Source organism: Lathyrus oleraceus, chromosome 3 (assembly GCF_024323335.1).
Source record: "Lathyrus oleraceus cultivar Zhongwan6 chromosome 3, CAAS_Psat_ZW6_1.0, whole genome shotgun sequence".
In the NCBI taxonomy this organism is placed as follows: Eukaryota; Viridiplantae; Streptophyta; class Magnoliopsida; order Fabales; family Fabaceae; genus Lathyrus; species Lathyrus oleraceus.
Window position 1 is genome coordinate 155512735 of NC_066581.1, and position 72089 is coordinate 155584823.

Genomic DNA, 72089 nt, shown 5'->3' on the forward strand with positions numbered 1-72089 from the left:
TTATTATCAATGTTCAAAGTTAAGTGGGCAAATGAGGCTCCTTCTATTAGAATTATGAGGTTGGACGAGCCATCATTCTGTTATGCCACTGAGGAGGAAGCGCAAGATGAAAAGCCTTAGTTTTATGACATCAAAAGGTATCTCGAAAGTCAAGAATATCCAAAAGATGTTTCAATCACTGATAAGAAGACCTTGAGGAAACTTTCTGCCAAGTTTTTTCTGAATTGTGATGTTCTTTACAAGCGAAATCATGATTTTGTGTTGCTCAGATGCGTGGATAGACACGAAGCAGCCAGAATTATAGAAGAGATGCATGAGGGTTCCTTTGGAACACATTCTAGTGGACACACCATGGCCAAAAAGATTTTGAGAGCAGGATATTTCTGGTCCACTATGGAGGCTGATTGTTTCAATCATGCAAGAATTTGTTACAAGTGTCAAATCTATGTTGACAAGTTGCATGTGTAGAAAATGGGGGTGACTTACAAAGACTGGCATGAGATGTTGCCCTTCGCATTACATGGTTATCGTACTTTAGTGTCCACTTCGACTGGGGCAACCCCTTTCTTCTTAGTCTATGGTATGGAGGCAATTTTACCTGTTGAAGTTGAGATTCCTTCCCTAAGGATCATGACAGATATTAAGCTTGACGAAGCTAAGTGGGTTCAGAATAAACTAAATTAATTGAACCTCATTGATGAAAAGATATTGGCAGCCATCTGTCATGGTTAGGCATACCAGAAGGGGATGAAAAATGCTTTTGACAAGAGAGTACGACCCAGAGAATTCTTGGTTGGTGACCTTGTTCTGAGAAGGATTTTACCTCCGAATCAATCTGATCCTAGGGGCAAGTGGGCCCCAAATTATGATGGACCATATATTGTTAGAAAAGTATTCTCAGGTGGAGGCATGATGCTCACAACTATAGATGGGGAAGACTTTCCACACCCCGTCATTGCAGACGCAGTTAAAAAATACTTCACATAAAAAGACCCGCTAGGTCGACGACCTAGGCAAAAAAGGGCATCCCGACGAACAAAAAAAAAGAGAAAAAGGTTTGGGCAAAAGTTAGGGATAAAAAAGAATAAATGAATGAAAAAGGAAATTTTGTACACCCGCTAAGTTGAAAACCCGAAAGGGCGACTTAGGAAAAAATGGGTATCCCGATGGATCGAAACCTCGAAAGGGCGGTCCAAGCAAAAATTAGGGATTTAAAGTGAATGACTGTGTTCTGTTGTGGGATCAAAAGCATATTTTTGTCAAGCAAGTTGGTAACTTCTGAAGGGTAGGGTTCAATTCAGTCGTCTTCGTCAGAAAGCAAGATTTTAAGGAACTTCGAGGTCAAGAAAGTTATAGCAGAGTCATAATCCAGTGGAACTCCAGTTGTGTGAAGGCAAGCCTCTAAATGGTTTTGATGAAGACAACATTATTCATTCAAGTTGTTATGCATGCTCAAAAAGGAAATGGATCAAGACATTGAAGCAAGAACAAGATTTCATATTATTTAAAGTCTTGAAGATTTATCTTGGATTGACCAAAGAGAAGAGCTTCAAAGATAATTCAAGCATCAAAGTAATCAAGCCGCATGTGCATTTGATCAAGCTTCTTTTTCAAGTCAACCGTTTGCAAGATTGTTGATTCACTTCTTAGGTATATCTAACTCACTCTTAGATTAGTATACAAGTGTTCAACAATCATGATCTGCATTTGCACTTTTAAACATAACCATTTGTTAACACATTGAAATGCAAGACACAATTTTCTTAAAGTATTTTTCTGCATTTCAACAGTGTTAACCGGTTAACCATATGGGTTAACCGGTTAACAGCCCAGTTTTTCAAATTCTCTGTTAACGTTGTATGCGTTAACCGGTTAACCCATTTGGTTAACCGGTTAACACTGTTCGTTACAGTGAAAATGTTTTTGAAAAATTATATCTTTTCATCAATGTTTATGAGGAAAATGATACCTCTTTGAAAAGGTGTTTTGGCAATATAAATTCTTAAATTTTCAAATTGAATTTTCACCTCCAAGAATTTTCACACAAACTTAAAATAATCACTCTTTCATATTTTCTTTCAATATTTTAAAAAGTGTTCATAATCAAAGTTTCATCTCATTCTATTTCTTGAACACTTGTATATCATTCATTGAGTGAATTATTTATCTAAGGAGAAGATCAATCAAGAGAAGATTGATAATACTACACTTTGTTAATATCATCAAAAGAGTTATTTCTGTTTGACTTGTGATCCAGGATTGTTGGACACAAGGGGTTGGTGTTGAAGAGGATTGTTCTTCATACACTTGTTTACCTATAGGTTAGATAGTAGGCATCACCGTTTGTGTCAATAGGCTGTACCATAATTCTAACTATAGTGAAATCTCTTTCGTGTGGAAAGGGGAGTGGATGTACCTTCGGATTGTGAAGGGAACCACTATAATTTCCGGTGTCTTTTTACTTTCCGCAATTTATCTTTCCGCACTTAAACGTAAAATAACCAAAAACCGGAAACAAGTTCGAAGATTTTTTAACCACCTAATTCACCCCCCCTCTTAGGCGCATTTACAACTTACAATTGGCATCAGAGCAAGTTATAGGTAACTTGTTCCTAGAGATCCAGCATGGCTTCCGCAAGCATAAACCCGGTTTTCAAAGACGGTGGAAGTAGCAACAAACCCTCACTCTTCTCCGGAGAATATTTCGATTTCTGGAAAATAAGAATGAAGGCACATCTTGAGGCCCAAGGAGAAGGTATATGGGAAGCAGTTGAAGAAGGTCCACACAAACCGGTGAATGTGGTGAATGGAGTTGGTACCGCAAAGTTGAAAAACACTTATGACGAAGATGATAGGAAAAAGATTCTGAATGAGAAAAAGGCAATCAACATACTCCAAAGCGCTCTTAGTATGGACGAGTTCTTCCGTATATCTCAATGTAAATCGCCAAAGGAGATTTGGGATACCTTGGTTGAAACACATGAAGGAACCGCCGAAGTGAAGAGATCGAGGCTAAACACTCTAAGTCAAGAATATGAGATGTTCCGCATGCAGCCCGGTGAATCTATAGTTGCCTTACAAAAGAGATTTGTCCATCTAACAAATCACTTGATTGCTCTCGGTAAAACTTTCACCAATGATGATCTCAACCTGAAAGTCCTAAGATCCTTGACAAGAGAATGGCAACCGAAAGTGACCACTATTTCGGAAAAGAAAAGTCTCTCAACGATGACATCCGCGTCTCTATTTGGCAAACTTCAAGAACACGAATTGGAACTTGGAAGGCTCGAGAAGCACGAAGGTCTAGAAAAGAAATTCAAGAGCATTGCCTTAAAAGTTGATTCCAAAGTTGTGAAGAAAGAAGACAATCCCGAAGAGGACGAAAACTTTATACGTTTTGTAAAAAGACTAGGAAAATATTTTGGTGCAGAAAATAATATTGGAAACTCTAGTTACACAAGAAGAAAGAAGTTCTCAAAGAACAAAGAAAGAGAAGCATCAACATCCAATGAAGACATTACATGCTATGAATGTGGAAAACAAGGCCACATCAAACCAGAATGTCCCAAACTTGCAAAGAATCGTGACAACAAAGGAAAGAAGGATTACAATAGGAAGGCCTACATTGCTTGGGATGACAATGAAATAAGCTCTTCATCGAATTCCGACAGTGATCAAAGCGCAAATCTAGCATTGATGGCATCACATCATTCCGACGAGGAAGAAGATGAGGTTAGTAGTAATTTTTCAATTTTTGATAATGATGCTCAAGGAGCAATTGATGAACTTTTAAGTGAATGCAAAATTCTATACAAAACCATTTCATCTCAAAAGAATCAAATATCAACTTTGGAAGAAAATATTGAGAAAATGAAAAATAATCTCAAAGATGAAAAGGAAGAATTAATCAAGAATTTTGCATGCACTAAATGTGAGTCACTTGTTTTTCAAATAGTTCAACTGAAGAGAGTTATTGAAAGATATGAACAAGGTCAAATCGGATTGGAACATGTTCTTAGTAGTCAAAGATACTCAAATGATAAAAGTGGTTTAGGTTATTCAAAGTTTGCTAAACATATTTCTAACAAGACCATTTTTGTAAAAGCTAAAGAACAAATTCCTCTAGATAAAAGTAACAAGCCTAAAGTGGTTCATAAATATAATAATAGGAAAAGGAACAAATCTTATTATAAAAAGAAATCTTATCCTCCTAGATATAAAAGCAACTTTGAGCCTACATGTTTCTATTGTGGTATTAAAGGTCATACTCCTAATGCATGTTATGTTAGAAACTTTAGTGTTGCTCAAGGCCATTATGTATGGGTTAAGAAAGGAACTAACTATCATGGACCCAAAGCACATTGGGTACCAAATAAAACTTAATTGTTTTGTAGGTTTATTTGGAGACCACTTCAAAATCTCTGCTTATTGATAAAGTGGTTGTTCTAAGTTTTTGTTGGGAGGTATAAACTAACTTTCAAATCTAGTTCCAAAGTCCAAGGGTTATTTCACATATGGGGAATACCTTAAAGGAAGAATTCTTGGCATTGGCAAAGTTGAAGCACTAAATTTCACATCCATTTGAAGAAATACTTTAAGTTGACAAACTAAAGCAAAATCTTCCAAGCATAAATCAACTTTGTAACAAAGACTTCAAAATCATGTTTCGGCAAGAATAATTATTTGATGAAGTCTCTCATGAGGTAAAACTCATAGGTAAACATTACTTTTTTATTTTTAATGTTTCATGATGCCTTTACATATTTCAAGTCTTTTCCCATCCTTTTTGCTAATGACAAAGGGGGAGAAGAAATATGTGTTTGTGTTTGTTTTTCTTTAACAAAGTGCAGCTAGAAAAGACTCTCTAAAAATCATGAATTTAGGGGGAGCCTTTTGTGTTAGAGAAACAACAATAGAGCAAACTTTCAAAATTGGGTTGTCATCATCAAAAAGGGGGAGAATGTGAAGGCAAGCCTCTAAATGGTTTTGATGAAGACAACATTATTCATTCAAGTTGTTATGCATGCTCAAAAAGGAAATGGATCAAGACATTGAAGCAAGAACAAGATTTCATATTATTTAAAGTCTTGAAGATTTATCTTGGATTGATCAAAGAGAAGAGCTTCAAAGATAATTCAAGCATCAAAGTAATCAAGCCGCATGTGCATTTGATCAAGCTTCTTTTTCAAGTCAACCGTTTGCAAGATTGTTGATTCACTTCTTAGGTATATCTAACTCACTCTTAGATTAGTATACAAGTGTTCAACAATCATGATCTGCATTTGCACTTTTAAACATAACCATTTGTTAACACATTGAAATGCAAGACACAATTTTCTTAAAGTATTTTTCTGCATTTCAACAGTGTTAACCGGTTAACCATATGGGTTAACCGGTTAACAGCCCAGTTTTTCAAATTCTCTGTTAACGTTGTATGCGTTAACCGGTTAACCCATTTGGTTAACCGGTTAACACTGTTCGTTACAGTGAAAATGTTTTTGAAAAATTATATCTTTTCATCAATGTTTATGAGGAAAATGATACCTCTTTGAAAAGGTGTTTTGGCAATATAAATTCTTAAATTTTCAAATTGAATTTTCACCTCCAAGAATTTTCACACAAACTTAAAATAATCACTCTTTCATTTTTTCTTTCAATATTTTAAAAAGTGTTCATAATCAAAGTTTCATCTCATTCTATTTCTTGAACACTTGTATATCATTCATTGAGTGAATTATTTATCTAAGGAGAAGATCAATCAAGAGAAGATTGATAATACTACACTTTGTTAATATCATCAAAAGAGTTATTTCTGTTTGACTTGTGATCCAGGATTGTTGGACACAAGGGGTTGGTGTTGAAGAGGATTGTTCTTCATACACTTGTTTACCTATAGGTTAGATAGTAGGCATCACCGTTTGTGTCAATAGGCTGTACCATAATTTTAACTATAGTGAAATCTCTTTCGTGTGGAAAGGGGAGTGGATGTACCTTCGGATTATGAAGGGAACCACTATAATTTCCGGTGTCTTTTTACTTTCCGCAATTTATCTTTCCGCACTTAAACGTAAAATAACCAAAAACCGGAAACAAGTTCGAAGATTTTTTAACCACCTAATTCACCCCCCCCCCTCTTAGGCGCAACCACTATACCTTTTCTTTTTGATGTTTGTACGCAATTACCTCTTTTTAGGAATTGCTTCATGATCTACATAGCCTATTTACAGGCCCATCAATTAATAAAAGGAGTCGTTATTCAGAAATTTGTCTCTACTTTTTTTACTTTTACTGTTTTGATCACAAAGAACGTCCAATTTTTCTGACAAATTTTGCATCTGGAAATATAAAGGCTTTGTTTCAAATGCATGATTTAAAAATAAATTTAACTTACTTAATAAATGTGAGTGACCTGGCGATGGTTGAAGTTGCCAATGCATGCTTGGGGCATGTTGGTTTGTGTTTCTAGATTCGTTTGAGCATATGTGAATTTGTTGCGCCAGCAGGGGCACAAATTGTTGGGTTCATATCTCCCTAGTGAAGATTGCCTCATATAGAGAACTTTACTCCCAGTGGAGTCTGCAAGAGTTCTCTTCCCCCAAGTGAAGTTTGGTTCCAGATGTTTTCTCGAAGGACTGGTGTTTAAGATCAGCACAGGATTTGATATCCCTAGTGCATACTACTTTCTTAGTTTCTGATCAGAGGTCCTTATTCCCCACGGAGTTGAGTAGTGCGTAGAAGTCAGAGTTTAGTTCTCTTCCTCGTAGATCAAGTTGTTATGACAAATTAATGTTTGCTGACGATGTCCCTGGCAAAGCCCAGTTTTGTGTCTATAAGCCAAAGTTGGCTTTGAGATTTCACTTCCCTAGTTGTGTTTTTTTAAAACAGATAGTTCCCGTCTGACAGGTTTTGAGGAGATTTCTCGGTGAAGTATTTTATTCTCTAGAAGATGTTATTATAGTTGTTCTTACTCCGAAGGATGTTTATTCTCGAAGCAGAGTTCGATCCCCAGCTGAGTTTCCATTTCTAGTTGTGTGAACTTTCTCATTCCTCAGCCGAGTTTTTGGTTGATAATTTTCCTATTCCCCAGTAGAGTTGCTTTGTTGAGACTTCTTGTTCAATATTTCTCATATCTCCGATAGAAGAGTTTTTTTGAAGTTTTTTGCGTAAAAGATTACTTCACTCCCCACAAGAGTTTTACGCCTAACTTCTCTTATTCCTAACAGCGTAGAGTTTTGTTTGTCATTTCTAGCGGAAGCAGTGACAAGTTTGTTCTTCTCCCCATCAGAGTTTGCATTGAAATTTAATTTCTCCACCAGAGTTTGCAAATTATTTTTGCTATTCCTCACCAGACTTTGCAACCGTTGTGTGGTAGGCAAGTTATTTTGGTTTGTTTTCTCCTGTGAAGATCAGTTTAGGATTTCTCTCCGAGTTTTCTGATTTGTTTCTGTCACGCCCGACAGGGCTCCCCTTTTCATGCATCATATTGCATTGCATCTACCTGTAGCGGTGTATTCGTCGCTATATGATTTATTGATTAAACCATAAGCAAAGTATACAATGAAATCGAGTCGCCACCGCACTTTTATTTATCCTAAGGACTGGTTAAAAAGCGAACAAAAACCTAAGAAGTTTTACACGTAGAAAACCAATAAAAGATCAGAGAGTCTGGGTAAGGGGTAAATTACGCAATGGGAAGGTGTTAGGCACCCGTCACGTCCTAGGTACTCCTAGGGAGCCCTTTTCACACTTGTTGTATAAAAATGTTTATTTGTTTTTGACATATTGTGCAAACATGAATGGGATGATGAGAAAAGAATATACAAGTTAATTATTTTTGTGTTTGAACGGATGAACCCGTTGCCTACGTACCTTCCATCAAAGGTAAGGATCAAAATGCCGTAGTTCGGCTAAAAGATTTCCAAAAATTTGTGAGTTCATTTTAAAACACAAGAGCACTAAGGCTTTTCATTACCAATGGGAGAAAACTCAACCAACATCAACAATCCACCATGCGAGGACGGCTTTAACATACTAGTGAGGGGTAACCCGATAATAAGTATGGAAGACTTATAATCAACTCACTAAGGATAAGGTAAGATTTACATCAACCACTATGGTAATTGAAACCTAAGGCTAATGCATGAAAACATGTTAACAATGGACAAAGCCAAAACGATTGAATGGGTGAAATTAATTGATTATGATTATTCACAAAATATGGTCAAGGTATGATTAAGATTGATTCAAAGAAGTGTTATGAAATTGAGTTTGAAAAAGTCAAGGACTTAGGGTCCAAGTTTCTAATTTGAAAAGACATGAAGATGTTTGCACGACAAGTCAAAGTTTCTGAAAGCAATGTGTGAAAAGGTTTAGGACAAAGAGGGTATGGATGATGGAACGTAAAACTTCTTAGAAAGGTTCACCTCTTGAAATCATATAGAAGATGATTCAAGTGTGTCCTTAGGAATAGGCAACAAAGCAAGCAAATAAAAGCAAGGTGATACCGGATGCCATCAATGGTCTTATACCAATCTCACAAACAAAAGCGGATATCGGATACCAATAACTGGGTTTACACCAATCTCCTAAAACAAAACAATGATACCGGATGCCATCAATGGTCTTATACCAATCTCACAAAGCAAAAGCGGATATCGGATACCAATAAATGGGTTTACACCAATCTCCTAAGGTAAAACAAAACTTGGATGTCAGACGCCAATCTATCTGGACTTATACCAACCTCCAAAGGATGATCATGGGAATACAAGAGCCAACAACATGGTCTTACACTTGCATCCTCACATACAACAAACAAACAGGCACCAGGCTAAGAGGATATGAGTGACCAATGAAATGGTCTTACACTCTATCCCTTCCAAATCATAGGAACAATGGCCAAAGAACATGGTCTTACAATTGTCCTCAATGGGTAAACCAAACATGGATCACAAAGATATGCAATGATGATCATGCAATAATGAACAATTAATGATGATAAATGCACAAAGGCGAGCAATGCAAACATGTACAAATGCAACAAGCAATTAATCAAACAAAGTCATTTAGCACTCACTATAACCAAACAATTAGGCTCAATCAAAGGGTTAGACTTAAAAGTCAACTGGAATGGGTGAATGGCGCTCTTAACCTTGACATTGAGAGTCAAGGTGAAGTAGATGAAAGGATATGAGGGGTGTGCCTCATCACTCTTATCCCTGGTCAGGGAGAGCATTGAATATCAGAAGGTGTGGGAGTTCAGAAAGATGGAACTCTCTCCACAAGTTAGACTCGATAGATCTTGGGCTTTTACTCACTATGCATCAACACATGTGGTGTGAGCAAGGTGAGTGACTCACAGAATAGTAGGAGATAAGCTACATATCTCTTTTGTCTACCAATTGCCTCATATGAGGTCTTTTCCTGCCTGGGGACAAAGTTAAACAATCACAAACATCGCCTCTTAAGGAGGACTTCAGACAGTTGCCTGGCTAAATAACAAGCCAGGTCTTCCAAACTACATGGAGACAAGAGAGTCTACCTCAATGCTTAAGCAAAGCAAAGCAATAGCAAGTTCTCGAAAGAACTAAAGCGACTATGGTACCTGAAATCAATCAAATATAATCAGTATCCCAATCACAAAGTCAAAACAGACAAGTTATGAACCAACAGTCAACACAATCAATCATATGTGCAAAGCACAAACTCAAAGCAAATGAGTTAGCATCCTACAAAACAAACCAAGTTAGTTCATGTTAATCAAATAAACCAAAATCAATCAACTTGAATTAATCTCCTTAAAGCATTTGCTTCTTTAACCTGAAAAACAACTCAAATGTGAGAAGTAAGACCACTAGGGCAAGCCTAGGGTCAAAAGGAGGTGAAAAATTCAAAACAGCAAGTGAAAATTGATCAAAATCAAGATTTATCAAACAAGAATAGAATCCAATTGGTCTCACATCAAAACTATGCACCAAATCCAATTCATAAGCTAAACATGTCAAACTATGCATTTTGGAATCACATTGGAGCAAACAGAACGATCACAATCAAACCAATACCAAAATAGCTCAATAAATTCCCAGAAAATTCAAGCTTAAACAGAACACATTCAATGAGCAACATACCAAATTTCATGCTATTTGGACCAGAGGAAGCATAGAAGTTAAAATCAACAAATCATGGTATGCAAAAACAAACCCAACCAAAGCCACAAATCAATTATCAACTTTAGGCAAGTGTAAAACAAAAATGGCAGAAGATAAATGAACCACACCAAAGCCAAAATGAAGTTAAACATGTTAAGAATAAATCCACAAAGTTTCAGCTTCATATGATAAGGCATGAGAGTTTCACAAAGCATGGAAGTTCCACACTCAAAAAGAGTTCACAAAGGACCAAACAGCAAAGAAAAATCCCAATCAAATAGGAAATGAATCCAAAAAATCTACAAAAAATCATGCTCACACTAGACATACAGAAGTAATCACTTGAAAAATTTCAGAGCAATTGGCATAGCATAAGCATGGAAAAAAATTTCAAGAAATTGGACAAAACATAGTGTGACATACATTGTCACACTCATGAAGATCACATCATATCTCTCAATCCAGGAACTCAAAATTAGCAAACCATATAACAAAATCACCAGGAATGAGTCTAGACCATGCACATAAAATTTCAAGCATTTTGGAGCAAGCATCAAGATTTCATGAATGAAATGGCAAAACATATGCAAAAAACATACATGAACAAAGATATTAGACCAAAATAAAACACAGCCGTGCAAAACTTGGGTTATCATGCCTATAAAAAACTAGATGAAAAATGGAGATGAATGCAAAAATTCCCAACCAATTTGGATCAAGAATGAATTATTTATGATTTTTTAAAGTTGATGATGAAAATGAAATAAACATTTTGAAAATAATATGAAATAATTGGATGCAGTGGCATTGTTGTAATTAAGCCGCTCACTTAATGAAACTCTGCGTTTCATTAAGTGATGTGTCACCACGTGACTGGAAGCATGGCGCGGGAAACAACAAATTTGAACGCAAGGCCAGGCAACAAAGATCAAACGCGACATCTGGAATGAAATTCGAATGTTCATCGCGCGATCTTGGTGTTCATCATCATCATGAACTTTTTCTCACAAAAACCAGCAAGCGATATACCAATCGAATCATCACATCATGTAGATCACTAATCTAACAAGAAATTAACCTAATTCTAATCATGCTTCACGGATCGAGCCAAGAAAGTTTTACATCCAAATGTTCAGATCCACATAACTTCATCAATACCTAATGAAAATCTATGATCTAAGTTGCAGTGTAACCTATGTTCCACGATCTACCTAAGCCACATCATGATTTCAAGAATCGAAGGATTTGAAATCTCACCTTATGATGAAGCTGCTGTTGAATTCGTGCGAATTTTGCTTGGATCAATTGAAACAGATGGCTTATAATGATGATGGAGATGAATAGAATCATTGCTTCAGCTCAACAATGCTTGAATCACCAGAATTTTCCAACTGCCATGTGAAGGAGCTTGCTTCAACAGTCACGATTATCAAGTGTTCTTCCACTTTTTGCCTTCAACAGTTCTTCAATTTCACCTGCCAATGATGAACAACACGAAAGGAAGCAAAAAGAATGATGAATTCTTGATGAACAAGTGAAAAAAGTGTGAGAAAATTGAGAGAATTTGGAAGTTTTTGGTTTGGGATCTGAGCAAATGATTGTGGATCTGGCGTTTCTGTTATGATTAAGCTCTTATACCCTCTGTTAATCCAGCTACTAAACATGATTAAGCAAATTGGAAGTGGATTAGTGAATGAAGCTTGTTATGTCATTTGGCAAAATTGCCCTTTTTCAATTTGAACCAATGGAACAGTGCACAACCAGTTTAAGCAAGTCACAAATCATGTTTAGAAGCAATTTGAATTGGCTTGGCATGAAAATTCCATGTATTTTTGAAAATCACTATTTTTCCCACCAAAATTTAATTGGTTCATTTGAAAAATGACCTTTTTATGTGATGCTTTTTGATGAAATGTAATGATGCATTATGATAGTACATGTCAAATGGGATTTTCTCAAAAAAGAATCACCCAAATTGGCCAAATGGTTCATGAGTTATGCCACTTTGAAGTTCAAGATTTTCTAAAAATGATTTGATCATAACTTGCCAACCACACATGAGAGATGAGTGTTCTTGGACTTTTTGGAAAGGAAAGAGCAAGATATTCAACTTTCATGTTGGACAAATTTTGATTTGAAGCTTGCTTGAGAATGTAATTTTGAGGAGAATGACTTTCCATTTTTGGCAGGTGAAAATTACAGGTCCTTACTATTTTGGGAAACTTCTTGTCTGACCTCAAATCCTTCACTGTGGATGTTTGAAATGTTATATGAAGCTTATATGGACATGAATGAGACCTTTCCAACCATCTCACACCTTCCAATCCCTGATTAAATGCACAGTTGACCACAGTTGACTTTGCTAGGGTTTTGGTTGACTGAGCCATGTTCTGATGAATTTCAAACCTCTTTCTCTTGAGATCTTGATTCCAAATGATGTCACAACTCATATGAACTCTTGATGAATGATCATGGTGCCCAAATTCTTCAAGAATGGCCACCATCTATTGCTCAATGAATGACTTGACTGATTGACTGTCGATTGCTTCAGCTGCAAGTAACATGGTTAGATGACAATATTTTTGTACTTTTGGTTAGTAAACAAATGAAAAGCAATGATATACAAATGCAATATATGCTTGGTGATCAAGAACCACATTCAGAAGATACCCACCCACTAGGAGGGAAGCAAAGGTGCACAATGATCCTTGAGGCAATGATATGATATGATATGATGCCATGAGGGATCTTAGGGACAAAATTGGGGTCTTACACTACCAAAAGAAAAAATCAATAAAAAGAAAAATTCAAACATGCATTAAGACATAAGCTTATTTTGCTTGTTACCTATTATTATTCAAAGAAATCTTTCACCTGTTGTGTGATCCTTTTGTGAGGTCAAAGTTGGGCATTCACCTGTTGAGTGTTTTGTGGCTATTTCTCTTTGGCCTTACGTTGGTCAGTTTTTCGTTTGATCTTGTGTTGATCATTCCTCTTTTTGTTTGGCCTTGCATTGTTCAGTTTCAGTTTTTGATTTGGTCTAGCGTTGACCATTTCTCTTTGGCCTCACATTGGTCAGTTTCAGTCTTTGATTTGATCTTGCGTTGATCATTTCTCATTTTGTTTTGGCCTTGCGTTGGTCAGTTTTAATTGTTGATTTAATCTTGCGTTGATCATTTCTTATCTCTGGCTTGGCCTTGCGTTGGTCAGTTGTTTTGCTTTGATCTTGCGTTGATCATTTCTCGTTTTGGTTTGGCCTTGCGTTGGTCAGTTTTAGTTGTTGATTTGATCTTGCGTTGATCATTACTTCTCTTTGGTTTGGCCTTGCGTTGGTCAGTTGTTGTTTTGATCTTGCGTTAATCATTTTCGTTTTGGTTTGGCCTTGCGTTGGTCAATTTTAGTTGTTAATTTGATCTTGCGTTGATCATTTCTTCTTTTTGTTTTGGCCTTACGTTGGTCAATTTTAGTTGTTGATTTGATCTTGCGTTGATTATTTCTTCTCTTTGGCTTGGCCTTGCGTTGGTCAATTGTTTTGTTTTGATCTTGCATTGATCATTTATCATTTTGGTTTGGCCTTGCGTTGGTCAGTTTTGGTTGTTGATTTGATCTTGCATTGATCATTTCTTATTTTGTTTTAGCCTTGTCTTGGTTAATTGTTGTTTTGATCTTGCGTTGATCATTTCTCATTTTGGTTTGGCCTTGCATTGGTCAGTTTTAGTTGTTGATTTGATCTTGCGTTGATCATTTCTTCTCTTTGGTTCGGCCTCGCGTTAGTCAGTTGTTGTTTTGATCTTGCATTGATCATTTCTTATTTTGGTTTGGCCTTGCGTTGGCCAGTTGTTTAATTTGATCGTGCATTGACCATCTCTCCTTTTGTTTGGACACTCTCTTTGATTTGGTTTGGCGTTGACCACTTCTTCTTGGGTCTGACCCTGCGTTGGTCATTTTCGTACCTGGTTCTGCTTCTTTTGGGTTTGGAACCGTGTTTGTTTCACCCAGATTGCAAATTTTATGGTTCTTTTGGTATTCAATCCCCATCTACCTTGATAGTTCAAAACTCTGTTTTTTCTCTCTCAGGTTTAAGTTGATTGAATAGGGGCAGTTGTTCCACCCAAAAATTTGCCCACTTGGTTTTCAACCATCATATGCTTATTGCTTCTCATACATTGCATTTACATTGGTACTTGTGTGTGGGATCAAGGATTTCTAGAGCTTGTGATCATCAGTTGAAGATGGAAGTTTTCAAGGAAAGTTGTGTGGGACCTCATACTCATGAGTATCTTATTGATTCAAGATCATTGGCTTTTTGAAATTCCCCTAAAATCTTTAAGGAATCAGGGTGTAGCTTTAGTTACTTGGCCCTTAAGCCTTTTTGATCAGGAATTAGGGTTTTGGCCCCTTTCAAGAATTGAGTTGAATTTTCATCAAGAATTGGTTTCTTTGATCAATTTATGGCCCAAGGTATCAAGTATGACCATTGGATTCATCACAAGACTTCTCAAAGCATTACATTGGATGATTGTTGAATTTTGACCTGATCAGTGAAAAAGTCAATTGTTGGTCAAAGGTTGTTTCAAACAAATTTCTTGAGCAACTTGGTTCTCAATGGCTTGTATGTGTACTAGTGAAAAAGTCAATTGTTGGTCAAAGGTTGTTTCAGACAAATTTCTTGAGCAACTTGGTTCTCAATGGCTTGTATGTGTACTAGGGCATCCTCATTTGGATCATGGACCTTTGGTGGGTATTATTTGGTGTCCAGTGGCTTATTCTTGAGTATTTGATTATTTGAGCAAAAGTCAACAAAAGTCAATTGTTGACCAAGTGGACTTTTGGTCAAAGTTGAAGTCAAAAATCATGTTTCAACATCATATGGATTTTGGTGAAAAAAATTCAAGGGAAATGTGGTTTTGGAAGCTAACTTGTTCATGAAGTAACTTGGTGAAGTGGAAATGTTTCTAAGTGTAAAAGTTACTTCATAGTCTTGATTTTGTAAAATTTATAACTTCCTCTTTTTTTTATTGAAAATTTGCAAACTTTAAATGCCTAAAAATTTGGGAATAAGACCTACAAGTTTGTCAATATGTTTCCATGTCCAACAAATTCTTATTTTGAGTTATGGAGCAAGACATTATAGGTCACTTTTGAGAATTATGGGTAATTTTCACCGTTCATCCATTTTCGATACCACGTTTGGGGATTTTAAATGCTTCAAACCAAATTTCTACCAAGATGAAAGTTATATTGAATCTCAAGACCTTTCAAAAAAGTACAAGAGCATGAACTAACTCTCAAAATTGAGAAAGTTATGGCCATGAGACCAAGGGATGGTTTTTGTTAATTTACTAAAACCTAGTTTTGCATATACTCCATTTTCTCAAAATGTAGCCATTCTTGTTGACTCAAATCAAGCCCATAACATATTTGGGTCGTGAATGAGATTACCTTGCCTTCTATTTGCACCCATGCAACCATTTTGGCCAATTTTGCACTTAAATCCTCATTTTTGCCAAAATTGCCAACTTTGATATTTCTCTCTCTACACTCCACTAACTTGTACCATCTTTTTCCTATTTACTACTGAACTTGGGAGGTATCCAAAACACATAAACCCCCTTGACAAATGTGAATAAAACACAGTCTTCCTTAGCAAGTTGATTTTTGGTCTTATCTTCCATTTATGCCCTTCAACGTCTCTTTGCTTGCAATGACTCTTCTACCCTCACTTTGTGGGCCTATATAAGAAAGCCAAGTTGTCCATTTCAATACACACAGGCTCTCTCTTCCCCCTTTCAGAAAAAATAACCAAATTGGTCTTATCTTTATCCCTCTTGAATCAAGCTTTTTCTCCAGAATTTCTTAATATCAAAACTCTTTATTTGAGTTGAAGGAAGAAGAATTTACAAGATTTTGGAAGCACAAGAGGGCAGTTGACTCTTTCTCCACTTGGTAAGCTTACAAAACCCTAACCATGGCACTTCAAAATCTGGAAATTATTGTATGTGTTCTTGATGTTGTTTAGAACATTTTTCATTTTGAAACTTTCGATTGATTCTTGCTTGATTTTCTGATTTTTGGATTGGAAGTTATTTGATGAAAAGTGATTTTTAGCCAACTTCTCTCCCAGATTTCTCTCTCATCATTCATCCTTTTGAAAATATTTCTAAACCAAAGTTGTAGATCACTCTGTGATCTATAACTTTGGTGTTTACAACTTTTCATTTCATCAAGAAATGAAGGAGAAAAATGGAAGTGAAGTTACCTGGGTGAAATTCGTGAAACATGATTTCAAGTGAAAAAGTGATTTTAAGTCAACTTCTCGCCCAGATTTCTCTCTCATCTTTCATCCTTTTGAAAAAATTTCTAAACCAAAGTTATAGATCTCTCTGAGATCTACAATTTTGGTTATTTACAACTTTTTATTTTGTTAAGAAATGAAGGAGAAAAATAGACTGGAAGTAGTCAGCTTGAAAATCGTGTTTCACGATTTTATGAGGAGATTTTAAAATTGGTTTGCTTTTGCATGGCCATTTGGCGCGTTGTGGTTGGCTCACCTTGTTTTTGTCCTCTAGCATCCACTGATTGGATTTGTTTTGATTGGCTTGGCATGGAATACCATGTGGACATGTTTGACCAACTTTGTTTTAAGTAATTTATTTTCTTCTATTGTCTTTTACTTGTTTATTTTATTAAAAATATTTTTAATTATAAAAAAAAATATGTGCTAAAAGGTATTTGTGTCTATTTGTTATTTTATCATTTAGTTTTCTATTTTTGGTATTTTAATTTCTAAAATGTGTTTATTTTGTTATTTCTTTTATATAGCTTATGAATTTAACTATTTATGGCCAATTTATGAACCCTAAAAATCTAAAAAAAAAATCATATTCCTCTGAGTTTTATGGAATTTTTGGTAGTCTTGGACCAAATTTATTTTTAGTTTTGCTTTGTTATAAAAAATAGGACAGGATTTAAATGGATTTTTGAGGTTTTATGGCTTTTACATGAAGTTTCAACGTAATTCCTTCACTTCCATTGGTCATAAAAATTTACAAAAATATTTTCTAGCTTTTATAAGATGTTAAGTTGATATTTGTTATTTTTGTAGATTTTTTGCTTCTGTTTTTTTGCCTTGTCCAAATTTATTTTGTTCAAATGTTTTTTGAGACTAGTTTGTGAGCTAGTTTCAACTTTTCTTTTTGTTTTGGTGCTTCCTTGATCTTTCGGCTTGAGCAAGGATATGCCTATGACTTGTTAGAGGTTTGAGCTCCTATAAATATTTTGTTTGGATTTTATATCCTATTTTTCTATTTTCTTTGGTTTTTTTATCATGAGCATCCCTTTTGCCTAGTGTAATTGAACCCAACTTCATTTTGAAGCTTGTGGATATAATTTAAGGCTTATTTTTGGGTATGTTATGATCATTTGGATGCTTAATTGGTATGTCAACTTATTTTCAATTTTTGGAAATTTTAAAGTTGATCATTTGGCTTTTACCTTAAGCATATAAGTTTGTGTGTTTTGTAAACCCTAGTTTCCTATCCTTTTGATCTTTTGAGCCAACTTTTGCTTTGACCTTGACTCCATTGATGCTTAGAAGAATGATAAGGTCAAGTATAGACTTATAAAAGACTTGAGAGGCATTTGAATTCATTTGATCACCTTGATCTCTCTCTTTTATTGTGTTTCTTTCTTACGCTTATTTGTGGTTTTTGTGAGATACATGGAATGCATTGATGCAAACCATTAAAGAGATGATTCTCATTTATTTATCTTATTATCATGAAATCTTTTGGGAATTAAGATAATTTTGGTTGATCCATTTAAGCTCCCTAACTTATGTTTGCTATGATTGTCTTTGTTGCTTTATTTCCATTCATATGTGATCAAGGTTAGGAGATTATTTTGATGTGTTCCTTTGCCCATTACCTTTGATCCATATTGAATTAAATCTTGTGTGTTTTCTACTGACTTCTAAAGTCATTTTACCTTTAAGGTATAGCTTCTATGATTCTATGGCTTGCATTCAATTACATGTCAACTTTGATGACTTTTGGGAAGCAACATTTCTCCTCCTCCCACTTTGTTTTCTTTCCTCTTTGATGGTGAGACCTTTAGGGTGGAGGATCTATATTTGAAGTATTTTTTCATGTGTATGTGAATATTTCATTACTTTAATCTTTGTCCTTCCTTCTTGCTTGCATTACAAATTTGCTTCCTTTGAGCTTTGTTTGATGTTTTCGCTAGCTAGTTTTGTATCTTGAGGATTGTTTCATTTCTTGAATGATGTTCAATGATTGATACTTATTAGTATGTCTTAGCTACCACCTTCTCTTGTTTGTTTTGATCCTTTAGTGATCATACCTTCCTTGTTTGACTTTTGATATATGATTCCTTTGTATGATGATATCTCTCACTTATGTGAATTATGTTTGTTTTGTGCTTTAGCCTTAGTGATTTGATCATTTGGCATCCTTTGTGATATGTTGATGACTTTGGGCTTGTCGTTGCCTTGTCACATGGATATTTGATCATACATTAGTTTGTTTTGTTTTGCATAGATTACTTGAGTATTGCTCCGTGTGCATTACATCTTGTGGTGATCTTATGCATCCTCTCCGTGAGTGTGTTTTGTTGCTTGATCTTAGTATGCATGTTGTTTATCTTTGCTTACTTCTTTATTCTTTTTTTCCATGCTCCCTTAGGATTTGACTTCATCTTATGCAAGATAAGTCATTAGACCTTAGGATTCTATCCATGCATGCTAACATTAGGGTTTTGCTTAGTCTCCCATATCCTCAACTTTAGGGCCACTATTGCATGACAAGTTAGGGCTTTGTGTAGTCTCCCCTTAGCCTTTTCTTCTTTCTTTTGAATTATACCTTCTTTTTATTAATCAAATTCAAAACACTAAGCCGTAACGAGTTGGTTCACATTTTACGAGACTTAAGTAACAGGAGGGTAATGAGGTGGTACATTCCGTTTACCATTATTTCTCTTATTCATAGCCGTTTATTGTGGACCAATTCTAAAATCTTTTTCATGAAAGTGGAGAAGGAAGAGTGTCCCTACATTGGGATTAACTCATCACTATCTACAACAAAATATAAACCAAATCAAACTCTTTTTGGCCTTTTGGCCCTTTTTTCTTTTGCAAACCTTCTTCTTAACAAAGGATGTGTATTAACATTCCGTAAAATGCGACGTGTAAGTCCCTAAGGTCAGGCGGTAAGTCGTCAAAAAGCTAGAGTGTGAATGTAACATTATCCGCCTAAAAAACACAAACAAACAAACTTTTTAAGGTGAACTATGAATGCCCTGATCCCTCACTAAGGGGTACGTAGGCACAAAGGTTCACAACCATGTCAGGCACATTAATAAAAACCTTTTCTTTTTTTCTTTGTAAATAAATTAACCTTCTATCATGCATTGCATTCCTCCTTAGCTTTTAAGCTTTAGACTTAGACACCCTTAGAACAAACAGACTTGTGTGGATACTGTAGAGTACTACGAACGTGAGGGGTGTTAATACCTTCCCCTTGCGTAACTGACTTTCGTACCTAGTTTTCTTTAGGGGTTTCTCGATATTTCTCCCTTTTCCTTTTGGAATAAATAAAAATTAGGTGGCGACTCTGTTTCAATCGAGTTAAGTTAATCAATAGCTTACACTCAGAATTTTCCCCCGCGACAACCATTAAGCTATGGATAAACTTCACATCAATAAAACCAAAGTTACCACAACGCTTTTATTGTTTCCAAAGGTAACGGGAAAAGTACAAACAAAACCCAAAGATAAGAAGTTTTCAAATCAAAACTAATAAAATGCCAGAGATTACAGGTAAGGGGGTTGGTTACACAGAAGAAAGGTGTTAGTACCCAAAGTGTCCTAGGTACTCCTAAGGAGCGCTTTTTTATATGTGTATGTGTTTTTAGTATAAAAGATGTTTACAATAAATAGAGTGTGGGGATGCGAAGAGAATTCATTAATTATATTTTTGTGTTTGACAAGACCTTCGGACTTGTGCCTACGTACCAACATAAAAATGAGGGATCAAAACCTCATAGTTCGTGGTATCAATTTCAAAATAAGTGGATTACTTTTAATCAAAATTTAAGTTTAAAAGAGGCACAAAAGGCCTAAAAGAGTTTGAATGAGTGTTAGTTCTTTTTGTCTTTTGAAATTTTAAGTCAATATGGTTAGATTCATTTACAAGTTTGATTTAAGAAAAGAGTTTTAAAATGCAATGGCTTAAGGCCAAAGTTTCTAATTTGCAATAAACTCTAAGTTTAGAAATCACAAGCAAAGAAGGTTTTTGAAAGGGGGAGAGATTTGAAATTTAAGAAATGGGAGGAGGTGAAGAGACTAATCCTAAGCATAAAATTTAAAAGTTAAGAGTTGAAAAGATCTGACCAGTGGGATGCAATCCAATAGACAAGAATGTCATATAGAAACCCACTTTTCTCTTTGGATTTTAAATCAAGCAATATCAATAAGCAAGTAGCAATATGAAGAGCAAGGCATCAAATAAAGATAGCCACATCCAAGCAAGCAACTTCACAGTCTTCTTCTTAATCTTCCATGTACCATATGACATACTTCTTGATTCGCTCAAAATAAGGCATTAGACACAGGTTCAAAATAATATTTGCATCAAGACCATGTAGCATATGAATTCATGTGGATCCCAATACTTGCATCAGATGGAAGCTCAAATTACAATACCTTGGTCTCAAAAAATGTTGGCATTGGCCAAGTCCTCTTGCATAGGAAATGTTGCCTAATTCTAAGTCCAAAGCTCATATCAAATCCCACAGTCCACAAAAATATTTTTTATGATTTTTGTTGTTTATTAAGTATTTTAAGGTCCTAAGACCATAAACACAAACAAAATATACAAGCAAATATATACAATCACAATATATGGCTCAAGTGAGCAAAATGAAAATGGCATAAACATAAACAAGTTAAATGATATGTAAATTGCAAATGAAATGGTAAATGACTTGAATTTAAATTGCATAAAGTAAATGACTTGAAATTAAAAGCAATAATAATGAGAGTTAGTCAAATGTTAGTTGATTAGATGTTAGTGAAGTTTTTCTTTTCAATCGATTAAGTCATTCTTTGGAGAACACTCAACCCTCTATTCACAAGCATGGATCCTTAAACCAAGACATCTTCCAAAGGAAGGAAAAAAGGTCAAGTTTCCACATAATACCATGAAAGGGGAGAGACTTATAATCTCACTTACTAGAATGATATGCCTTTGGGTCAAAATTTAGCGATACGTTAAGCAATCGTAATTGGACTTATGTAGAAGTCACAACTATCTGTTGATGGGCAATAGAAATTTGTGTGTTAATGCATGTTAGAGATATGGTATAATGAACCATACTCCTAAAACATACCACACACAAAAAGAAAATGATCAAAGGATGGACATAATCTCATCCATACTTGTATTGGTTCATCTAACACAAAGGTATTGATGAACCAATTAGCCTTAGGATATTGAGACTTCATTAGTGAATGAAAGGGATGGGATAGAATGGGATTGAAGATGAATAGGGAGGGGAGATGAGAGAAACACAAATTGGTCATGGGAGGAATTTTATCAAATTAAAATCATTCATTCATTTTAGGAGATGAAATGTGCATTTCACCAATCCCCTAAATCCAATGATTTTAATCCAACAAAAGTCAAATCAACCTGGACCAAGGCCCAAGCACATAGTCAAACTTTACAAGTCAATAAAAATGGCTCAACATAACTTCTACACACCTAATCAATTAAAAATCAAATAAAAATGCATTTAAATTGAATTATGTTTGATCAAAAACCTAAAACCTCTTTAAAACACCAAATAAATGGCCAAGAGATTTATCCTAGGTCAAACAAGGTCAAAGGACTTTAGACAAAAAATTTCATAATTTTTGAAAGTCAGAAGTATTTTTAAACAATTAAAAATATGCACAAAACCAATTAAATCATAAAAAAATCAAAATTAATCCAAAAAATAATTTTAATTCAGAAAATGAAAGAGGAAAAAATTTGAATTTTTTTGGTGAAAGTCCCATATTTTTTGGATTAAAAATGAAATTAATAACAATTAATTTAATATAAGGGATTAAACGGAATAAATAGAAAATAAAAAAAATAGGGGCCATCTGATCTCCCTCATTAATTGAGGTGGTAGATCAGATGGCCAAGAGCGCGCGTTCCACATGCACACGAGTCAAACACGCTGCAGGCATGGTAATCACAATAGGCGTGTGAGATTAGAAAATGAGACTCAGATTAGAAAATGAGACTCAGATCAGATGGTCCTGGACAAGCCAGCACACCACCGGAGCCCTAGCTTCGATCATCTTCTCCGGTGAGAGCCACCGGTCTGGTTCAAGCTCAACTCAAAGGAAAATTAAAAGTGAATACACTATTTAGAAGGAAAAATGCTCAGGAGCACGAATATGGCCTCAATTTTTTCCAATTCCATGTATATAAAAAGATACAGGGATTTGAATTTTGAGGATCATGAACTGAGTTGCTTCGATTTGACCTCAAAGCAACTCAATCTTCTTGCCTACATTGATAGGACTTCAGACAACCAAAAATCAACAAGAATGATAAAGAATTGAGGAAGAAACGAAGAGATGAAAATTCTGAAAATTCACCTTCAATGGAGCTTCAGATTGGCATGATCTTGCTTTCAATTATGCTTAGCCTTGCTTCAGATGCTTGTTGGAAGTGAAATGGATCAAGTAAAGGTATGGAATCTTGGAGTTTCAATCTCAAAACAGATGGAGAATTTAAACTCGATTTTCAAAGAAAAACTTCAAGCTTATCCTTCAATGGTGGGGGTTTGGGGTTGCAGGTTCAAAGCTCGGGCATGAGGTCCTTAATTCTGAGCAATGAAGGTCTTATTTATTGGCCATGAGATTGATTTCCACACACTTCCAATTTTGGCAATTTTTGAAAATTCTCTTTGCATGCTTGCATGGGCTTGTGATAAGCCCATCAAGTGATGTGCTTTGATCCAAAAATGAGTGTGCATCATGCTGAATTCATGTTGGAAGGCCATGCAATTGTGTATGAAAAGTGGAAGTGGAAAACATCCAAATGGTCCTTCAACTTACACCCATGCGCAAGTCCTTCATTCTTTGGCCAAATGAGATGATGTTAGACTTTTTGGAAAGGTGAGATCAAGGGGAATAACTTTAATGTTTAATGCTTTTTCATTTGAAGCTTGGATCATGATGCATTTTGAGGTGGAAGTTTGGGGAATCAAACATATTGGAAAATGTTCACTTCTTCCACCTTGAATAACTTTTTCTATGGACTTCAAATGAGAAAAGTTCCTTCATCAAAGTTATATCGCTTTCAAACCTCTTCAATTTGGTAACAAATTTGACCTTATTTGGATTTGTCATGAAGGAGTTATGTATTTTAGAAGTTAAGGAAAATCACTTGTTCAATGGTATTGGCCCAAAATAATCTATAATGTTTCCTTTTGGCACATGCATTTTCAAGTTGAATTTGAGCTTCCTCTAAACATAAAAGTTGAAGTAGACATCTTGAATTTGATCATGGAATTTGAATGGATTTCATATCATAAATATTGAGGAAGTTATGGTCTTGGGAAGTTGACCTCCAAACTAGGGTTCAAACAAAATGACCTATAATCTTTCACCATACAAAATGACTTTCCAAGCAAAACTAGCTCTTGACTTAAACATGAAAGTTGTTTGGAATGTCATTTTTAGTAACTTTTTGTTTGGAATTATTTTCATATGTGTAGCGGGGTTTTCGTTACTTTTAGGTTTATTGACTAAACCAAAAGTCAACATACAATTCGAGTCGCCACCACACTTTTATTTGTCCAAGTAAGAAGTTTTTCAAATCAAAAACTAATAAAAATGTCGGAGATCTAGGTAAGGGGGTTGGTTATGAAATGGGAAGGTTTTACACACCCAAAACATCCTTAGTACTCTAAGGTAACCTCTTTTAGCAAATATGTGTTGTAGGTTGGTATTTGTGAAAAGATTTGGGCACAAGATTGGAAGGATGAGAAGAGAATAGATTATATTTACAAATTTTGTTGTTTGAATGGATGAACCCATTGCCTACGTACCATCACAAAGGAGGATCAAAACCTCGTAGTTCGGGGTAAAAATCTCAAAGATTGGTGAATTGATTTTAATCAAAAGCCTTAAGGTCTTTTGTTATCAAAGGGAGAAAACTCAACATAAACCAACAATCCACCATGTGAGGAAGGCTTCAACATGCTAGTGAGGGGTTAACCCTATAATAAGCATGGAAGGCTTATAATCCAACACTAAGGATAAGGTGAGATTTACATCAACCATTATGATAACTCAAACCTATGACTAATGTTTCTGAAAAGGTTTTACAAAGTGGCCATTGGAACCACAAAACAACTTGAAATGAGTTATATTTACAAGTTAGATTTATTTACAAAATGAGGTCAAAGTTGGATTAGTGTTCATTTACAATGAGTATTTATGAAAATGGTTTTGAAAAGTCAAAGGCTTAAGGCCTAGGTTTCTAATTTGAAACAAAGTCAAAGTTTTGAAAATGATTTTTGGCTTGGTTAGAGTGAGGGGAAGAAAGAAGGGCTAGTCCTAAAGCATACAAAGATAAGAGGGGAAAGAAAAACCCTTGGAGTTCCTTTTCTTTGAGTCATAGATATGACTCAAGATGCTCCTTTCCTTTGGATTTAGCACACAAACAAGCAATCAATGATTCAAGCTCCTAGGATCTTCATTTGGCTTGGCTCTTAACTTGGTTACCCATGACAATGGTCCTCTTTTCACAATCTCAAGATGGGATCCCTATCACACAAAAGCAAACATCAAAAAGCTCATAACACAATAAGTGGAATGGGCAAGGAATAAGTTTAAAGTGAAGTCCTTTGAAGTCAACTTTGAGTTTTAGCATTCTAAAGGCATGTGGCCTAGTTGCTCTTCAACAAATTTTGCATTCTAAAGGCATGAGGCCTAGTTGCTCTTGAACTCCTATAAGCATGGGTAAATCCTAATTCTAATTCCTTTCTCCTTTTGCATTTTTGTTCACATCAAAACAAACACAAACAACATAAAATAGCAACATATTTATATACAATAATGGGCTCAAATGAGCAAAAGAAAAATGACATAAACATAAAATATGTGCTCAAATGAGCAAGAAATAAATGACATTAAAAGTAAGTGGCAAGAAATTAAAAGCTCAAATTAAAGTTAGTAATTAGTAGGGTTATGTTAGCTTGTCATAAGACAATGTAGCGCTATGTTAAGCAATCGTAAGTGGACTAATGTAGTAGTCACACCTATTTGAGGTCGGTCAATAAAAATATAGGCAGATAACACAAGTTAGAGGTCATGACTAGTAAGCCAAGCTCCATAAACTTGCCATGCCAAAACAAAAGGGGAACGACCTTGTATTGACTTTTGGTTATTTGCTTGACCAAGAAGCAACCTATCTTTGACACAAAATAACTCACTTGATCATGGATCAAGTTGAGTTTGGTTTGGATTAAAGAAGGTTAGACTTCTCATTTGCCAAGACCAACCTCAAGACTTTAACTCATTGGCCATTGATGGAAAGAAAGGGATGAAGATGGTAAGAAGTCAACAAACAATCCCAATTGATCAAGGGATAACTCATCCTTGATCAAATTCATTCATCTTTCTAAGTGATGATCCTTAAGGATTTTCATACTACAAAATTCAATGAATTTGATCAAAGTTGAATCAATTTAACCTCAATCAACACCAAACAGAAGAGAGATGAAGATAACAAGTCAAGAAGTCAATGAATTTTTTTTGGCATTTTTTGAATTAAAAGAAAATACAAATAAAAAATGAACAAACCAAATGGAACCTCAAACTTAATTCAAAACAACTTTAAAAAGTCCAATTAAATTCTCATAGGTTCAATATAGTCAAACAAGCTTTGACTAATTTTCTCACAAATTTTTGAAATCAGAAAGTAATTAAAAGTAATAAAAAATAGCATAATATGAATTAAACTATCAAATAGATGCTATGAAAATATTTTTGTATTTTTTTAAAAGTCAAAAAGTATTTTAAAATGAATTAAAATCATTAAAAATCAAGTAATTCATAAAAAATATTAAATTAAGTCACCAAAATAATTAAAAATCATAATATGAAACTAGATTTTTCAAGATTTTTTTTGGAATTGGTCTCATATTTTTCTGACTTCAAATGAGTTTTTAATGAATTTTTGAAAATAAAAGGAATTAACAGAAAATAAAAAGAAAATAGAATAAACGAAAAAATGCACAACCATCAAATGCGTTTTATTAATTGACGTGGCACAAGGCAAGGGTTCAGATTTGAGGAAACACGGTGCATAAAAGTCAAACGCGCCACATCATGAATTAAATGAAGTAATTGAAACGGATGATCAAGATTAGATCGTGGCAAGGTGATCCAATGGCCAGGAAGTGACACACGTGGTGGTGGTGGAAACCACCATCTTCTCCGGCGAAGCAACAAATTCCGGCCACATTTGCAGAAAAATAAACTTCAATAAAAATGGAAAATAAGGACATGGAAATGAAGCTCGTGTGATGTAGATCATCACTGTACCAATGGATCTTCCTCACTCTTCATATATTGAGAGAAAAGGTGAAGGAGAAAATCATGGTGTCCACACGGATTGCTCATGAAATGAAGAATTGAAAGTATCAACAACTTGCCTCAAGTGTGAGGACTTCAGAAAACCACAAAAACACAAGGATACTACATTGAATTAGGAGATTCAGATCCAAAAAGTTTGAATGGATACCTTTGAATTGATGAGCTTCTGCCCATGAATTCCTCAAGATCCTTGCTCCTTCTTGATCTATGAATGTAATGGAAGTGATTGGTTAAGGAATTAGGCTTTAAAACTCAGTTAATGATGCTGAACTTCAAGCTCGAAAGTATAAAAAAAATTGAGTGATTCCTTTGGTGAGGGCTATGGTTTCACTTCTGCAGCACTTGGGATCTCCAAAGGTTATTGAATGAAGCTCATGAAGGTGTTATTTTGAGTGATTCCTTTGGTGAGGGCTATGGTTTCACTTCTGCAGCACTTGGGATCTCCAAAAGGTTATCAGAGTTGTATGTCTTTTCAAGATGGTCAATCTAGACTCAAAGTTTGCATCATTTGGATTTTCTATGACAAAGTTATGGGCATTTGAAGTTGGGTACTTTTTCAAATTCAATGAATTAGGTCCAAGATGACCTATAATGTTTTGCATTATCACATGTATTTATTTTAGGATTATTAAATGTTGTCCAACATAACATTTGAGGTAGACATCTCAAGCTTTCCAATTCCTTTAGTCTCACCTAAAAATCATAAAAAATAAGGAAGTTATGCCCTTTGCGAGTTGACCCAAAATTAGGGTTTCAGTCAAAATGACCTATAATGTTTTGAAATGAATGATGACTTTCCAAACTTAAAATGGACTTTTGATGAACATGAAAGTTGTTCATATGGTTCTTAAGAAAAATTTTTCTTTTGGGTTCATCTTCATTTGACAAACACATCAAAAGTTATAGCTCATTGGACTTCAGCTTGGTCAGATGACTTAACTGGTCAACTTTTCAAGGCCAAACTTCCAATCTTGGTGAATGAATGATTGAGGATCCTCAAATAGACTCATGTGTGCATAAAATGATGAATGAAAGAACTTCCCTTGATTAAATTTGATCAAAGGTTGAGATTGCTTCATGGGCAAGGCACAGTCAAAGTCTAGTGAAATTAGGGTTTCCTTGGGAAACAATCTTCAAGCCCTTTGGGTTATCTTGATCAAATTGGAAAATTGAGATACTTGGGAGACATACATGATTATTAGGAACTTTATTGACCATTGCCGTGCTTTTTCTCCTCTTCATCTAGCCATTGCATTGGGCTTAGGAGCCTCCTAGGAGCATTGTTGGGCACATGATCACTTGAGCTTCAAAACAAAAAGAGTTAGTGACATATTCTTGTTCTTTTGGTTATTAATCAAATAAGAAAAGAAATAATATACAATACAAGTATGCTTGGTGGTCTCAAAACACTCAAACAAGTCCCAACCCTAGGGTTAAGGAGCCAAACATGTTATGATCCTTGAGGCAATGCACTTGTGCAATAACATGATTCCATGAGGGATCTTAGGGTCAAAATTACGGTCTTACAATATGATAAAAATTGTAGGAGATAGGGTCTAGGGAACTCCAGTTTTGACCAGTTGACTTTCTTTGGTCAACCACCATGAACCAACTTGCTAGCTTGACATTCTCTTGATTTTTGGGACTCATAGAGGATCATATATGCATAAGATGATGTGATATGAAGTATACCTTGAAGTATTTGATCAATTGTTGAAGAAACATGTTGAACAAGTCACACAAGATACCCGGATGAATTAGGGTTTCCAAGGAAAACAAACTCCAAACTCTTGATAATTTCTTGATCAAAATGATATGTGAAGATCATGGGGATTCATATATGATGCTTAGAACCAATGTGAATCAATTCTTTATTTCACTCCTTTCATTGAGGGTTTTAAACCCTAGATATGAGCTTGATGGAGCATAGGTGAGCATACACACTACCTACAAAAGCAACAAACTATACATAGACATATTTTTGGTATTTTGGTTAGTAAACAAAGAAAAATGAAGTATGATACAATCAAATGTGCTTGGTGATCTCTCCCAATGAAAACCCAATGAATGAGGGGTAAGGAGAATGCCAAGGTGTGATCCCAATGCCCATGCATGTGATGAGATTGCATGAGGGATCTTAGGGTCAAATTTAGGGTCTTACAGCTGCCCCTATTTGAGGACGTTCTAGCTGAGGAGATGAAGGTTAAAATCTTTGTATCGACTCAGTAGAATGGACTTAAATAACAACATATAAAAACAAATTTTGGTCCCTAAGAGACCTCATGATGCATATGATATAAAAGTTAAAAATGATCTCTGTGGGGAAAATGTTGCCACAAAGAAAAATAATCCGGAGAGACTGAAAGTCCGCAGGAGCATAATGTGTTCCATAAGGAAAACTCATTGGGGAGACAGAGGCTCTGGGGGATAAAAAGTTGTGCGTAGGTCAGGCTACAAATTAAAACTGCTGGGGGACACGAGGGATTCCATGAAAATAAATCAATGGAAGGACTCAATCGGGGACGAAGGAAAAGTCTACAGGGGAAACGGATAGATCAGAACAAAACTGAAATACTCGAACCAAGTAGGAAATGGTGATTTCATTGAGGAAATACGCACTCCAACTTAACTGGGGGAAGAATAAACTTCAACACAGGAGTACTAGAAATATATTATCTATTACCGGTTACTGGGTAAGGAGATAACATAATCTGACAGAGAGGACATCCGTTACCGATTAGGGTAAACATATCAAGGATGACTCGCTGAGAGCAATAGGAGGTGTATTCATTACCAGTTACTGGGTAAGAATAACCTTTTGGGGAAAAGCCAAATAGGATTGACAACTACCGGTTATTGGGCAGAAGATCAAAGGAAGAGAATATTCGTCACCGGTTAAAGTGAACATATCAAAGATGAACTCAAAGGGAAGAATATCCATCATCGGCTTAGATGAACATATCAAGGATAGACTGTCGGGGAAAAGTAGGAATTACATCTATTAGTTACTGGATAGAATACCGAAAAGAGAATATCCGTCATCGGTTAAGATGAACATATCAAGGATAGACTCCTAGGGGAGAAATAGGAATTACATCTATCATTTACTATATAGAATACTGTAAGACCCCAATTTTGACCCTAAGATCCCTCATGATATCATAACATTGCATTTGCATTGCCTCAAGGATCATAAGCATCTTGGCTCCTTTACCTTTGGGTGGGATCTTTTGAGAGTTGGTTTGAGGTCACCAAGCATGCTTGAATTTTATATTATTGATTTTCTCATTTTATTTACTAACCAAAAGCACAAAAATATGTCACTAACATCTCTTGTTTGTAGCTTGAGCAGTCACAAGGTCCAAAGCTTCTAGAAGATCCTATGTGCATTGATATGACCAAGAGAAGATGAAAGCAAACATGGAAATGGTTCCCAAAGCTCTCATCCATCAAATATGCCTCCCAAGTATCTAAATTCATCATTTTGATCAAAGCAAATCAAGGGGTTTGAGGCTTGTTTCCCAAGGAAACCCTAATTCATTTGTTCATCAACTGTGCCTTGCTCATGAAGCAACCTCAACCCATGGTCAAATGCAATCAAGGAAAGTTCTTTAATTCATCATTTCATGCATATTTGAACTTATTTGAGTGTCCTCAAGCATCAATTCATCAAGATATGAGGTTTGGACTTGAGAAGTTGATCAGTCAATTCATCTGACTATTTTGAAATACACTGAGACCTAACATTTGATGTGTTTGTCAAATGGAGATGATCCCAAGAGAAAATATGTTCTTAAGGACCATATGAACAACTTTAATGTTCATCAAAAATTTATTTGAAGCTTGGGATATCATCATCCATTCCAAGACATTATAGGTCATTTTGACTGAAACCCTAATTTTGGGTTAACTTCCCAAGAACATAACTCCTTCATTTTTCATGATTTTTAGGTGGGATCAAATGTATTGGAAATCTTACGATATCTAATTCAAATGTTATGTTGAGAAAAATTTAAAAATCTCAAAAGAAATACATGTGATAATGCAAAACATTATAGGTCACTTTGGACCAAATGCATTGAAATGTGAAAAAGTACAACTTCAAGTGTCCATAACTTCTTCATCAAAAATCCAAATGATGCAAAATTTAAGTCCAAATTGATTGCCTTGAAAATACCTACAACTTTTATGTTGAAGCGTTTGTCATTTGGAGCTCGCATCATTGAGACAAGAGGGCTTGGACTTTGGCCAAATTTGAAAATCCCACATGTGCATGTTTTGCACCCTACACTTCATGACCACTTTTCATCAATTTCCAAGGCTCAAATGGAGTTTTGATCAACATAAAAAATGATCCTTATTCAAAAATCTTTCCAACCATTACTCATGAGGTGGTGTTTCAAGTTTGGACATAGCATTTTTGAAGGCTTGAACATTATGGCACATTTTGGAAAATCATTAAAATTTGCATTGCATGATCCATTATTACACAATTTGCACGTCCAAATTGCTTCTATCATGCATCAGCTACCAAATCCAAGTGGAATTGGACCCTCTATGCGCCTGTACAGGCCCATGTATGGAGGCCCTTTCCATTCATGCAAGTTTATGATCATGCATTTTCAGCTTGCCTTGCCTATAAATACAATGCATATGAGCTTCATTTCACTAACCTGAAGGCGCCCCAAATGTTGTTCAATTGAAACCTCACCCTCACACCAAAGGAACTATCTCACTTTTCTTTCAATTTTCAGATCTGAATTTCGATTTCCTCGATTGAAATTTCAGATCTAAAAGCTCCTAAACCTCTTTACCTTGATCCATAGATTGAACTGTAAGCATTAGCATCAAGGAATTGTGACTCCAAGCCCTGCAAATCATAGGTTCACCTCACACTTTATTTTCTTCGAATCAGCTTGCATAGTGCTTATTTCTTGTTGTTGTTGTGTGATCTGAAGTCCTCTGCAGAGAGGCAACACTATTGAGATTTCAATTTTCAAAAATCATGAAGTTCATTTGAACACCACAGACCTTCCATCTCTGATTTCTCTCAATGTAGAAATCTAGAGTGGATTTGGTTGGTACAGGGGTGATGTACATCACCCCAGCTCTCGATTGATGCCTGGATCGTGTCTTTTGGTTAACATTTGATGCTCTGCAATTTTGGACTTGGACGGAAGTTGGCCAGAGAAGACGGTGGCGCTGGCCACCGTCTGGTCTCCAGATTGGATCTGAGTCGTCCATCTCAGTTTCCAGATCTAATCCCATGCCGCCATTGTTATGACTTTATTATTGGCTTGGTGCGCTTCAGTTGACTCATGCACATGGTAGGCGTGCGCCTCCTGACCTCATGATTTGCCATCTCAATTAATGAGCTCAGATCAAACGGTCCACACATTTTCCTTTTTTTTAATTTTTGATTATAATTTCTTTTATTTCTTTTAATTCCATTTCTCTTTAAAAATTCATAACTCCTTCATTATTGGTCCAAAAAATATGAGACCAATTTCATTTTTCTCCTTTTAATTTCTAGTTTCTAAAAACGGTTTTTAATATTTTTTATTTTATCATTTGATATTTTTTAGTAATTTTCTCTTTTCTGCTTATTTTTAATTCATTTAAAATAGTTTTTGATATCCAAAAAATACAAAAGTATTTTTCCAACCTCTTTGAATGATGATAGATCTATGAAAAATATTCTCATCAATTTATTAATTGATTTGAGATTTATTTGAGATTTTAGTTCAATTAGGTTATTTTTATGCATTTTAATTGATTTAAAATAGTTTCTGACTTCTAAAAATGCTGAAATTTTTTGTCAAACTTTGTTTGACCTTGTTGAACTTGGGATAATTCACTTGGACTTTTCAAAGTTGATTTGAAGTGAGTTTGAAGTTTAACCTTTCTTTATTATTTTAATTCAAGTTTTATTTTAATATTGAAAAATACCAAAAATATTTTATTTGTTTCTTGACTTCTAATCTTCATTTTGCTTCTGTTTTCTATTGTTTGACCTTGATCTTCTCTATCTTTGGTCAATGCTTGTTGATTATCTTATTCCATTTCTATTAATATATTTTAATTCTTCATCTTCTTCTTCTTCTTCTTCTTCTTCTTCTTCTTCTTCTTTTTTTGATCAATGAGTTAAAGATTGGTGGTTAGCATTGATACATGGAGGTTTAATCTTCCTTGATTCAAATCTAATTCATCTTGATCATGGATCAAGTGAATGGCTTTGCATTAAGGATAGGTTGCTTCCTAATTATGCAAAGAACCTAAATCAATACAAGATCATTTCTCGTCTTCTTTTTGGCATGGCAAGTTGTAGGAGTTTGATTCACTAATCAAAATCTCTAACTTGTGTTGTTGCCTACATTATTATTGACCGGCCTCAGATAGTTGTGACTTCTACATAAGTCCAATTACGATTGCTTAACATAGCGCTAAATTGCCTTATGGTGCACTAACTCTAACACTAACCATTAACCATTAACATTTAATTCTTGCTCTTTACAGTTATGCAATTTACTATTCTTGTACATATTATTCATTTGCTTTTGCTCTTTGCTTACTTGAGCACATGTTTATGTTAATGCAATTTGCCTTTTGCTCACTTGAGCACATAATTGTGTATATATTATTGTGCTTGTGTTTTGTTTTGATTGTTGTGGACCAAATGCAAAAATGGACAAATGGACTTAGTTTCTAGGACATTCCCTATGCAAAATTGGAGTAAACTGCCTAATGTTGAAGATGGATTAGAAGGACCAAATATCTTAACTCACTCTTATCCATTCTTAATTTACTTTATAGAACTCTTTGATGTGTGTGCTTTTGTGCTAGGGAATCCTATTTGAGCCAAATTGAAGAACCATTGCCATGTTCATCCAAAGTGAAAGATACAAGAGCCATTGGGGATCTTCTAAGAGCTTATTTGATTATGTTGATTGCTTGAGCTTACACTTATTTTGCTTGCATATTCCAAAGGATGGGAGCTACTTGGATCATCAATATGATCTCAAGAGAGGAACTCAATTTGTAGTCTTGTTTCTTATCCTTCATCTCTTGTATGATTAGGACTTTAGCCATTCTTCTTCTTCCCTCCACTCTAACCCAAGCCAAAACTTTTTGTGCAAACATTAACACTTCTTTTTAAACATTAGAAACCTAAGCATTATGCTTTTGATTTTCAAACTTTCTTTTCATAACACTTATTTTGAATTGAACCTTTAAGTCAACTTTGACCATATTTTGTAAATACTTTTCATTGGTAAATATAACTCATTCAAATACTTTTGTGGTTTCAATGGCCACTCTCTTAATCAAAAACTTTTTCATAACCTTTAGCTATTAGGTTTGAGTTATCCTTGAGGTAGATGTAATACTCACCTATATCCTTAGTGATGGACAATGAGTCTTCCATGCTTATTATAGGGTTAACACCTCATTAGCATGTTGAAGCTATCCTCACATGGTGGATTTGTGGTTTTAGGTTGAGTTTTCTCCCTTGGATAACAAAAGACCTTAAGGCTTTTGGACCAATCAATTCACCAACTTGTTTTGAGATTTTTACCCCGAACTACGAGGTTTTGATCCTAATCTTTTCTAAGATGGTACGTAGGCAATGGGTTTATCCATCCAAACACAAATTGTAAATAACTTGTATATTCTTTTCTCATCTCTTCAATCATGTTTGCACAAATAAATTTTCACAAAATACCAACCTTACAACAAGTGTGAAAAGGGCTCCCTAGGAGTACCTAGGATGTTTTGGGTGCTTAAAACCTTCCCATTGCATAACCAACCCCCTTACCCCGATCTCTGACAGTTTTACTAGTTTTTGATTCGATAAAAGTTTTAGGTTTTTGTTCGGTTTCTAACCATTCATTTGGATAAATAGAAGTGCGGCGGAGACTCGACTTGTATGGTTTACCTTGGATTTAGTCAATATCTCTAATGGTAACGAATACCCCGCTTTAGATAAGTGGCGACTCTGCTGGGGAAATTTGCCTAGTGGATTTTGCCTACTTTTCATAATTGTTGTATTGTATTGTATATTATTTTGTGACATATTTTTTGTGCAATTTGTGATTACTGTATTGTATGTAATCATTGAATTGCTTGAATATTAATTCTTTGTATGCTTGGTGATCTTTGTGAGATGAGTTCTATACCCGAACTCGAGTGCACTTAGGATAGGAGAATGGCATAGTCTTGTCAACTTGTGTGGAGTTATTCCTTAGAAAGTTGACTTGCAAGCCCATTCACTTGGTGGAGGTCATGTTGGGATCAATAATGTAACACGAGTAGTCGTGGTTAGGCATTACTCTTTCCAATATAGACCTTAGAAGCCAAGGACCTTAGTTTACCAAGCCCATTTTGGCCTATTTTTAGGACGTAGTGCGAAGGAAGTTCAAGTGTAAGATTTGATACGATTGTTACGCGATACTAGACTCATAAGAGTCTCTCTTGAGAATATTTTTGGAATACGAGTAGTCGTTTATCCGATAATATCCGAAATATGGGATGATGACTATGGGAACCTCTTGTAGAACATGTTTGGCAGGTTTAACCCTAGTACACGCCTTTTGGGTGGTTCTTAACCGAGACTCCATGCTCGTGACTTGCAACAAACCCTTGATTCATGGTTGATCCATTCTTGTATCGTTAATATCAATGGAACTTGGGTGTTGATAAGGTGTAAACCATAATCCACCAAAATGGATGATTGATATTAAGGATGACTTGATCCATCCCATGACCTTTGTGTGGTGTGCTTTGCTTGATCCTTTAGTGTGATTGTTGCATCCATGCATTCATGCACCCATTTGCATCCATATCATCAATAATGAGAAAATTTTCAAGGAACTTAAGACGTCTATTTGCAAATTTTCAGACATGGAAAGACAAAGAAGGAATATGAAGAAGTACAGTTTCAGACAACCCGACTTGAAGGAGCTAAGGAATTTTACATCCTATGTATTAGATCCCTTGGGTTTCAAAGCCCGTTATGGGAAGCTTCTGTCTGTTCTGACTACTCAAGTGGACGAAGGATTGATGAGTGTATTGGTGCAGTTCTATGATCCCTTATACCATTGCTTCACATTTCCGGATTTCCAGCTTTTTCCCACGCTTGAGGAGTATGCCTACCTTGTGGGTATACCTATCCTAGACCAGTTGTCGTTCAGTGGTTTAGAGAGTATTCCTACTTCTCAAGAGATAGCTGATATGTTGCATATAGATGAATCTCTGGTTGGTGCTCATATGACTACCAAAGGTGGAATTCAAGGTCTCCCTTCTGAGTTCCTCATCGCTCAATCTACTATATATGTGAAGGCCATGAGTGAGGACGCCTTTGAAGCCATATTTGTACTTCTCATCTATGGGCTAGTGTTATTCCACAACAACGACAAGTTTGTGGATGTGAACGCTATTAGGATTTTCTCTACTATTAATCCCGTTCTGACTCTGTTGGGTGACACTTACTTTTCTTTGCATATGAGGAATGCAAAGGGTGGTAGTACCATTGTGTGTTGTTTGCCTCTACTGTACAAGTGGTTTATATCGCACTTGCTGAGACGGTCGCCTTCAAGGAGAACAAAGGATGTCTACGATGGTCCACGAGGCTTATGTCTCTCACTAATGATGATATCTTTTGGTACAACCGTGTATATGATGGTGTGCAGATTATCGACTCTTGTGGTGATTCTCCAATGTGCCTCTTCTTGGTACATGTGGTGGGATTAACTACAACCCTATTTTGGCACGTCATCAGCTTGGATTCCCCTTAAAGTATAAACCTAATAACATTTTGTTAGAAGGTGTGTTCTTTCAAGAGGGTAAAGATCCCCAGAACATGAAGGGCAGGATGGTCCGCACTTGGCGCAAGATCCATAGGAAGGGAAGGAAAGAGTTGGGTCCGAAGAACTGTATTGCTTTGGAACCCTATACCTCTTGGGTTAGGAGGAGAGCTTCCGAGTACCTCATGCCTTATGAGTATCCAAGACCTACATCTTTGGTTGTGGTTGGGCCTTCAACCCTCTCTGACTAAGGAGTAGAGGAGTTGAGAGACGAAGACCGTTCACGTGCCTGGATCCGTGAACGAGAGGAGTTGCTTCAGCAGATTAGAGAGAAGGATGCTTTGATAGAGTTCCTTGAGCACCAGGTTATTGATGAGCCTGATGATGCATTGACTTCTCTTCTTCCTCAATCTTCCAAGTTCTGGAAGAGGAAGTATGATCGACTCGCCAAAGAGAAGGCAGATATGGAGGCAGCCCGTGAGAGGGAGGTGAAGAGGCTTCGTGCAACTTATCTTCCAGTCTCCAGAGCTTTAGATGATTGTTTCTAGGGTTCCATAGGATGTTCATTTTCCTTCTCTCTTGTATTATATTTGGTTACCAAGACTGTACTTCTTTGGTGTAAAAATATTTCCAAATATTATTGATGTGATATTTCCATATGTGATAAATGTTTAATATTTCCATATTTGCAAATAGGACTCACTACGCCAAATAAGGGAAAAGAGGGCGCTTTTTTTGGCCTATAACAGCGCTTTAAAGCGCCCTCTAATCTGGCGCTGGCATAGGTAAAGACAGCGTTTTTTTTCTTGGTGAAAGCGCTCTCTAAAGTGGCTCTTTAAGCCCTTTAAGGGCCACTTTAGAGGGCGCTTTTTAAAGAAAGCGCCCTCTAAAGTGGAAACTTTTAAGGGTTTAGAGGGCGCTTTTACTGGAAAGCGCCCTCTAAAGTGGAAACTTTTAAGGGTTTAGAGGGCGCTTTTACTGAAAAGCGCCCTCTAAAGTGGAAATTTAAAGGGTTTAGAGGGCGCTTATTTTGGAAAGCGCCCTCTAAAGTGGGTGGTTATTTAAAAAAAAAATTTAAAAAGCGCTATATTTTTTTATTTATTTTAGACAACCTGTATATTGAAGCAGTACACCTAAAACTGTATAATTTGAAGCCCTTTTTCACACATTGCATTCAACAAGCCTTATATACAACAATCCATACATATACAACAATCCACTGATATATAATCGTTTAACTTCTAAAGATTCTAAATATACAACCAATTCATAACTTAAAAAGAAATAAAACTAAGTAGCAAAAGCATCTCTGAGATGTATGTTTTTTTTGCTAGCCGCAGTATTCTTAGCAACAACCTCTTTTTGTTCAATATCAATAGCATGAACCTAAAATATCATAAAATTAGTTAGGTGAAGTATAAGATCAAGAATTAATATTTTCTATGCATAAATATCATATAATTGTGTTTATACCTTCTTTTTTTTATGCAACTGACTCGATTTGCTGCGTAATCCCCTTATATAATCATGGATCTTTAAACTCTTTAACTTGAGGTCTTTCATAGACACAAGTCTTCTAATATCTGAAGAGTACCCTTCTGGAACTTTAACTTCAGATCAACTTTTACTCCATCAACTTCCTAAATTCACAAATTTTGTCAGCAATTTAGATCTTAATGTCAAAGAGTCGGGCGACTAGCCAACGCTATAGCAACCCTATAAAAAAAAATAAAACAAACGGAAAAGATGAGCTATTGCCTGTTTATTGAAAATGACCGATATTAACCTTAGGATTGGGAATAATCTCCATCTTCAGAGCATCAGCCTCAACAAGCCTTTTAATTGCTTTTAAGTTCACCCATCTGTAAATCATATGTTGTCAATAGTAAGCACGCCAAATGTGAATATAATCTATAACAATCAGGGAGCAAACCAACAAAACTTACAAGTTATTTGTATTGAAAATTTTGAACTTCTCTATCGACTTAAATTCACTGACCTGCAAGAAAACAGGCATTGATTGATCAAGCTAAAAAATTCTCAACATCTTTGCCAATAACTTGCCATCATAATTTACAAGAATGTTACAGCTACCATAAATTATGATCAAATATGAGAATATCATGGTCAAAAAAGTGTTGCACACTTTTATCAAGTGAGCATCAATTTGAGGATGGTAAACTGAGAGGAAATGGAGAGGGTAGGGTAGATTTTGTTAACAATATTATGATAAAGATCCACTTTATTACTTCTTATGGTAACAAATAAACCCCAAAAAAATTGCAAATATGTGTTTGAACATCATATCACTCACTTCCCAGTTGTCACTCTAAATCCTAATTAAGGAGTCATCATTAATGTCAACGGTGGATAAAACTTTAAAATAGAATATTGACAATTCATGATTATAGTTCATAAGATGTCGCCAAGTCTCGTTCAATTCAACAGGCTTTTTGTTTTCTCAACATAGGAGCTATTATCAAAACAAGAGCTGACAGTGTAAAAGGGTTTAGTGAATAAATGATGCTTCATAACTATCCGTAGTTCCTTATGTTGAATATATGATTTCCGACCTTCAAAATTTCCATTAAATAAATAGTGTTATTTTATTCAAAATGACAGCAGTGAGTCTTTTAACTTTCCTGATCTATTATTAATAACTGGTTTTGCCTAGCCATGAGCTTTATGGTCAAACAAGTATTTAACAACTTGTTAGCACCAATTCAACTTAAAGGTCCTTGACAGCCAACCAAATATGGCTATTTAAAAGCAGACGAGTCATTTCCTTCTTAGTCATAAAAACCCGCATAGTTAACCAAGATCCTTATGCTTTATAATTTACAAAAACAATTACCTAGTGCCTACACTTGGGAAAGGGAGATGATCTAAGAATGAATACAAGACAGATTTAGTGGCTTACATGTTCATCTGGGACTTGGGCAATTTCCAGGAGCTGCATTAAACAATCAAAGATAATGTCACTTAGCATCAATACCTTAAGATTCTAATTGATCATAAGTTTACTGACTTAATCAAATAAATTTTGGTTGAGAAGAAATGAATTGAGCAACAGATACGTGCCTGAACCCTTCCTTCATAAGAAATAAGAGTGCCACCCTTCACATCAGCCAATGTCTTGGGAGTCACCTGTATTACAAGCCCCAAGAAAAAAAATCAATATTATGTAGGTCTAAATCTAAATGGAAGTTTCTTGATAACATCTATCTTTATTTACCTCCATACAATATTCATTCTTGTTCTGGATCAAATGATTTAAGATTTCTTGATTAACCAGTCAAGGATACCGTTGTACTTGAGATACCCTTTGCATGTACAAATAACAAACAAGCAATACAACCAAAATGTAATAGAAAATAAAACATAAGGAAGGATACTCAAATCAACTAGGGCACCCAAGTTATCTGAATTGGCAACGAACACATACTCCTTACCCTGTAAGAGAGTAAAAAAAGAAAAGATAGTGATGCATTAATTATAAAAGACCCATATGAAGATTAGAAAAATACCTATGGTGTCAAAATTGAACAGCTAACAACGAATTAATAGAAGGAGGAAACATCGTAGATCTAACAGAGGTGGAAGGAGAACGTCTTAGAAGTAGCGAAAATCGTAGTAGTGAGAACCCTAACGTGAAAAAGAACGAAAATAACAGAGAGTGAAATAACAAAACGCGCAGTATGTTATAATTTTAATGTTTACTAAAGGGGACCTTAGAGGGCGCTTGTGGAAAAAAAGCGCCCTCTAAAGGGGGCCTAAGAGGGCGCTTATGAAAGCGCTCTCTAAGGCTTTCCAAAAGCGCTTTATAAACTGGAAATGCACATGGACTTATAGAGCGCTTTTTTAAAAGCGCCCTCTAAGGGTAACCTTAGAGGGCGCTTTCTAAAAAGCGCCCTGTATTGTTGTCCCTCTATCTCCTCCTTATTTTTTCGCTTCACCTTAGAGGGCGCTTTATTACAAAAGCGCCCTCTAAAGTGCGCTGTCTATTCCAGTTGTTCGCTCCTTATTTTTTCGCTTCACTTTAGAGTGCACTTTTGTAATAAAGCGCCCTCTAAGGTGCGCTGTCTATTCCAGTTTTTGGCGTAGTGACTCTAAAGTTCTTTTGATATAAAAAATAAATCATATACACAAGCATTGCATGCATCATATGCATAAGCAGGTTTTTCTCCAGGCTTCTTGTTCAATGGTCTAACTCTGTGTTCTTCATTTATTTTGAAGACAAGCTGACTCACCAGTACTACACCCGAGCCAACGCATCAAGACTAATGGATCATTTGGAGCAAGAGAACCGTGAACTCAAGGAGGAAGTGGCCAGATTGATTGCCCTAATGGAGTCATTCATGGCTGCCCAGAGCCAGTCGTCTCCGACACCTTCAACTCCTCCCCAGAGGACAGTCATCTCCAAGATTGCCTCTTCAACCGTGCTTGCTGCCAGCGCCCACTTTGCACCAACAACTATGCCAACCAGGATTCCTTGGGGGATGCCTCCCAACTTTATTCCTAAGGGTTCTGCGCCCGCCTTTGCTTCTCTTCCGGCATCTAGCCCGGTCCTCGCCATTCCACCTCCTGTCGTGCATACTATGCCCAGAGTAAACGACACCATCTACCATTCTAAGTCGTCTGAGGGCCCAGATGTCTATGAAAAGATGGATTCTATGAATGATCAGTTTCTTGAGCTCCGCAAGTAATTGACAACTCTCCGAGGAAAGGACCTTTTTGGCAAGTCTGCTGCTGAACTCTGCTTGGTCCCAAATGTCAAAATCCCAGTAAATTTCAAAGTGCCTGACTTTGAAAAGTACAAGGGAATAACTTTCCCTCTCAGCCACCTGGTTATGTATGCCAGGAAGATGTCGACTCAGACCGACAACGATCAGCTTCTCATTCACTACTTCCAGGACAGTTTGTCCGGTGCTGCCCTGAGATGGTACATGGGCTTGGACAGCGCGAACATTCGATCCTTCAACGATCTTGGCGAAGCTTTCGTCAAGCAATACAAGTATAACGTGGATATGGATCCCGAAAGGGATCAATTGAGAGCCATGTCCCAGAAGGACAAGGAAACTTTTAAAGAGTACGCTCAGAGGTGGCGAGAGTTAGCAGCACAGATTGTTCCCCCGCTGGAGGAGACAAAAATGACCAAGATCTTCTTGAAGACCTTGAGCTCATTTTACTATGAGTGGATGATTGCTAGCGCTCCTTCTAATTTCACTGAGATGGTGAACATGGGGATGCGCCTGGAGGAAGGAGTCAGGAAGGGCGCCTGACCAGAGAAGAAGGCTCTTCTTCCAAACGATATGGGGCGTTTAGAAAGAAGAAAGATGGTGAGGCACATGTTGTGACCTCCCATGTTAAACCTAGAAGACCCTTAGTGAGACGGAAGACCGTGCGTCCTACCGGTAACCAGCATCAGGTGGCTCACATAGCACCTATTTTCAGAGATAATCAGCAATATCAACAACACAACAATAACCAGCAGCAACAATATCAATAATATAAACAACAACAGCACCGTCCTCAACAGCAGGCCTACCAGTCTCAAAACAACAATCAAGCCAGTACAAGCTATGAGAGGAAGAGGGTCACCTTTGATCCTATTCCCATTACCTATGCAGAATTGTATCCCTCTTTGATAGAGAGGGAGCTAATTACTCCACGAGACCCACCGACTATACCTACCAACCCTCAGTGGTGGTACAAGCCCGAGTTACACTGTGTTTATCATTCCGGTGCTCCCGGACATGACGTAGAAAACTGTTATCCATTGAAGACCAAGGTTCAAGACTGTAGCGGGGTATTCGTTACCATTAGAGACATTGACTAAATCCAAGGTAAACCATACAAGTCGAGTCGCCACCGCACTTCTATTTATCCAAAGGAATGGTTAGAAAGCGAACAAAAACCTAAAAGTTTTAACAAAAACTAGTAAAAGAAACAGTGATCTGGGTAAGGGGGTTGGTTATGTAATGGGAAGGTGTTAGGCACCCAAAACATCCTAGGTACTCCTAGGGAGCCCTTTTCATATTTGTTGTAAAGGTTGTTGTTTTTGTGAAAAATTTGGTTTGTGCAAACATGATTGAAGAGATGAGAAGAGAATATACAAGTTATTTACATTTTGTGTTTGGATGGATAAACCCATTGCCTACGTACCATCTTATAAAAAAGATTAGGATCAAAACCTCGTAGTTCGGGGTAAAAATCTCAAAAGAGTTGGTGAATTGATTGGTCCAAAAGTCTTAAGGTCTTTTGTTATCAAAGGGAGAAAACTCAACCAAACCACAAATCCACCATGTGAGGATAGCTTCAACATGCTAGTGAGGGGGTTAACCCTATAATAAGCATGGAAGACTCATTGTCCATCACTAAGGATATAGGTGAGTATTACATCTACCACAAGGATAACTCAAACCTAATAACTAAAGGTTATGAAAGATTTTGATTAATAAAGTGGCCATTGGAACCATAAAAAAAAGATATTTGAATGGGTTATATTTACCAATTAGAAGTATATGCAAAAAATGGTCAAAGTTAATTGACTTAAAGATTCAATTCTAAATAAGTGTCATGAAGAGAAAAGTTTGAAAATCAAAAACATACGGCTTAGGTTTCTAATGTTTGAAAACAATGGTTAAATGTTTGCACAAAAGGTTTTGGCTTGGGTTAGAGTGGAGAGAAGAAGAAGAATGGCTAGGATCCTAAATAAAACAAAAAAGGTGAGATAAAGAAATAAAACCACAATGGAGTTCCTCTCTTGAGATCATATTGATGATCCAAGTAGCTCCCATCCTTTGGAATAAGCAATCACACAAAGCATAAACAATCATCAAACAAGCCTCTTAAGAGATCCTCAATGTATCTTGTCTCTCTCACTTTGGATGAACATGACAATGGTCCTTCAATTGAGTTCATAGAGTCCCTAGCACAAAAGCACACACATCAAAAGTTCCATGAAGTAAAACAAGAATGGACAAGAGTGAGTTTAGAGATTTGGTTCTTCTAATCCATCTTCATCATTAAGGTCCATTTACTCCAATTTTGCATAAGGAAGGTCCTAGAATCTAAGTCCAATTCTCCATTCTTTTCATAGGGAAATTCCTAAAAACTAAGTCCATTTCTTTGCATTTGGTTCACAACAATCAAAACAAAACACAAGCATAATAATATATACACAATTATGTGCTCAAGTGAGCAAAAGGCAAATGGCATTAACATAAACATGTGCTCAAGTAAGCAAAAGGAAAATGGCATTAACATAAACATGTGCTCAAGTGAGCAAAGAGAAAAGCAAATGGATAATATGTGCAAGAATAGTAAATTGCAATAAAAGTAAAGTGCATAAAGTAAATGTTAATTGTCAATAGTTAGTGTTAGTAGTTAGTGTGCCATAAGGCAAATTTAGCGCTATGTTAATCAATCGTAATTGGACTTATGTAGAAGTCACAACTATCTGAGGCCGGTCAATAGTAATGTAGGCAACAAACACAAGTTAGGAGTCTTGATTAGTGAACCAAGTCTCAACAACTTGCCATGCCAAAAAGAAGAGAATTGATCTTGTATTGGTTTAAGCCTTTTGCATGATTTAGGAAACAACCTATCCTTAATGCAAAGCCATTCACTTGATCAATTGATCAAGATGAATTAGATTTGAATCAAGGAAGATTGAGTTTCCCTAATCAATGCCAACTTATCAACCTTCAACTCATTGATCAAAAAGAAAAAAGAAGAAGAAGAAGAAGAAGAAGAAGAAGAAGGAAATGAATAAGAGAAAGGAAAATGGCAAAATTAAAATGCATTAAATGAAGTAACATGTACCCATCCACATATGTTAACCAATGACATTGAAAGTCAAAATCAAACAATCAAAAACAGGAGTGAGATGAAGATTGGAAGTCAAGAAAAGAATAAAATATTTTTAGCATTTTTTAATATTTAAAATAAACTTGAATTAAAAATAAAAGAAAAGGTGAAACTTCAAAATTACTTCAAATCAACCTTGGAAGGTCCAAGTAATTTATCCCAAGTTCAACAAGGTCAAACAAAGTTTGACAAAAAAAATTCAGCATTTTTAAAAGTCAGAAACTATTTTTAATCAATTAAAAATGAATAAAAATAACCTAATTGAACTAAAATCTCAAATAAATCTCAAATCAATTTAAAAATTGATGAGAATATATTTCATAGATCCATCATCATTCAAATAGGTTAGGAAAATATTTTTGTATTTTTTGAATATCAAAAACTATTTAAAATGAATTAAAAATAACCAGAAAAGAGAAAATTCATGAAAAATATCAAATGACAAAATAAAAAATATTAAAAATAAGAAATAGGAACTAGAATTTATTTGGAGACTAATGCAATTGGTCCCATAATTTTTGGATTAAAAATGAGAGAGATATTAATTTTTGAAAATAATTGGAATTAAAGAAAATAAAATCAGAAATTAAAAATGAGAAAAAATGAGAAGCGTTGGATCAGAAGCTCATTAATTGAGCTGGCACATCAAACAGATCATGTGTGCGCATCCACCAAACACTTGAGTCAACCGAGTCACATGCAGCCATTAATTAAGTCATAACATGGAACGGTCCAGATTAGATCTGGAAACAAGATCGTGTGGCCAGGTATTGATCTGGAGTTATGACGGCCACCGGAGCCACCGTCTTCTCCGGTGAGCCTCAGAATTCCGGCAAGAGTTGCAGAGGAAAAATATTAACCAAATGAAGCGATCTAGGCATCAATCGAAAGAGGAAGTGATGTACATCACTCTTATACCATTCACTTCCACTCTAGATTCCTATAAATGGAGAAATCAGAGATGGGAGTATGATGGTGTTCATCATGAACTTCATGTTTTTGCAAAATTGAAAGCACAAATCAAATGCCTCTATTGAGAGGACTTCAGCCAGACCAAGGAACATAAGAAATAAGCAAGGATCAAAGAGTTTCGAAGAGGAAAAGTTCTGTTATCCACCTTTGAAATGCAGGTCTTGAGAGCACGATTCTTCACAACCAATGCTTGCAATGAGGTCTAGTGATGAAGAGGAAGCAAGGCTGATGAATTATAGGTCTGAAAATCAACCAAGGAAGTTGAAATTCAGATCTGATTTTTTTTAGAGAAAAGTGAAAATTCCTTTAGTGATGGTTATGGAAAGAATTCTGCAGCATTTCAGGTTGAACCAGGGTCCTCTTTTGAATGGCATAGGGTCTCTATTTATAGAGAGAGTGGCAAGGAAATGATGAACAAAGTCGTGTGCATGAGATTGGATAATCCTTGCATGGGCTTACATGATCATGCACAAAGCCCAAAAACAATGCCAATTGCAAGCTGAACTCAAATGCCAAAGGTTTGGACGTGTAGTTTGCTTTGAATTTGCTTGTGCATCAAGATTTCAACATGAATTCCACAATTGAACCTAAACCTTCACCTCTTCGAAAATACCATTTAGAAAATCCAAACATAAGCATGTGGGTAATGGTTGGAAAGGTCTTTCTATAAGGAACAAATGTTATGTTGGAGAAAAACTCATTTGAAGTGTGGAAATTAGTGAATTTTGAGTTTAAAGTGTGATGTGCAAAAAATGTCAATGCAAGGTTTCCAAATTTGGACAATTTTCAAGCCCTTCTGTTTTGATGATGCAAGCCTCAAATGAAAGAACCTCCAACATAAAAGTTGTATATATTTTCAATACAATCAAAGTGGACTTAAATTTTGCATCATTTGGATTTTTAATGAAAGCGTTATGGGCACTTGAAGTTGGACTTTTTGCTTTTTAATGCTTTTGGTCCAAAATGACCTATAATGTCTTGCATTATCACATGTATTTCCTTTGAGATTTTGAAATTTTGTTCAACATATCATTTGAAGTAGACATCTTAAGCTTTCCAATGCATTTTATCCCACCTCAAAATCATAAACAATGAATGAGTTATGTCCTTGGGAAGTTGACCCAAAATTAGGGTTTCAGTCAAAATGACCTCTAATGTATTGGAATGACAGATGGCCTTCCAAGCTTCAAATAAATTTTTGATGAACATGAAAGTTGTTCATATTGTCTTTAAGAATATTTTTGCTTTTGGAACCATCTCCATTTGACCAACATATAGAAAGTTAGGTCTCAGTGCATTTCAAAATAGTCAGATGAATTGACTGATCAACTTCTCAAGTCCATGCCTCATATCTGATAAATTGATGATTGAGGACACTTAAATAAGTTCAAATATGCATGAAATTAAGAGTTAAAGAACTTCCCTTGATTTTATTTGATCATGGGCTGAGGTTGCTTCAGGAGCAAGGCATTGTGGTGCACCGATGAATTAGGGTTTCCTTGAAGAACAAGACCTCAAACCCTTTGACTTGCTATGACCAAAATGATGAATTGAGATGCTAGGGAGGCATATTTGATGGATGAGAGCTTTGGTAACCATTACCATGCTTGCTATCATCTTCTCTTGGCCATGTCTTTGCACAAATGATCTCATAGAAGCTCTTGACCTTGTGATTGCTCAAGCTACAAACAAAAGATGTTAGTGACATATTTTTGTGCTTTTGGTTAGTAAACATAATAGGAAAAGCAATAATATACAATTCAAGCATGCTTGGTGATCTCAAACCACTCACAAGAGGTCCCACCCAAAGGTAAGGGGAACCAAGATGCTTATGATCCTTGAGGCAATGCAAATGCAATGTTATGATGCCATGAGGGATCTTAGGGACAAAATTGGGGTCTTACAGATGCCCCTATTTAAGGTCATTCTAACCGGAGAAGTGAAGGTTAAAATCCTCGTCTCAACGGGGTAGAATGGGCTTAAATAATAACAAAGAGACGAATTTTGGTCCCTAAGAGACCTTATGATGCAGATGTATGTATGCAAAAATGGTAAAACTCTGTGGGGGGGTATCTGTCCACAAAGGCAAAGATTAGGAGAAAAATTAACAATTCCCATGAATAATTCATTCTATGGGGCAGAGGCTCTACCGGGGAGTAAAGGGATGACAACGCGTGAGCAGGTCATGACTCAAAGCTTGGGGAACAGAATTCCAAAGGGAATAAATCCAATGGAAAGACTCGAGCTGACTCGAAGACGTCCGTATTGGGGAATATGCCAATACAACGGAAAACTTATCCGTAACGGATACTTGGGATGAAAATCCGGACTCAGGTGGGGAAAATCTCAACAGAAACCTCCTAGGGGAAGCAACGGGATGAGGTATTACCGGTTACTGGGTAATAAGCTCAAAGAGACGTGTGATCTGCACACCGGTATAAGGGTGAGAGAACAACATGCTCGGGAAGAATGAATATCTAAGACCGGTATAAGGGTGAGAGAACAACATGCTCGGGAAGAATGAATATCTAAGACCGGTATAAGGGTGAGAGAACAACATGCTCGGGAAGAATGAATATCTAAGACCGGTATAAGGGTGAGAGATATCAATCAACCAAATCATCTGAGGAAGACCTAAAAGGCATATTTCAACTCAGGAAAATCTGACTCCACAGAGGACAAAAAGTCATAATAGGGAGCAGAAGGGGAGGAACACTAGGGATGCCGGTTACTGGGCATATAATAGGTGACCAACCATAGCGTGATTTGGGGAACATTCCCAAGACACTCATCATCCGAAAGAGGGCAAAAAAGCAAACTCGATCATGGGATGGACATTCGATTTCAAAACAGGGATACGAATCTTACTCAACTGGGGAAGAACAAAAGGCTTCGACCAAAGAGTGCATGAGATATATTATCTATTACCGTCAGAACGTAGATAATATACTCGCATGGAAGATTATCCACAACCGGTTACTGGGTTAATAAAGGATAAATCGACCGACAAAGAAAGGCATCAGGATACCAAAACTAGGTATATAATGATGACCATTCAAGGGGAGCAACGACATTACCGGCAACCGGTACATGAAAGATGACTGGGGATAAACTTGCTTAATCAGAGTAATTATCCAAGAAAAATGAAGGAATATCACCATCGAATATTGGATAATGATAACCGTCAAGGAGGGGATTACATCTACCGGATACTGGGTAGAAAACCACGGAAAAGTAACCGTCATCAACTAGGATGAAGAAAAGGTTAACTCTGCATAGGGGAGAAAACAGGGTTTACAACTACCGGTATAAGGGTAGAAAACCACAGACTCCGTCGGAGAAAGATGAATGATTACTGATTACTGAGCAATTATTCATTTATCACGGGGAACCACAGGAAACAGTCACAAGAGGCATTTTTAGGATCAATCCAAAGAGGCAAACTGAATCAAGACTCGCCCTAGTGAGGATATAACTCAATAGGGGAACCCATCCCAATATATGTGTTTGGGAGGAAGCGAAAACAACCGTCGTCCACGAGGATATAACTCAGTGGGGAATGTGGAAGGAAAGATAAACACTTTCTACTTAATGGGCTGACTCTATATTGAGGGATCAGACACCGACATCTGCTTGGGGAATGTATTACCAACTAGCAGAGGTTAACAAAACAAAGATATATGGCAAAAAATGTAGTATGAATATCTGAGTATTTGAAAATTATATGCACACATGCGTGATTTATGTATGATGAATGCTGACAAACAGACATTTCTAACACAAATAGGCTTCACACAAATATCCGGTACTATATCTCAAGGGAGAAAGCCAGGTTCACCGGAGAGTATCGGATCTGCCAGGGAAACAGGGGTACCAGGAAGCAACAACATCTCTGCAGGGGATGAATCATCGGTCGTTCCAACTGGGGAAAGGAGTTCACTGCATAGATAAAATCTGCCACATAAGCAACTCTATTGGGGAATCCATCCGAGGAGGTAAAGGGAGTTCTGGGGACCAACCACCAAATACCGTACCCACCAAGGAGATCACATCTGCTGAGGAAGAATGGTTGCTATTCCGCTAAAGGGGAGAGTGGTGAATATCTCAACAAGCATTCTACTCAGTAGGATAAACCACAAAAGGCTCCAGGGGAAGGAGGTACAGTCATACCAGGAATATGAACAAATGTCTTACCCTGTTGGAGATCATACCATCTTTGGGAAAGCACTGAGGATCTCCTTAAGTATCTTTTTGTCGTTGTGAATGTTCACTTTGTTTAAAAACAAGTTATGAAAATTTCGTTTATTCAAAACAATGATATTTTTTCAATTAAAACATGCAAAACATTTGTTGAATAGAAACAAATAAGAGTGCAAATGATTGGATAAAAGGCTCAAATTTATTTGATGGAATGGTAGTCTGCAAATGGCAAGACTCCATAGATCTTTACAAATTTGAAATTGGGGATATATATTGGAAAAGGGCTACATTGAACATAATGACCATTTCTCCACCAATTCTGAATCCGATGTATTCGAAGCTTCGGTTGATGAATGAGCAAGAATCTCTGACGGATGACAGTTGCAGAACAAAGTCTTGTCAGGATGCAGTTACTTGCCAAATCCCTAATTTTTTCCTAGATTGCCCCGGGATGAGGTACTCAATCTAGCGGGATACATATATTCATCATTTTTTATGTCTCTAACTTTTGCCTGGATCGCCCTTTCGGGTTTTCAATCCACCGAGACGCTCATTTTTTGCCTAAGCCGCCCTTTCGGGTTTTCAACTTAGCGAGCTATTCTGTTTTTATTATTATTATTATTATTTTTAATTTTATTTAGGCGAAGTATTTCTTGACTGCATCTGAATTCACAGGACGAGTGAAGTCCTCCCCATCCATAGTTGTAAGCATCAAAGCATCGCCTGAAAAGGCTCTCTTAACAACATATGGACCTTCATAGTTTGGAGTCCACTTGCTCCTGAAATCGGGCGCGAAAGACAAGACTTTCTTGAGCACAAGGTCACCTTCTCGGAACACACGAGGCTTGACCTTCTTATCAAAAGCTTTCTTCATTCTCTGTTGATATAACTGACCGTGGCACATGGCGGTCAATCTCTTCTCTTCTATCAAATTCAATTGGTCATAACGACTCTGAACCCATTCAGCATCAGTCAACTTGGCTTCCATCAAGACTTTCATTGATGGGATCTCCAACTCTACTGAGAGCACAACCTCCATGCCATAAACAAGAGAAAAAGGGGTCGCCCCTGTTGAAGTGCGGACAGATGTACGATATCCATGCAAAGCGAATGGCAGCATCTTATGCCAATCCTTATACGTGACAACCATCTTCTGGATAATCTTCTTGATGTTCTTATTAGCAGCTTCAACGGCCCCATTCATCTTGGGTCTATAGGGAGAAGAATTATGATACGCAATCTTGAACTCACTACACAGTTCTTTCATCATCTTGTTGTTCAAGTTAGATCCATTATCAGTAATGATCTTATCTGGCACACCATAACGACATATGAGTTGATTCTTGATAAACTTCACGACCACCTTCCTGGTCACATTTGCATACGATGCCGCTTCAACCCACATGGTGAAGTAATCAATTGCTACGAGAATAAATCTGTGTCCGTTGGACGCTTTCGGCTCTATCATGCCAATCATGTTAATTCCCCACATGGAGAAAGGCCATGGTGATGAAATCACATTCAGAAGTGTCGGGGGAATATGAATCTTATCCGCATAAATCTGACACTTGTGGCATTTCTTCAAATATTTGCAGCAGTCAGACTCCATTGTCAACCAATAGTAGCTTGCTCTCAACATTTTTCTAGCCATGGCATGTCCATTGGAATGAGTACCAAATGAACCCTCATGGACCTCAGTCATCAACAGGTCTGCTTCGTGTCTATCCACGCATCTGAGCAGAACCATGTCAAAATTTATCTTATAAAACACATTGCCATTGAGGTAGAAACTGCCTGACAATCTCCTCAGAGTCTTTCTATCTTTCACATATGCCCCAGGCGGATAAACCTGGTTCTGAAGGAAGCACTTGATATCATGATACCATGGCTTATCATCTTTCACATCTTCTACTGCAAACACATGAGCTGGTCTGTCCAAGCGCATGATAACATGAAATAGTATCACATTCTAGGACTCAATTTAATTAAATTATATTATTATTTACTTCAATTTATTTCATTTTATCAGATATTACGCGGTATTTTCTTTCTATTTATCTCAGGTGGTCTATTTGAAGCACAAGTAAAAAAGGAAGAAAAGGAGGTGCAAAAAGGAATGAAAAGAAGCAAATATCAAAGGCCAAAGCCCAGCCCAAAAAGCACAGGCGCTGTGCCTGTGACGAGCGTCACAAAGCCTGTGACGAGCGTCACGCTTTGCACACTCCTGTGACGAGCGTCACACATGGTGTGACGGACGTCACACCATTCCCCGCACCAGGAACGCAACAGACCACGTTGAAACAGACCACGTTGAAGCTACTTCCACGCTTGACCCTTGGAACGTAAAGACCGTGTACACGGAAAACCCTTGGAAGCAGTTACACAAGTAGCAGTATAAATAGTAGCTTTTTGGAAAGCTCTAGGGTCCACGCTTTTTCCAGATTTCTTCGCCGTTTTCGCTTTCTCGCATTTTTTCTTTTCCAGCAGTACAAGCACATTTTTTACAGCATTGCTTTTACGAGTTTTATATTGTTTCCCTTGCAATTTCTATTTTCCTTTTCAGCACTTAGTTAATTCTTTTTCGCACAATAGTTTCTACACCGGAAACTATTGTGTACCTTTTACCGGATCTAACCTTACGTTAGAATCTAGTTTTTTATTCCTTCGCTTTTATTTTTCTGTTTGATTGAAGAATTCAAGAACAAATCCAACCGGCCTGTGGTGGAGTGTTCAAGACTGCTATTTAATTTCTCAGGTTCTTTAATTATTGTTTGAATTTATATATGCCCTGTTTTACTGTTTATTTATATTATTTGCCTGAGATGAATCTGTTTATGCATGATATTTATTTAAGTCTGTTTAGCATGTCTGGCTGATTTACTTAGGTATCGGTATGTAGAGTAAGCGGAATGAAGGAATCAAAACCAAATTGGTTTAATTAAGTTTAAAATTAAAATCACTCTTTTACGGTCTCAATTTACAGGTTTAATAACAAGGTTTTTGTACGAAAGTAAAAGACATGAAGAAGTTAAAAGCAATAGAGCGAGAGTTTGAGTTTTTTGACTGGACAGTGTAAATTGGACATTAATTCTAGATCAGGGCGAGAGCAATTTTTAGAGTTAATTAAATTCTAACCTTTTTCAAAAAGTATTTTTAAAGATTGAATGTGAGGACGAGAGTTAAGCATTTGAATTTAATTATATAACCTAAGTCAACAGAGCGAGAGTTTGAGATAAGGGTGTTTAAACGATTAGTGTTTTCTTAAAAAGAGTTTCTACGGATTCTATTGTTTTCAAAAAGTGGTTTTTGACTTAACTATAAGTGACAGCTACGTTAATATAAAATCATAGTTTATTCAACAGAGCGAGAGTTTGAGATAAGACTTTTAATCAATAGTGTCAACTGAAAAGATTTATTTTAAAACCAAGAAACCAACAAAGAATTGATTCCCTAATTACGACGAACTACATACCGATATCCGCTTATTAGATATTTATTTTAGATCTTATTTTAGTTTTAGCTTTTCCCCCAAACAATCAAAGTATTACCTGCCTTAGCTTTACGAAGTAACCTTAGATAACGGTATATCGATTCATAAGTCCCTGTGGGATCGATATCTTTTAAAACTACGCGATAGAACTGTGCACTTGCAGTTTGTACCCCAAATTCGACTCATAAAGTCGCGATCAACGCATTACCGTGATATTGGGGACTTCATTCCAAAGTTTAACCACAATCATCGAAGCCAGTGTAGCAAGAGCATCTGCCATCCGATTCTCATCTCGAGGAATATGATGGAAGTCAACCTCAGTAAAGAACGTTGAAATCCTCCTCGCATAATCCCTATATGGAATGAGACCAGGCTGATTCGTTTCCTATTCACCCTTAATTTGATTAACAACGAGGGCCGAATCGCCATAAACATCAAGATGCTTGATCCTTAGATCAATGCATTCCTCCAATCCCATAATGCAGACCTCGTACTCAGCCATATTATTCATGCACTTGAAAGTTAGCCTTGCTATAAAACGAATATGTGTGCCCTGAGGAGTAATAATCACTGCCCCAATACCATTTCCATACTGATTTACAGCGCCATCAAACACCATACTCCATCTGGAACCAAGCTCTGGCCCTTCATCGAGTGTAGGCTCATCACAATCTTTCATTTTCAAATACAGAATCTCCTCGTCCGGGAAGTCATACTGAACTGACTGATAATCCTCGATCGGCTGATGTGCCAAGTGGTCAGCCAAGATACTACCTTTAATAGCCTTCTGAACTCGATACTCAATATCATACTCAGATAATAACATTTGCCAACAGGCAATTCTCCCTGTTAAAGCAGGCTTCTCGAAGATATACTTGATTGGATCCATTCTGGATATCAACCGAGTCGTATGATTTATCATATACTGGCGTAAGCGCTTAGCAGCCCAAGCCAAAGCACAACATGTCTTCTCAAGCATTGAGTATCGAGACTCACAATCAGTGAACTTCTTGCTCAGGTAGTAAATAGCATATTCTTTCTTTCCTGATTCGCCCTGCTGACCAAGGACACAACCCATTGAGTCTTCAAGAACAGTTAGATACATGATCAACGGTCTTCCTTCCACGGGCGGAGACATGATTGGAGGTTCGGACAGATACTCTTTAATACTGTCAAAAGCTTTCTGGCAATCCTCGGTCCAATAATGGGACTGATCTTTCCGGAGGAGCTTGAATATCGGCGCACATGTGGCAGTCATGTGGGATATGAATCTGGAAATGTAATTCAAGCGACCAAGAAAACCTCGGACTTGCTTATCAGTTTTGGGCGCATGCATCTCTTGTATTGCTTTGACCTTTGCAGGATCAACCTCAATACCTCTTTCACTGACAATAAAGCCCAATAACTTGCCAGAACGGACTCCAAATGTACACTTGTTGGGATTCAGACGAAGCTTATACTTCCTCAAACGCTGAAAAAGCTTCAACAAGTGCTCTACATGTTCAACTTCCGTCCTTGACTTGGCGATCATATCATCAACATATACCTCGATCTCCTTGTGCATCATATCATGAAACAAGGTGGTCATAGCTCTTTGATACGTGGCTCCGACGTTCTTCAAACCGAAGGGCATCACTCGATAACAGAATGGTCCCCAAGGTGTGATGAATGTTGTCTTCTCCATATCCTCGGGTGCCATTTTAATCTGATTATATCCGGAAAATCCGTCCATAAATGAAAAGACATTGAATTTAGCGGTGTTATCTACCAACATATCAATATGTGGTAGAGGGAAATCATCTTTTGGACTAGCTTTATTCAAGTCTCTATAGTCCACACACATCCGGACTTTTCCATCTTTCTTAGGCACGAGCACAATATTGGCCACCCATCGAGGATATGTAGAAGTCACCAGAAACCCCACATCAATTTGCTTCTGAACTTCCTCTTTGATATTTACTGCCATTTCAGGATGAGTTCTTTCTAGCTTCTGCTTCACAGGCACGCACTCAGGCTTTAAAGGTAGAAAATGTTGCACAATATCTGCATCTAGACCTGGCATGTCTTCATACGACCAAGCAAAGACGTCGACATATTCTCGTAGTAACTCAATCAACCCCTTCTTAACAGATTCTTCCAGGAGTGCCCCAATCTTTACCTCTCGCACACAATCTTCAGACCCCAAGTTGACTGTTTCCAGATTCTCAAGATGCGGCTGAATGATCTTCTCTTCATGCTCAAGTAAACGGGTAATCTCATCCGGAATCTCTTCAACATCATCTTCTTCTGCCTCGAATACAGGGAACTCAAAATTGGGAGATGGTGTTGGATCATTATGTTCAATGGGTTTAGAAATCAACCTGCATAAGGATTTTGGATATGAAAAGCTGTAGAATTCAAACAAGGCAAATCATTATGCAGATGAAAAGATTAATTTTATTCTATTTTTTTAGGGTTTTATGTGATCACCAATTTCATGCAAAAAGCGAAAAGGGAAAATAATCGGAAAAACAAGAATTTAACATGAACTTATTGAATGAAAATATCATTGTATTTATGTGCCAACAATGTCATCACTCCTCCTTTTGGCATGGGAGAAGGGTTTTTAAACAAAGTGATCATTACGTTGACTTATGGATAACTGTTGGAATATCCACAGCGACCCAATTGTTGCAGATCCCTCCATGGATGATGAAATTGCTAGAATCCTCTATATCCTCTTCCAGAATGGCAGCAGCCTCTTCGTCTTGACTGGTGTGGATAAATCCACCACTCTTGAATAATCCTTCCTTGTTGAAGACCCTAGAAGAATAACCTATGCCAGCCCGGGACTTGTTGTCTTCTAGCTCAATCATTTCCCCTAAACCAGCAGTTGCACCACGCTCAATGGCCAACTTTGCATCTTTATAGGAAGCAAATGAAGGAGTCCTCTTCTCAATAGGCTCAGCAATAGACAAAGCTTGGAAAGGAGTTCCAACTTCATCCTCAGCATCTATGTATGAGAAGGAAGACAACTGGCTAACCAGGAGAGCCTTCTCTCCCCCTACCACCACCAGTTTCTTATTCTTTACAAATTTCAGTTTTTGGTGTAGGGTGGATGTCACGGCGTCTGCCTCGTGAATCCATGGTCTACCTAAGAGACAACTATACGATGGGTGAATGTCCATAACCTGGAAGGTAATCTGGAAATCACTTGGTCCGATCTTGATTGGGAGATCAACTTCCCCAATCACAGTTTTGCGATACCCATCGAAAGCCTTCACAACTACTCCACGCTGCCTCATGGGAGGCCCTTGATATGACAGTTTTGAGAGACTGGATTTCGGCAATACGTTCAGTGATGACTCAGTGTCCACCAGCACATTGGACATGGAGTCGTCTTTGCAGTTCATAGAAATATGTAGAGCCAAGTTGTGGTCTCTTCCCTCCTCGGGGAGATCAGAGTCACAGAAACTCAGGTTGTTACAAGCGGTAATGTTTGCAATAATGCTATCGAATTGCTCTATAGTGACATCATGATTTACATATGCCACATCCAAAACCATCTGCAGAGCCTCTCGGTGTGGTTCTGAATTCAAAAGCAAGGATAACACCGATATTTTGGATGGCGTTTGTAGAAGCTGGTCTACAACATTGTACTCGCTCCTTTTGATGAGCCTCAGCATCTCATCACAGTCTTCTTTCACATTGCCGCTTGAGTCAACAGAAGTAGGAGTTATCAATGTAGAGGAGGGCTTAACAACAGGTGTCGGATTCGAAGTGCTCACCGCATTCCTCATCGGGCGTTCAACAGAATCAGCATTAACCTAAGGCTTTGGTGGTGCTGAAAATACACGGCCACTACGTGTCAGACCACTAACATCCGCAATGTTAACAACAGAGGAAGATGGCAAGGATACCTCTTTCCCACTTTCCACCGCAACAACATTGTAGCGATAGGGAATTGGTTTTTCGGAAGAGCACGGTACTGGACCGGCAGGCTTAATGATCAGAGCAGGAGAAACCTTCTTCTTGCTACCATCATACTTGATGATAACAGGCTCGGGAATCTGGAATACTGGGTAAATTACGTTGACCTCAGGCTCATCTTCGTCAACATTCCTATTCTGAAGAATCTCAATGACTCTTTCATCCAGCATTTCCTGAATATCCTTGCGCACCTGGCGACAACCCAATCGATTAACAGAGCAGACTCGGCATCTATCATGGTCGTGCTCATAATGACTATACTCACATAGCAAGCGATGCATTTCGACAAGAGACTGTCGAATATGACTGACATATTTGACTTTGTACTTGCTAGAGCAACCCTGGACCATGTTAACAGATTTCCCATGCTCGGGCAATGGGTTCTTCTTTACATTAGGACCTACGTCCTCAAAACACAAAATTTCACACCTCACAAGGTCTTGAACCTTGGTCTTCAAAGGGTAGCAATTTTCCACGTCGTGGCCGGGAGCACCGGAGTGGTAAACACAGTGTAACTCGGGCTTATACCACCACTGGGGGTGAGTAGGTATAGTCGGTAGGTCTCTCGGAGTAATCAACTTCCTCTCTATCAAAGAGGGATATAACTCTGCATACGTCATCGGAATAGGATCGAAGGTGACCCTTTTCCTCTCGTAACTCGTGCTGGTTTGATTACTGTTTCGAGGCTGGTAAGCCTGTTGTTGTGGACGATGCTATTGCTGTTGATATTGTTGGGATCATTGCTGATTGTTGTTGTGATGTTGATACTGTTGATTATCTCTGAAGACAGGTGCTATATGAGCCACCTGGTGCTGGTTACTGGCGGGACGCACAGTCTTCCTCCTCATAGAGGGTCTTCTTGGTTTTATATGGGAGGTCACAACATGTGCCTCTCCATCTTTCTTCTTTGCAAACGCCCCATAACGTTTGGCAGAAGAGCCTTCTTCTCTGGTCAGACGCCCTTCTCTGACCCCTTCTTCTAGACGCATCCCCATTTTCACCATCTCGGTGAAGTCAGAAGGAGCGCTAGCAATCATCCGCTCATAATAAAAAGAACTTAAGGTCTTCAAAAAGATCTTAGTCATCTCTTTCTCTTCTAGCGGAGGCACGATCTGTGCTGCCACCTCTCGCCACCTCTGGGCATACTCTTTGAACGTCTCTTTGTCCTTCTGGGACATGGCCCTCAGTTGATCCCTATCGGGAGCCATATCCATGTTGTACTTATATTGCTTGACGAAGGCCTCGCCAAGGTTGTTGAAGGATCGGATGTTCGCACTGCCTAACCCCATATACCATCTCAGAGCAGCACCGGACAAACTGTCCTGAAAGTAGTGGATGAGCAGTTGGTCAATACGGTTTGAGTTGACATCTTCCTGGCATACATGACCAGATGGCTGAGAGGGCAAGTATTTCCCTTATACTTCTCAAAGTCATGGACCTTGAATTTTACAGGGATCTTTACATTGGGAACCAAGCAGAGATCGGCAGCAGACTTGCCGAAAAGATCCTTTCCTCTGAGAGTCTTCAATTCCTTGCGAAGCTCAATAAATTGATCGTTCATTGCATCCATCTTCTCATAGACATCTGGACCCTCAGACGGTTCAGAATGATAGATGGTATCGTCTACTCTGGGCAGAGTATGCACGACAGGAGGAGGAACAACAAGGACCGGGCTAGATGCCGACATAGAAGCAAAGGTGGGAGCAGGACCCTCAAGAATGAAGTTGGGAGGCATCCCCCACGGAAATCCGGCTGGCATGGCTGTCGGAGCAAAGTGTGCACTGGCTGCAGGCACAGTTGAGGAGACAATCTCAGAGATGGCTGTCCTCTGGGGAGGAGTTAAAGGTGTTAGAGAAGACTGGCTCTGGGAAGCCATGAATGACTCCATCAGGACAGTCAATCTGGCCACTTCCTCCTTGAGTTCTCGGTTCTCTTTCTCTAGATGATCCATTAGTCTCGAAGTGTTGGCTCTAGTGTAGTACCGGTGAGTCAGCTTGTCTTCAAAATAAATGAAGAGCACAGAGTTAGACCACAGGATAAGAGACCGGAAAGAAAACCTGCTTATGCACATGATACATGCAATGCTTGTGCACATGATTTGTTTTTTTTATTTCGAGGGAACTTTTAGAGTTCTATTTGCAAATTTCGGGAAATATTTGTATCATGTATGAAAACATCTCATCAATGATATCTGGAAAATCTTTTTTCACCAAAGAAATACAACATTGATAACCAAGATACAATATAAGAGAAAATGAAGATGATCATCCTATGGATCCATAGAAACAATCATCTAAAGCTCGAGATACAGGAAGATAAGATGCACGAAGCCTCTTCACCTCCTCTTCATAAGCTGCCTCCATATCTGCCTTCTCCTTGGCGAGTCGATCATACTTCCTCTTCCAGAACCGGGAAGACTGAGGAAGTAGAGAAGTCCATGCATCATCAGGATCATCAATAACCTGATGCTCAAGGAACTCTATCAAAGCATCCTTCTCCTTGATCTATTGAAGCAATTCTTCACATTCACGGATCCAAGCACGTGAACGGTCTTCGTCTTTCGACTCCTCTGCTCCTTGATTAGGGAGGGTTGAAGGCCCAGCCATAATCATAGGTGTAGGTCTCAGATACTCGTAAGGCATGAGATACTCTGACGCTCTCTTCCTAACCCAGGCAGTGTAAGGCTCCAAAGCGATGCAATTCTTAGGACCCAACTCCTCCCTTCCTTTCCTATGAATCTTGCGCCAAGCATGGACCATCCTACCCTTCAAGCCTTGGGGATCTTTACCCTTCTGAAAGAATACACCCTCTAACAGAATGTTATTAGGTTTATCCTTTAGGGGGAACCCAAGCTGACGACGTGCCAAAATAGGGTTGTAGTTAATCCCACCACATGTACCAAGAAGAGGTACATTGGAGAATTCACCACAAGAGTCGATAACCTTCACACCATTATACACATGGTTGTACCATGAGATATCATCATTAGTGAGAGACATAAGTCTCGTGGACCACCATAGACATCCCTTGTTCTCCTTGAAGGCGACCGTCTGAGGTAAGTGAGAAATAAACCACTTATACAACAGAGGCAAACAACACACAATGGCGCCACCACCCTTTGCATTCCTCATATGCAAAGAGAAATAGGTATCACCCAACAGAGTCGGAACGGGATTAAGAGTAGAGAAAATCCTAATAGCGTTCACATCCACAAACTTGTCGATGTTGGGGAATAACACAAACCCATAGATGAGAAGTACAAATATGGCCTCAAAGGCGTCCTCACTCATGGCCTTCCCATACACAGTAGCTTGAGCAATGAGGAACTCAGAAGGGAGACCTTGAATTCCACCTTTGGTAGTCATATGAGCACCAACCAAAGATTCATCTATGTGCAACATGTCTGCTATCTCTTGTGAAGTAGGAATACTCTCCAAGCCACTGAACGACAACTGATCCAGAATAGGTATACCCACAAGATAAGCATATTCCTCAAGTGTAGGCAAGAGCTGGAAATCCGGAAACGTGAAGCAACGGTACAAGGGATCATAAAACTGCACCAATACACTCATCAACCCTTCATCCACCTGAGTGGTCAGAAGAGGAAGAAGCTTCCCAAAACGAGCCTTGAAACCCAAAGGATCTAATACATAGTGTCAAGTTCCTTAACTCTTTCAAGTCTGGTTGTCTGAAACTGTACTTCTTTGTATTCCTTCTTTGTCTTTCCATGTCTGAAAATTTGCAAATAGACCTCTTAAGTTCCTTGAAAATTTTCTTATTATTTTGATGATATGGATGCAAATGGGTGCATGAATGCATGAATGCAACAATCACACTCAAGGATCAAACAAAGCATACCAAACAAAGGTCATGGGATGGATCATGTTATCCTTAATATCAATCATCCATTTTGGTGGATTATGGTTTACACCTTATCAACACCCAAGTTCCATTGATATTAAGGATATATGAACGGATCAACCATGAATCAAGGGTTTGTCGCAAGTCACGAGCATGGAGTCTCGGTTAAGAACCACCTAAAGGGAGTGTACTAGGGTTTTAACCTGCCAAACATGTTCTACAAGAGGTTCCCATAGTCATCATCCTATCTTTCGGATATTATCGGAGAAACGACTACTCGTATTCCAAAAATATTCTCAAGAGAGACTCTTATGAGTGTAGTATCGCGTAACAATCGTATCAAATCTTACACTTGAACGACTTTCGCACTACATCCTAAGAATAGGCCAAGATGGGCTTGGTAAACTAAGGTCCTTGGCTTCTAAGGTCTATATTGGAAAGAGTAATGTCTAACCATAACTTACTTGTGTGACATTATTGATCCCAACATGACCTCCACCAAGTGAATGGACTTGCAAGTCAACTTGCTAAGGAATAACTCCACACAAGTCAACAAGACGATGCCATTCTCCTATCCTAAGTGCACTCGAGTTCGGGTATAAAACTCATCTCATAAAGATCACCAAGCATACAAGGAATTAATATCAAGCAAATCAATCATTACATACAATACAGTAATCCCAAATTGCACAAAAATATGTCACAAGACAAATATACAATACAATACAACAAATATGAAAAGTAGGCAAACCCACTAGGCAAAAAGTATCCCCAACAGAGTCGCCACTTTTCTGTAGCGGGGTATTCGTTACCATTAGAAATATTGACTAAATCCAAGGTAAACCATACAAGTCGAGTCTCCACCGCACTTCTATTTATCCAAAGGAATGGTTAGAAAGCGAACAAAAACCTAAAAGTTTTAACAAAAACTAGTAAAAGAAACAGAGATCTGGGTAAGGGGGTTGGTTATGTAATGGGAAGGCGTTAAGCACCCAAAACATCCTAGGTACTCCTAGGGAGCCCTTTTCATATTTGTTGTAAAGGTTGTTGTTTTTGTGAAAAATTTGGTTTGTGCATACATGATTGAAGAGATGAGAAGAGAATATACAAGTTATTTACATTTTGTGTTTGGATGGATAAACCCATTGCCTACGTACCATCTTATAAAAAAGATTAGGATTAAAACCTCGTAGTTCGGGGTAAAAATCTCAAAAGAGTTGGTGAATTGATTGGTCCAAAAGTCTTAAGGTCTTTTGTTATCAAAGGGAGAAAACTCAACCAAACCACAAATCCACCATGTGAGGATAGCTTCAACATGCTAGTGAGGGGGTTAACCCTATAATAAGCCTGGAAGACTCATTGTCCATCACTAAGGATATAGGTGAGTATTACATCTACCACAAGGATAACTCAAACCTAATAACTAAAGGTTATGAAAGATTTTGATTAAGAAAGTGGCCATTGGAACCATACAAAAAAAGATATTTGAATGGGTTATATTTACCAATTAGAAGTATATGCAAAAAATGGTCAAAGTTGACTTAAAGATTCAATTCTAAATAAGTGTCATGAAGAGAAAAGTTTGAAAATCAAAAGCATAAGGCTTAGGTTTCTAATGTTTGAAAACAATGGTTAAATGTTTGCACAAAAGGTTTTGCCTTGGGTTAGAGTGGAGAGAAGAATAAGAATGGCTAGGATCTTAAATAAAACAAAAAAGGTGAGGGATAAAGAAATAAAACCACAATGGAGTTCCTCTCTTGAGATCATATTGATGATCCAAGTAGCTCCCATCCTTTGGAATAAGCAATCACACAAAGCATAAACAATCATCAAACAAGCCTCTTAAGAGATCCTCAATGTATCTTGTATCTCTCACTTTGGATGAACATGGCAATGGTCCTTCAATTGAGTTCATAGAGTCCCTAGCACAAAAGCACGCACATCAAAAGTTCCATGAATTAAAACAAGAATGGACAAGAGTGAGTTTAGAGATTTGGTTCTTCTAATCCATCTTCATCATTAAGGTCCATTTACTCCAATTTTGCATAAGGAAGGTCCTACAATCTAAGTCCAATTCTCCATTCTTTGCATAGGGAAAGTCCTAGAAACTAAGTCCATTTCTTTGCATTTGGTTCACAACAATCAAAATAAAACACAAGCATAATAATATATATACAATTATATGCTCAAGTGAGCAAAAGGCAAATGGCATTAACATAAACATGTGCTCAAGTGAGCAAAGAGAAAAGCAAATGGATAATATGTGCAAGAATAGTAAATTGCAATAAAAGTAAAGTGCATAAAGTAAATGTTAATTGTCAATAGTTAGTGTGCCATAAGGCAAATTTAGCGTTATGTTAAGCAATCATAATTGGACTTATGTAGAAGTGACAACTATCTGAGTCCGGTCAATAGTAATATATGCAACAAACACAAGTTAGGAGTCTTGATTAGTGAACCAAGTCCCAACAACTTGCCATGCCAAAAAGAAGAAGAGAATTGATCTTGTAATGGTTTAAGCCTTTTGCATGATTTAGGAAACAACCTATCCTTAATGCAAAGCCATTCACTTGATCGATTGATCAAGATGAATTAGATTTGAATCAAGGAAGATTAAGTCTCCCTAATCAATGCCAACTTATCAACCTTTAACTCATTGATCAAAAAGAAAAAAGAAGAAGAAGAAGAAGGAAATGAATAAGAGAAAGGGAAATGGCAAAATTAAAGTGCATTAAATGAAGTAACATGTACCCATCCACATATGTTAACCAATGACATTGAAAGTCAAAGTCAAACATTCAAAAACAGAAGTGAGATGAAGATTGGAAGTCAAGAAATGAACAAAATATTTTTAGCATTTTTTAATATTTAAAATAAACTTGAATTAAAAATAAAAGAAAAGGTGAAACTTCAAAATTACTTCAAATCAACCTTGGAAGGTCCAAGTAATTTATCCCAAGTTCAACAAGGTCAAACAAAGTTTGACAAAAAAATTTCAGCATTTTTAAAAGTCAGAAACTATTTTAATCAATTAAAAATGAATAAAAATAACCTAATTGAACTAAAATCTCAAATAAATCTCAAATCAATTTAAAAATTGATGAGAATATTTTTCATAGATCCATCATCATTCAAATAGGTTAGGAAAATATTTTTGTATTTTTTGAATATCAAAAACTATTTAAAATGAATTAAAAATAACCAGAAAAGAGAAAATTCATGAAAAATATCAAATGACAAAATAAAAAATATTAAAAATAAGAAATAGGAACTAGAATTTATTTGGAGACTAATGCAATTGGTCCCATAATTTTTGGATTAAAAATGAGAGAGATATTAATTTTTGAAAATAATTGGAATTAAAGAAAATAAAATCAGAAATTAAAAATGAGAAAAATGAGAAGCGTTGGATCAGAAGCTCATTAATTGAGTTGACACATCAAACGGATCATGTGTGCGCATCCACCAAACACTTGAGTCAACTAAGTCACATGCTGCCATTAATTAAGTCATAACATGGAACGGTCCAGATTAGATCTGGAAACAAGATCGCGTGGCCAAGAATTGATCTGGAGTTGTGACGGCCACCTGAGCCACCATCTTCTCCGGTGAGCCTCGGAATTCCGGCCAGAGTTGCAGAGAAAAAATATTAACCAAATGAAGCGATCTAGGCATCAATCGAAAGAGGAAGTGATGTACATCACTCCTATACCATTCACTTCCACTCTAGATTCCTATAAATGGAGAAATCAGAGATGGAAGTATGATGGTGTTCATCATGAACTTCATGTTTTTGCAAAATTGAAAGCACAAATCAAATGCCTCTTTTGAGAGGACTTCAGCCAGACCAAGGAACACAAGAAATAAGCAAGGATCAAAGAGTTTCGAAGAGGAAAAGTTCTATTATCCACCTTTGAAATGCAGGTCTTGAGAGCACGATTCTTCACAACCAATGCTTGCAATGAGGTCTAGTGATGAAGAGGAAGCAAGGCTGAGGAATTATAGGTCTGAAAATCAACCAAGGAAGTTGAAATTCATATCTGAATTTTTTAAGAGAAAAGTGAAAATTCCTTTAGTGATGGTTATGGAGAGAATTCTGCAGCATTTCAGGTTAAACCAGGGTCCTCTTTTGAATGGCATAGGGTCTCTATTTATAGAGAGAGTGGCAAGGAAATGATGAACAAAGTCGTGTGCATGAGATTGGATAATCCTTGCATGGGCTTGCATGATCATGCACAAGGCCCAAAAATAATGCCAATTGCAAGCTGAACTCAAATGCCAAAGGTTTGGACGTGTAGTTTGCTTTGAATTTGCTTGTGCATCAAGATTTCAACATGAATTCCACAATTGAACCTAAACCTTCACCTCTTCGAAAATACCATTTAGAAAATCCAAACATCAGCATGTGGGTAATGGTTGGAAAGGTCTTTGTATAAGGAACAAATGTTATGTTGGAGAAAAACTCATTTGAAGTGTGGAAATTAGTGAATTTTGAGTTTAAAGTGTGATGTGCAAAAAATGTCAATGCAAGGTTTCCAAATTTGGCCAATTTTCAAGCCCTTATGTTTTGATGATGCAAGCCTCAAATGAAAAAACCTCCAACAAAAACGTTGTAGATCTTTTCAATAAAATCAAAATGGACTTAAATTTTGCATCATTTGGATTTTTAATGAAAGAGTTATGGGCACTTGAAGTTGGACTTTTTTGCCTTTTAATGCTTTTGGTCCAAAATGACCTATAATGTCTTGCATTACCACATGTATTTCCTTTGAGATTTTGAAATTTTGTTCAACATAACATTTGAAGCAGACATCTTACGCTTTCCAATGCATTTGATCCCACCTCAAAATCATAAACAATGAATGAGTTATGTCCTTGGGAAGTTGACCCAAAATTAGGGTTTCAGTCAAAATGACCTGTAATGTATTGGAATGACAGATGGCCTTCCAAGCTTCAAATTAATTTTTGATGAACATGAAAGTTGTTCATATTGTCTTTAATAATATTTTTACTTTTGGAACCATCTCCATTTGACCAACATATAGAAAGTTAGATCTCAGTGCTTTTCAAAATAGTCAGATGAATTCACTGATCAACTTCTCAAGTCCATGCCTCATATCTGATGAATTGATGATTGAGGACACTCAAATAAGTTCAAATATGCATGAAATGAAGATTTAAAGAACTTCCCTTGATTGTATTTGATCATGGGCTGAGGTTGCTTCAGGAGCAAGGCATTATGGTGCACAGATGAATTAGGGTTTCCTTGAAGAACAAGACCTCAAACCCTTTGACTTGCTATGACCAAAATGATGAATTGAGATGCTAGGGAGGCATATTTGATGGATGAGAGCTTTGGGAACCATTACCATGCTTGCTATCATCTTCTCTTGGCCATGTCTTTGCACAAATGATCTCATAGAAACTCTTGACCTTGTGATTGCTCAAGCTACAAACAAAAGATGTTAGTGACATATTTTTTTGCTTTTGGTTAGTAAACAAAATAGGAAAAGCAATAATATACAATTCAAGCATGCTTGGTGATCTCAAACCACTCACAAGAGGTCCCACCCAAAGGTAAGGGGAACCAAGATGCTTATGATCCTTGAGGCAATGCAAATGCAATGTTATGATGCCATGAGGGATCTTAGGGACAAAATTGGGGTCTTACAAAGACATTGTGAGATGTGGTATCTTGTGTTTCGAGGACGTAGATCCTAATGTGAAGAAGAACCCATTTCCCGAGCATGGGAAATCCTCTGTCAACATGGTCCAGGGCTGCCCTGGTAAATATAAAGTCAAATATGTCAGCCATATTCGACAATCGTTGGTCCAGATGCACAGACTGTTGTGTGAATACAGTCATTATGAGCATGACCATGACAGATGCCGTATTTGCACTGTCAATCAGAGAGGATGTCATCAAGTCTGCAAAGACATCCAAGAAATGCTGGATGAAGGAGTAATTGAGATACTTCAGAATCAAAATGTTGTTGATGATGATGAAGTCAATGTAATATCTCCAGTATTTCGGATCCCTGAGCCTGTTGTCATTTGGTATGATGGTAGCAAGCAGAAGGTTTCTCCCTCTTTGATTATTAAACCAGCTGGCCCTGTGCCATACTCTTCTGATAAGGCGGTTCCCTATCGCTATAATGTTGTGGCATTGGAGGATGGGAAGGAGATGCCCCTGCCCTCTACTTTTGTTGTTAATATTGCCGATGTTAGCGGCCTGACCCGTAGCGGTCGTGTTTTCTCGACTCCGCCGAAACCCTAAGCTGATGTCCGAAGGGATGATGTTGCTGATTATGATGTACGCCCGGTTGGGAATGTTGTTATTGCTTTGAATCCGGCACTTGTTGCCAATAAACCTGCGTCTGTTGTGAAAACTCCTGTCTCTGCTGGCCAGAGTGGTAATACGAAAGAAGACTGTGATGAGATGTTGAGGCTCGTCAAAAGGAGTGAGTACAACATTGTAGATCAGCTTCTACAGACGCCATCAAAGATCTCTGTATTATCTTTGTTGATGAATTCAGAACCACACCGAGAAGCTCTGCAGAAGGTGTTGGATGTGGCGTATGTGGATCATGACGTCACAATAGAACAATTTGACAGTATTGTTGCAAATATCACCGCTGGTAACAATTTAAGTTTTTGTGATGCTGATCTCCCCGAGGAGGGAAGAGACCATAATTTGGAACTACACATCTCTATGAGCTGCAAGGATGATGCCATGTCCAATATGTTGGTGGACACTGGATCATCACTGAATGTGTTGCCAAAATACACTCTTGCTAGATTGTCATATCAAGGACCTCGCATGAGGCAGAGTGGAGTGGTGGTTAAAGCTTTTGATGGGTCCCGCAAAACTGTGATTGGAGAGGTTGAACTCCCAGTCAAGATCAGACCAAGTGATTTCAAGTTCACTTTCCAGGTCATGGATATCCACCCATCATATAGCAGTCTGTTGGGCAGACCATGGATTCACGAGGCAGGTGCCGTGACATCCACCCTACACCAGAAACTGAAATTTGTCAAAAACAAGAAGCTGGTGGTGGTAGGGGGAGAGAAGGCTCTCCTGGTTAGCCATTTGTCTTCCTTTTCTTACATAGATGTTGAGGATGAAGTTGGAACTCCGTTCCAAGCTTTATCTATTGCTGAGCCTACTAAGAAAGGAACTTCCTCATTTGTGTCCTACAATGATGCTAAGTTGGCCATTGAGCATGGTACAACTACTAGATTGGGGAAAATGATTAAGCTGGAAGACAACAAATCCCGGGCTGGCATAGGGTATTCTTCTGGCTCTTTCAACAAGCATGGGCTGTTTAAGACTGGTGGATTCATCCACACTACTCAAGATGAGGAAGCTGCTGTTGTTGAGGAAACCCTTCTCCCATGCCAAAAGGAGGAGTGATGACATTGTTGGCTCATAAATACAATGATATTTTCATTCAATAAATTCATGTTAAATGTTTGTTTTTCCAATTATTTTCACTTTTCGCTTTTTGCATGAAATTGGTGATCACATAAAACCTTAAAAATAGAATAAAATCAATCTTTTCATCTGCATAATGATTTGCCTTGTTTGAATTCTAAAATCTCTTTTATATCCAAAATCATTATGTAGGTTGATCAAACCCATTGAACATAATGATCCAACACCATCTCCCAACTTTGAGTTCCCTGTATTTGAGGCGGAAGAAGATGATGTTGAAGAGATTCCTGACGAGATTACCCGTCTACTTGAGCACGAAGAGAAGATCATTTAACCACAGCTTGAGAATCTGGAAACAGTCAACTTGGGGTCTGAAGATTGTGTGCGAGAAGTGAAGATTGGGGCACTCCGCGAAGAATCTGTGAAGAAAGGGTTGATTGAGTTACTACGAGAATATGTCAACGTCTTTTCCTGGTCATATTAAGACATGCCTGGTCTGGATACTGATATCGTGCAACATTTCCTGCCTTTGAAGCCTGAGTGCGTGCCTGTGAAGCAGAAGCTCAGAAGAACTCATCCTGATATGGCAGTGAAGATTAAAGAGGAAGTTCAGAAGCAAATTAATGCGGGGTTTCTGGTGACTTCTACATATCCTCAATGGGTGGCCAATATTGTGCCCGTGCCTAAGAAAGATGGAAAAGTCCGAATGTGTGTGGACTATAGAGACTTGAATAAAGATAGTCCGAAAGATGATTTCCCTCTACCACATATTGATATGTTGGTAGATAATACAGCTAAATTCAATGTCTTCTCATTTATGGACGGATTTTCCATATATAATCAGATTAAAATGGCACCCGAGGATATGGAGAAGACAACATTCATCACACCTTGGGGAACATTCTGTTATCGAGTGATGCCCTTCGGTTTGAAGAACGCCGGAGCCACGTATCAACGAGCTATGACCACCTTGTTTCATGAATGATGCACAAGGAGATCGAGGTATATGTTGATGATATGATTGCAAAGTCAAGAACAGAAGTTGAGCATGTTGAGCACTTGTTGAAGCTTTTTCAGCGTTTGAGGAAGTATAAGCTTCATCTGAATCCTAACAAGTGTACATTTGGAGTCCGTTCCGGCAAGTTATTGGGCTTTATTGTCAGCGAGAGAGGTATTGAGGTTGATCCTGCAAAGGTCAAAGCAATACAAGAGATGCCTGCGCCCAAAACTGAGAAGCAAGTCCAAGGCTTTCTTGGCCGCTTGAATTATATTTCCAGATTTATATCCCACATGACTGCCACGTGTGCGCCGATATTCAAGCTCCTCCGGGAAGATCAGTCTCATGATTGGACCGAGGATTACCAAAAAGCCTTTGACATTATTAAAGAGTATTTGTCTGAGCCGCCGATTTTGGCTCTGCCTGTGGAAGGGAGACCATTGATTATGTATCTGACAGTTCTTGAAGACTCAATGGGTTGTGTCCTTGGTCAGCAAGACGAGTCAGGGAAGAAAGAATGTGCTATTTACTACCTGAGTAAGAAGTTCACCGATTGTGAGTCTCGATACTCGATGCTTGAGAAAACATGTTGTGCTTTGGCTTGGGCTGCTAAGCGCTTACGCTAGTATATGTTGAATCGTACGACTTGGTTGATATCCAAAATGGATCCAATCAAGTATATCTTTGAGAAACCTGCTTTAACTGGGAGGATTGCCCGTTGGCAGATGTTGTTGTCTGAGTATGATATTGAGTATCGAGCTCAGAAGGCTATAAAAGGTAGTATCTTGGCTGACCAATTGGCACATCAACCAATTGAGGATTATCAGTTAGTTCAGTATGACTTCCCAGACGAGGAAATTCTGTATTTGAAAATGAAAGATTGTGATGAGCCTACACTCGATGAAGGACCAGAGCCTAGTTCCTGATGGAGCATGGTGTTTGATGGCGTTGTAAATCAGTATGGAAATGGTATTGGGGCAGTGATTATTACTCCTCAGGGCACACATTTTCCTTTTACAACAAGGCTAACTTTCAAATGCACGAATAGTATGGATGAGTATGAGGCCTGTATCATGGGATTTGAAGAATGTATTGATCTTAGGATCAAGCATCTGGATGTTTATGGTGATTCGGCCCTTGTTGTTAATCAAGTTAAGGGTGAATGGGAGATGAATCAGCCCGACCTCATCCCATATAGAGATTATGCGAGGAGGATTTCAACTTTCTCTACTGAGGTTGACTTCCATCATATTCCTCGAGATGAGAATTAGATGGTAGATGCGCTTGCTACGCTTGCTTCAATGATTGTGGTTAGACTCTGGAATGAGGTTCCCAATATCACTGTGATGCGCTTGGACATACCAGCTCATGTATTTGCAGAAGAGGAGGTGCAAGATGAGAAACCATGGTATTATGATATCAAGTGTTTTCTTTAAAACCAGATTTACCCGCCTGGGGCATCTGTGAAAGATAGAAAGACTTTGAGGAGATTATCAGGAAGTTTCTACCTTAATGGCGATGTGCTTTATAAGAGGAATTTTGACATGGTTCTGCTCAGATGCGTGGATCGACACGAAGCAGACCTGCTAATGACTGAGGTCCATGAGGGTTCATTTGGTACTCATTCCAATGGACATGTCATGGCTAGGAAGATGTTGAGAGCAGGCTACTATTGGCTGACAATGGAGTCTAATTGCTGCAAATATGTGAAGAAATGCCATAAGTGTCAGATTTATGCGGATAAGATTCATATTCCCCCGACACTCCTGAATGTGATTTCATCACCATGGCCTTTCTCCATGTGGGGAATTGACATGATTGGTATGATAGAGCCAAAAGCGTCCAACGGTCACAAATTTATTCTCGTAGCTATTGATTACTTCACCAAGTGGGTTGAAGCAGCGTCATATGCAAACGTGACCAGGCAGGTGGTTGTGAAGTTTATCATGAATCAACTCATATGCCGTTATGGTGTGCAAGATAAGATCATTACTGATAATGGATCTAACCTGAACAACAAGACGATGAAAGAGCTGTGTAGAGAGATCAAGATAGCACATCACAATTCTTCTCCTTACAGACCCAAGATGAATGGGGTTGTTGAAGCTGCTAATAAGAATATCAAGAAGATTGTTCAGAAGATGGTGGTTACGTATAAAGATTGGCATGAGATGCTGCCATTTTCCTTGCATAGGTACCGTACATTTGTCCACACTTCAACAGGGGCAACCCCTTTCTCTCTTGTTTACGGCATGGATGTTGTGCTCCCAGTAGAGGTGGAGATCCCATCAATGAGAGTCTTGATGGAAGTCAAGTTGACTGATGCTGAATGGGTTCAGAGTCCTTATGACCAACTGAATTTGATAGAAGAGAAGAGATTGACTGCCATGTGCCATGGTCAGTTATATCAGAAAAGGATGAAGAAAGCCTTTGATAAGAAGGTCAAGCCTCGTGTGTTCCGAGAAGGTGACCTTGTGCTCAAGAAAGTTTTGTCTTTCGCGCCCGATTCTAGGGGCAAGTGGACTCCAAACTATGAAGGTCTGTATGTTGTTAAGAGAGCCTTTTCAGGAGGTGCTTTGATACTTACAACTATGGATGGGGAGGATTTCACTCATCCTGTGAATTCAGATGCAGTCAAGAAATACTTCGCCTAAAATAAAAACA

At 37.5% G+C, this 72089-nt stretch overlaps 1 protein-coding gene across 1 annotated transcript; it reads right to left on the reverse strand.

The window, feature by feature from the left end:
• Positions 1-11561: 11561 nt before the first annotated feature.
• LOC127130170 (UTP--glucose-1-phosphate uridylyltransferase-like) lies at positions 11562-39791 on the reverse strand (the record flags this gene model as incomplete). The annotated part of the gene is made up of 6 exons (XM_051059237.1): positions 11562-11623; positions 38224-38269; positions 38416-38491; positions 38576-38628; positions 39550-39582; positions 39711-39791. Coding segments are annotated over 6 exons (351 nt in total), but the record flags the coding sequence as incomplete, so codon positions are not given.
• Between the last annotated feature and the right edge of the window lie 32298 nt (positions 39792-72089).